Source organism: Vicia villosa, linkage group LG4 (assembly GCF_029867415.1).
Source record: "Vicia villosa cultivar HV-30 ecotype Madison, WI linkage group LG4, Vvil1.0, whole genome shotgun sequence".
Taxonomy (NCBI): Eukaryota; Viridiplantae; Streptophyta; class Magnoliopsida; order Fabales; family Fabaceae; genus Vicia; species Vicia villosa.
In genome coordinates, this window is record NC_081183.1 from 182,019,899 (window position 1) to 182,091,987 (window position 72,089).

A 72,089-nucleotide genomic window follows, 5' to 3' on the forward strand; every position below is an offset into this window, starting at 1 on the left:
TTCTTCAATGCAATATGAAGTATGTTCCTGAATTTAAGCGAAATTTGTTGTTTATAAGCATGTTTAATAATCTAGACTAATGCACTACAATTAAACGCGAGGTGTTGATAATTCTGCATGGTGCCTTAATAATGGCGAAATGGTCTAAAGTACATGGGATGTATATTTTGGATGGTTCCACTATTATTCGTCATGCATCAATAGCTAGTCAAGACTTTCTTGATAAATATATGGTGTGACATTTGAGATTAGGGAATGTCAGTAAAAGAAGTTTAGTTTAACTCGCTAAACAAGATTTGATAGGGTGTGAGAAATTAAATAAACTAGAATTTTATGATAATTGCATTCTAGGAAAAAAAATACATGGTGAAGTTTGAGAGTAATGTGCAGAACTCTAGTAGACCTTTTGAGTATGTTCACTGAGATCAATAGGATTCGACAAAGGTAACAACTCATGGGGGTGGATTTTATTTCTTCTCTATTATTGATTATTTTTCTATAAGATTATAAGTCGACATTCTAAATAGTAAAGTTGAGACCTTTGAAATTTTAACAAATGATATATTATTATAATGAACTAATTGAAAACTAAACTGAATGTTCTAAGAACTAACAGTATCATGGAGTTTGTTTTAGAGTTGTTTAATTATAATTTGTAGGAAAGATGATATCAAGAGGCATAGAAATGTTGTCGACACACCTCAATAAAATGGTTTAGCTGAACGCATGAATATAACCATTTTGGAGATAATGAAATGCATGTTGTTGGGAGTTGGGTTACCAAAAAGTTTATGGAGTAAAGTTGTTTCTACAACAACTTACTTGGTTAACAGATGTCCATCTACATGAATAAGCTTCAAGACACCTTTAGAGTTTGGAGTGAGAAACTTGTAGACTACTCAAATTTGAAGATTTTTGAAGCTTTGGTGTTTACCACTTATATTAAATAGGGTTAAATATATTAAGCCCCCTGCCATTATAGCGAGTTTTGGTTTACGCCCCCTGAAGTTTTTTATTTATTAAATTCCCCTTATAAAACCCAAAACCTGGATTTACCAAACCATTTTACCACATTTGCTGACTGGGCTTTGACTTAAAGCCTTGCTGGATGATGTGGCAAAAGTGACAAAGCCCATTCAAATTCCATTACAAATAATTTGGATTACAGAAGAATTACAGACAAACTCATGTCACGTACTACAAAAAGAAAATCAATTACAAGGAAGTTATATCAAAGTCCATCCACAAGCCGCTACTAAAAAAATTATGCAGCGATAACGCCAAAATCAGTCCTTCACAAATACAGTCCCGCGCTTGTTCCATAAAACCAGAAAAATATCACAATAGAAAAAACAAGATAATTTCATAACATAAAAGGGAGGGAGGAAAGTTGAGAAAAAAAATGGTGTAACAGAAAAGAATCAGAAAGAAAATTGATAATAGAGATTCAGACGTAACAGAATTTCGGAGAGGATAACAACCTGTAATAGAATCCTTTGAATCTCTTTCCCTTGAAGCTCTCTCCACTTCTCTGACCACGAAACCTGCATCGTTCATCGATACAATTCATCATCATCAATACTTCAATTCACAAAAAAATCTTCATCTCATTTCTTCATCTCACATTTTGAATCTTCCACGAAATCACCAATCTCCACTTCTTAGCATCTTGCTCTCAACAATCTTTAACAATTCGCCATAATGAGAATCATCGCGCATCATCAACAAATCTGAATATATAACAACAAATATTCACCTCAACCTTCAACAATCGATTTCAATCAACACGTTATAATCATCAATCTACACGAAACCTGCTTCTATTCAACAACAACAGCATCACAAATCTCACAACATCGCAACACAAAAAAAGAAGATTAAGAAACAAAATCGAAGAAGAAGGTTTGAAAGATGTAATACCTAATTTCTCGTTGTCGTAGTCGCGAACGTAGATGCACTGGATTGGTCTCTAAAATGCAATTGGACGAATCTATGGTGAATACGGAGAGAGAGAGAGAGAGATCGAGAGAGAAAGAGAGAGTTTGAGATGGAGGTCGGAGATGAGGCTGAGACAGAATAGTGTGAGGGAGCGGACATAGAGGTTTTCAGTTGGAGATGTTTGGTTCCACGGTCGCGCCGCCGAGTTCATGTGAAGAGAGGGAAGGAAATATCAGAACTTGATACGTCACATTATAACCTAATCCCTCTTTTAACTATTTCATGAATGGTCACTTTTGCCACATCATCCAGCAAGTCAAAGCCCAGTCAGCAAATGTGGGAAAAAAGTTTGGTAAATCCAGGTTTTGGGTTTTATAAGGGGCATTTAATAAATAAAAACTTCAGGGGGCGTAAACCAAAACACGCTATAGTGGCAGAGGGTTTTACCCTATTAAATAAGACAAACTTGATGTTAGGGTTGTGAAGTGTGTTTTATTGGTTATCCTGAAGGGATGAATGGTTATAAACTATGGAAGATAGATCCTGGAAGATTAAATTTTATCATAAGCATGGATGTTACTTTTGATGAAACCCATCTAGAGATGAAGTGTAAATACCCGGAGGTTAAAGAATTCGAAACTATGGTGGAAATACTGAGTTTGAGGTGGAGGTTACTACTATTGAGACTAGAGATGAAGAGGTAGTTAAGACTCACGTTTCTAGTACCATTGAAGGGCAACATATAATGTCTCCTAATTATTAGTTGGTACATTATATAATTAGGAGGGAGATTGTACCACTCAAAGGCATGGTTAAGTTGATCATTTTTGTCATGCTTTGAATATGTCTGAAGGGTTGCAAGACTCGAAACCAAAGACCTTTAGTGAAGCAATCAAAAGCCAAAATAGTCAAAGATGGTTGATGGCGGTGAATAATGAGATGAATTCACTAATGAAGAATCGTACTTGGAAGCTTGTGAGACAACCTAAGAAACAAATAATGGTTTGATGCAATTAGATCTTCAAGAAGAAGGAAGGTATTCCAATAATTTAAGGACAAAGGTTTAAGGCAAGACTTGTAGTGAATGGTTTTACTCAGGTGGAAAGATTGATTATAGTGAAATTTTTTCATGTGTGATAAAACATTGTTCTATAAGGGTACTTATAGAAATTATAAATCAATATAATTTTGAGTTGGAACAAATGGACGTCAAAATAAATTTCTTACAAGGACACCTTGAAGAGACAATCTACATGGAACAACCTGGAGGTTTTTGTAGAATATAAGGCTAAGGTATATTTGTTGAATAAATCTTTGTATGGGTTGAAATATATCTTAAGGAAGTGGTATCGTCAGTTTGATGAATTTCTTCTTAAACATGGTTTTATAAGAAGTAATTATGACAATTGTGTATACATATTGAAGAGGAATAAGAAAATACTTATCTACCTCGATCTATATGTTGATGATATTTTAACGGCAATGTCTAACAAAGATGAGAAGGATAAGCTAAAAGAGATCTTGATTGTTGAATTTGAGATGAAAGATCTTGGTGAAGCTAAAAGAATTGTGGGTATGGATATCAGGAGAAGATGCAAGAAGAGTAAATTGTTCTTATCTTAATATAGTTACTTAAAGAAAATGGTGGAACTATTTATAATGCAAGATACTAAAACCATCAACACTCATTTGGAACATCACACAAAGATTTAGGTTAAACAATGTCCTTAAAATGAGTAAGAGAAGAAGATAATGGCAAGTAATCTCTATGCAATTGGGGTTGGAACATTATGATGTCTGGTTTGTAATAGACGGGACTTAGCATATGCAGTCAGCATAGTAAGTCGGTTTATGAAAAATTCTGGTCAAATTCACTTGGAAGCTTTAAGGTGGGTGCTGAGGTATTTGAATGGTTATTTGAAGGGTGATTTAAAGTACATAAGGTCAACTAAAGAGGAAGATAAGACTATTTAAGTAACATAAGTTTATTATAATGGTTATTTACATGGTTTTGTAGATTAAAACTATGCAAGTAACATGGACACTAGAAAATCCCTATTAGATTTCGTGATTACGTTAATTTGGATAACTATAAGCTAGAAGGAAAATCAACAATCAATTATCGCGTTATCTACTAATCAAGTAGAATATATTATCCTTGTTGAAGGGGTCAAGGCAACCATATGGTTGAAAGGAATGATTAATGAGTTAAGGAGTATTCAAGAATGTGTGAATATAAATTGTGATAGTCAAAGTGTCATTCACTTGGCCAACTATCAAGTTTATCATGGGAGAAAAAAACACATTGATATTCATTTACACTTTATAAGTGACATGATAGAGTTAAAGGAGTTTCATGTTAAGAAAGTTCCCTCAGAAGACAATCCAACATATATGTTCACCAAATCATTGTCAACATAAGATTCAAGCATTGCTTGGACTTGATCAAATTTGTTGAAGAGTGATTCTAGCTTTGGAAAGAGCAATAATTTGGTTGGTGGTTAAATTGACGTAACGATTAGTTTAAAGTCAAGGTGGATAATTATTGTAATAATCCTTAAAACCTCAAGTGAAGAAAAACATATTTTGACAAATCATACTTTCGGCCTTGGGCATGTTAAGGTCTTGGTAGTTATAAATATGGGTTTCTCTCATTTGTTGATAAATAAGTTTCAGAAGTTATATAAGATAGAAATCCTAGTGAGAAACAAAAGGAATTTTTTTAAGAATTATATTCTTGGAATTTACGTCTTTTGGGGTTATCAAATGGATCGATAAACACTTTAAATACATAGGGTTTGTATGATTCTATAATGATAGTTAAGAATATTAGAAAACACTTGAATAGAAAATAGGATTTGTTCTCGAGAACTCCAAATACTATTTTCTTGTAACTCATATTATAATCTGTTATAACTTTTGAAGTATAATGAATCGGAGAGTTTCTCTATCCCTTAGATGTAGATCGATTTGATTGAACTGAGTAAGCAAATTTCATGTGTTCTCCCATATTTTTTCATTACTTGCGGCCATTTCACTACTATGGAAAACTTCATTCACAACGGTTGTGAAAAGTGTTAGAAAATTAATTTCAATCAAATGGAATCGAGGCTAGAATCGTGTACGAAATCACTTTCCTTATAAGTATTTCAAGCACTCTCGATATGTCTTAGAGTTGGAACGCAGGAATACCCAGGATAATTCAGCCTTTTATCGAGTTTGCGTAAGACCGACGAAAACTCCGATGTAGCGAAGATTGTCTGGAATTTTAGTGAATATGATAGGCTTATTAGATATACAATTTTTGTTTATTTTCTTTTGGATTCATAAATGTGTATTTATAGGCCATGCATGTGTTGTTTCATAAGTTTGCAACTCTTGATGAAACAACACCTTTTCACCATATATTGCAATGGTTCATCTATAATGACACAAGGTACCCCTTCATGAAATGTTGTAAATTTGAATTCAAAAAACAAATTTATGCAACAACCAAAAATCTATTCCCATTTTTTGTCACATTAGAACATACTATGGTAATTATTATTTTATAATTTCCAACAATCCCCCTCTTGTTCTAATAATGACAAAAACTCATTCCAGAAATAAAGATATAAAGAATGTTAATACAGTTAGGTATCTTTCGATTTAAAACTTACCCTTAGTGAGAATAACGCAAAGTTTAATCGGAATATTAGGTAGCAATGCTTTTAAATCATTAATTCATGTGATTAGACTGGCGTTATCTTACAAACACTCTTTAAAGGTTCTTCCTCTACATATCTCGCTTAGCACTTATTTATGGCCATATGCTATCCTGTTTCATGAATTTTTCATGAGAGAAACTCCAACTCTCACTTTAAGACGGCACCATCTCGAAATTCACATAGGTGAAGTTCATATTGTGTCCTTTTCCACGAGACACGTACCCTTGGTATTGAACTTCATTAAGAGTTTTAAATAAAACTCAACCCTCGTTTTAAGATCAACATTATCACGAAATGTTTGACAATTATCCAAATCAACGACTTGTTTTTACCCATTGAAAATCTTGAGGTTAATGTTCTGTAAACATAAGATTGGGTTGTCGTCGTTGTCGAAACTCTTACTCCAGGAGTTTTAACCCCATATCTCTCGAGGTTGTTTTAACTAAGTCTCTGGCCAGTGGCTTAGTAAATTAATTTCCCAAATTATAGATCGATCGTATATATGTGAGTAAATGATTACATCTTTAATCAATTTTCTCACGAATGTCTAAGGCCTCAGTGCCCAGACTTTCGATTTTACACTTATTTGAATTCTCTTGCTAAATTGGCTTGACTAACACATTGTGTTAACACCTTTGAAACACTGTATTTAGCCAATGGAACTTCTGACAGAAGGTCCCTCGACCATTTAACTTCTTTGACTAGTGGAAGTGAGATCCACACACCATGGCTCCATGGTCAAGAGAGTGATGCATGTTTGTTTCTTGCTCTTCCAAGAAATCTCACCTCCAACTAGTGTAAATATCCACTCAGTTGTAAGTTTATGATCTCCAACACTCGATATCCAACTCATATTGGTATATCCTTATAATATGATAGGAAACCTACCATGATGGAGGTCAATATTTTGGTTTCTTTAAAAGATAATCGAAAATCCTTATGATGGCCTTTCAGTACTCACTATTTGGATTTCTAGTAAATCTACTCATTTACTAATTGCAACTGCTATATTGCATATAATACATTGCATTAGAAAACCAATTTCACTTGTGTATTCTAATATAGCCATAACTCTTCCATCATCATTTTAACACTAAGATCAAATTGAATATTCACTTTTTGAAACGTGACAGTTTGAACTTATCAAGAACTTTCTCAACAAAGTGTATTTGACTAAGTTCATAACCCCCACTATTTTCCCATTACTTTGATCCTAAAAGGAGTGTTCACTACTTCAATATTTTCCATTTTGAATGTGGAATCTAGAAACCTCTTTGTTTCTAATATTCCATTCATCTCGTTGTTAATGATTAGCATGTAATCAACGAAGTATCACACTATTCTCACACAATTTTGTGTACAAACACTTGTCAGAAGAATTAGATAAAGAATATTTTTAGATAATCATGCATGATGATGCAAGAAGGTTTTAGATGAAGTGAGAGATAAAATTATGAGCAATTTAAAATAGTATAATAAAAACTATAATGAGTACCTTGGTTATGTTCACTTCTCTCAAATCTTCACTTTAATTTCTATGTTAAATCTTCTTGGTCAACTTCATCATTGACGTGCATGACACTTTTGATCCTTTTCTTCTTTGATAACCTTTGTCTTCATCAAAACTAGATATAAGATATTCTTCACAATCTTCCTCTTTTTGATGATGACAAACTCTTTGAATTCTTGTTTTGATAAGAATTAAAAGTCCCCCCCTAAGTTGTGCGTCTCCCTTTTAATTTGGGAATCTTGTAATGATAGAATCAAACTTTTGGTGCCATTGTTTCGGTGCATATTTTGTTCCAAACAAAGATTTGACAAACTTGCACACCTTTTGTTAATTACCAAGAAGCATATAACCTTCTAGTTTCCCAATGTAAATCTCCTCGTCGAGATCTCCATTTAGGAATGTCGTCTTGACATCCATTTGATGAACTATATAAAGTCATTAAGGAAATTAATCTCCTCGTCGAGATCTCCATTTAGGAATATTGTCTTGACATCCATTTGATGAACTATAAAGTCATTAAGGAAATTAATACAAACGAAACTCTAATTTTCGTTGTGCTTTCTACTAGTGCATATGTGTCGAAATAATCAACATTGTCATTTTGTCTAAAACCCTTGGTTACTAATATATGCTTGTAGGTGTTTAGTGTACCATCACTGTGATACTTCCTTCTAAACACCCACTTGCATCCAACGAGTCTTGATCCTTTAGGTAGATCAACAAGTTCCCAAATATGACTGACATGATTAGATTTATTTCGTCTTGGATAACATCATTCTAAAATAAGTCCCTTGAATTTACTTCTTCATTTTAAATCTTAGGATCATCTTTCACTTGAAAATTAATAGGAATTTCACGAACAAATTAAACTCTCACTATTTCTTCTACTAGGTAAAAGAAATATGTCAACAACCGATTTTGTTCGGTCTTATATCTTTAGCCTTTTAGAGTTTGTGCTTATTTTAAGTTTGATTTGTTTTTCAACAATCATTGACAAACTTTTGATTTGTGTTTCAACAATCCGCAGAGAACTTTCCTCACAAGGTTCTTCATTTGTCGAAAGCTTGAATTCCTTATCCTCCACGATAAGATTCTCAAAATTTCACATCTCAGAATTTAATAGTTACATAAGACTCAAATTTCAGAAACATTATGACTATCTTTGAATAATCTTCATATTTCTTAATAATAAATCTTATTGAATATAAAAATGTTATTTCTATATCTAACATTTTATTTCAAATTTATTATTGAGACAAATATATAAACAGATTTGACTACAAATCTCTTGGCATTTGTATAGAAAATAAATCCACCAATCCATATTATATAACACAAACATATTATTTATATAGCATCAAATCAAAATTTAATTGCATACTAGTTAACATGTTCATGTATTTCAAATATTTAACATATCAATGTATCCACTTATTAACACATATCCATAGATATATTACACCTGCTGATGCTTTACTAGTATATAATTCATATTCGCTGCATATATGCTACAAAACTATCATGCACATCAAGAGAAAACAACATATATGAATTTTGAAACCAATTACTTGTAATTACCATGCCTATACGACTTTCGTTTTTTATTTTACTTTTATGAACACGTAATGGATCATATTATTATGCGGTAAGGGCACGTGCATTATACGTCTCTGTTCATTAATACACTATAAAAACTATTTATATATTATATCTCAAAATTAGTTTTGATACATTTCAGTTAACAACTACTGGAAAATCACAATATCAACAATAAATTTCTGATATCAATTATTACCGATTTGCTCAATAAGACAAAATTCTTAGAAAATTTTATTTTACGGTGCTCTAATTCCAAAAGACAATAATAAGAACATACCCGAATTTATGATGACGATTATTGTTCCTGATTCTTGATACGGGAGCCTCGGTTGCCATTATGAATACTTATAAGATTGTTAGAAAATTAATTTCAATCAAATGGAATCGAGGCTAGAATCATGTACGAAATCACTTTCCTTATAAGTATTTCAAGCACTCTCGATATGTCTTAGAGTTGGAACGCAGGAATACCCAGGATAGTTCAGCCTTTTATCGAGTTTGCGTAAGACCAACGAAAACTCGGATGTAGCGAAGATTGTCTGGAATTTTAGTGAATATGATAGACTTGTTAGATATAAAAATTTTGTTTATTTTATTTTGGATTCATAAATGTGTATTTATAGGCCATGCATGTGTTGTTTCATAAGTTTGCAACTCTTGATAAAACAACATCTTTTCACCATATATTGCAATGGTTCATCTATAATGACACAAGGCACCCCTTCATGAAATGTTGTAAATTTGAATTCAAAAAACAAATTTATGCAACAACCAAAAATCTATTCCCATGTTTTGTCACATTAGAACACACTATGGTAATTATTATTTTATAATTTCCAACAAAAAGTGCCCAGAGTTTATCATATAATATGTAGATTGCTTGTTTTCCATACACCTCAATAAGGAAATACAAGCTTTCAAATTGATGAAGAAGTCTATAACTTGAAAATTAAGCTTGTTTTCAAATACAATTTAATTTTTCAGATTACAGTATATATGTCAATTTAAATGAATGTATTTTAAGTGAGGGTTGGTGAAACAAACAATCTACATAGAATATAATAAACTCAAACAACATCATACAATAGAACTAGATATTATAAATTTGTGAGCAATGAAAAAGATATATTATAAATTCCCAAGACTCACCTTTTATTGAAACTAATTGTGGAACAGGGATCAATTGTGAAGTTCATCTAGTTTGTGAAGAAATGAAAAAGAAATATAAGGAGGAAGAAGCTTACACAACAACTTCGAACTTCTTATATTTCTTCTCATTGTATCTCAAACTAGATGAAGTTTGTTGCCGCTGTTGTTTCTTCATTAACTAAAATGCATTGTTCTTGTTGATTCATACAATAACCATGAAAGTTATCAATATGTGAAAACGCAAACTTATTTGTCAACAAAGTATGGAAAACATCTTGTTTGTGAAGCTATGAAGAAGAAGTACAAGGTGGATGAAGTTTCCATCATAGCTTCATGCTTCTTGTACTTTTTTCCATAGCTATACAAACAATATGTATCATAGCCAAAGTTTGGTCTTTGTTAAGGTAGTGAAGATGAATCTGAAAAAATAAAAACAATTCATCAACAAAAACAACATGCAACAAACGAGATAATGGAGAACTATCTAACAATAAGATGTAAGAAGAAGAATACTTAACGTATGAAGCACAAGATTCACGGCTAATGGCGAAGAAGAGAAAAAATGGGTGCTAGGGTTTTACAGTTTTTTTGTATAAAAATAAATAAAAAAGAAAAGACACGCCTTAACATTAAAGGAATAATATATATAATGGCGTTGAGGTTCGAACCCATGAAAGCTTGATAGTTTTATCACGGCTGGCTGCTCAACCGTTGTTTTATACAATTAATTTTTAATAAAAAAAAATAAAAATAATATGGTAGCGCCTTATTTTAGAGATGTCACCACGGTGTAGTGAAGAACCATAGTGACCATGACGTTGTTGTTTACGCGTTTTGTAGTAGTATTTGTCTGGTTGTCATTGTTTTTTTATCCTACGCATCAATTTTTTAATGTGATTAAACTCTAAATAATTAATTTTAAGTAATTTTAATTATTCTATCAATTTCACACAAGATGACAATTGATCTAGATCATTCAAAATATCTGAATTGAATGAGATTTTCATTTTAATCGATCACTTATATATTTATACTCGAAAATAGAAGAAATCCGGTCACACATTGTAATATGATTGAAGTAGGTCACAGGCATGGACAACATGTTCTAACTATTGTAAATACCCTGTCTTTTATATGACTTTTTATTTTTATTTTTCTTAATGAAAATTTCTTATTAATTGTGAAGTAAAGTATTTTTTTTCTTAAGAAAGTTTTATGCAACTTTCAAGATTTATCTCTTACAAAGTTTATCTTTCATTATGTTCATGAAATGAAACTCTTAAAAAATATAAATTTTCATTAGTATATATCAAAGAAGTTCTAAATTTTGAGTGTAACTTAAATTTCTTACACGTTCTGATTTTTTCATGGATGTTTATAAAATGAGGATTAAAATCAAAACTAAAATTCACAAAATTCTATGTGATATAGTACATAAAAAAATGCATAATTTAAAATTCTTGTCAATTTATCCTACCGTTGTAGTTTTTAATTGTTTTATCTTGTGTTGAACTATTTCATGTTGATTCTTAAGTAAAATATTCAAAACTTAATTGATATAAGTTTCAATTAAGTATTTAATCATTGATATAATTATAATTTATTTAGTGACATGTGATTTAAAATAAATCTTAGTTATGTTCATGTAAATCTATAAAATACTTTCAAAACAGATAAGACAAAAAAAAAGTTGCAAAGTAGTACTCAAGATGGAAAAAAAAATCTTTAAGAGGTACAATAAATTCCTAGTGCTAAAAGTTTCAACAAGTTTGGAAAGTTAAGTAAAAAGAGACAAATTTCATTGTTTTGAGTGTGAAAAAGTTAAACACATAAATAATGTGTGTCCAATATAATTGGGAAAGAAGAAGAATTCTCTAAATCTAAATTTTGACATAAGTGAGTTAGAGCATATAAATTAAGATAAGTAAAATTAATAAACTTTTGACAATGAAGTCACAAATTTATATTTCATAACTTACAATAAAGTCACAAGTATCTAAGGGTAACCATTCTACTGCGTACTAACTATTAAGGATCTAATAATATGAATTTGAACATATAGATCACACTTGTTTGTATTATAATAGGAGGATTTGAGAGCGTGAAGGTAAATAATCTATAATTTATAATATAAGAAATTTAATTATATTTTTGAATTTAGATTAGTCTTTTAATTTTTTTATTTTCTTGGTTTTTTAACTTTTAAAATGTATTATTTTAATCTTTATTTTCTCTAATTAGTGCGAAAAAAACTTTAAAATCGGTCGCTAAATTTGTGTTTAATTAGACAAAAAGAACTAAAATGTAACGTTTTAGAGGTTAAGGAATCAAGGTGACACAAAAAAATTAATAGACCAATTTAAATCTAAGAATATAGTTAAGAGATTAAAATGAGTATTTTATCCTTAAAAAAAAGAAAGAGAATACTCTATTAACAACAAATTCCTTTGCTGATTTTCTGTCATGAGAACATTTTAGGAATATTTGATGTCCAAATTCTCCTTTTTCCAACCAAGTTTACAATGTTAACAATATTCAATTATGTACTTACATTTTACAAAATTAAAGACTCTTTCTTCCTAACCAAATCTTTTCACAAACCAATCACGTTTATGGCATTCACTTCATGTAAATTAATGTTTGTTCTATCTCTTTTTTAAATTATATTCTCTATTTTCATCTCTAATCTTTTTCAAATATTTTCTTTGCTGGCACATTGTTTTAAGAACAAAAGTAAGTAATTTCTAATATATATTTCTATTCGCTTATTCACTTAAACTAAATTAACAAAAGTAAGTAATTTCTAATATATATTTCTATAAGGTCTTCATGTCATATAGGCTCATTTAAGTCTTTTCTAGAGGCGTGTTAGCAACTCTTTTGCTTTTCCACTATACATGAAAATCGATAATATAATTGGGTGAGATTATTAAATCTCAGTGAGTCTCCTAATCTTATGGGTCCTCTCAGCTCTATGAGGTACATATATCAAAACAGATCCACAATTGATATGGAATTTCCTCACTATCAAGTACAAAAATTACACACCAACACATAATATCACAATCGGGAGTCCCTTGACTACCCAATGTAAAAGCACTAATCACACAAACAGATCAAAATAATCAAGTGTGCAGACCCCGTACCTGAGCACGAAGAATCTAGAAGCAATATTTGCCTGTCTACCTAGTGCCTAGTGTCGAGAGACTTGCACAAGACCACATGATGAGTCACATGAGCTCAAATTGATTGACGCCTACTTGGCTACACAATCTCATCCGTGACTAGTTAACGAAGTGACTTCCTACGTGGCGTCACAACTCTGTCAATCATCCATACGCATGTGGGTATTGCAACTACGAAAACGCCTACATGACTGCAGAAGCCCACCGGGCGAAAGCACTAGCAATATTTCCCACTTGGCATCACTAGAGGTGAATCTGAAGTGATATTGCCTACATGCATCACAACTCCACCATACCAAGCACGCTGATGTGTTAACAGCTAATGGGGAAACTCCCTATAAGACCCCCACATGCACATCACAATGGTAGCTCAGGTGTGTACAACATATCAATAACGTCGATGTGTTAATAGCAAGTGGAAATACGTCCTATTAGACCTTCACAAGCACATCACAACGATAGTCTATCGGAAATTAAGTCCATCAATACTGATGTCTTACCACATAGTAGCTTAGGCCTACTTTGATTGAAGCATACATCACAACCACATCCGAACGTGCAACCAGAATGAACGTGAAACAAGCAAAACAAGTGATCACATCATAGCATTTATCAACACAAGGCATTTTATTAAGCGCACATATAATAAAGGCATAACAAGTTATCACATCAAGCTATTAGTCAAATCCGAATACATCGTGTTAGTCGTATTAGACAAAAGAGGTGTCTGGTTCGCATCACGAAACAAAACTGCACTCGGGAGAATAGATTATGTTGGATATGTTTATTTTTATTATTTAAAATGTGAACTTGAAAGTTGAAAATTATTTTATTGGATCTAGAGAACATGACAAAAACAAGAAAATCATTTTATTCAATTTCAATCTAATACTTGTAGTTCTTAAAAGAATTTTTTGATGTTCTATCAAATAAATAAAATGTTTAAAAATATTTTGTATTGCTATATCTTGATTCATTTTTAAAATATGTTTATGATCTTCAACACCATCATATCTTAACTTTTCTAATTTAAATATTTGTATTAATAAATATAATTAAATATGACAATCGTATTTATCACTATTAAACAAATAAATTTGAGCTAATATGACAAATATTGATTGTATTCTTCTTTTTTATTGATGATAATAGAAAAGTAGAAAGGTAATTTCATTGTCATTCAATTTTTAATCTTCCAATATCATAATAGACATATCTATATTTTAATTTTGGTAGTATATGATTTTAATAGACATAGCTATATAATAATTTTGGTAGTATATATTTTTAAGGCTAACAATTTGTGAGTGAACTGGTAAATACTTTTATGACTAATTATTTTTAATTATAATAATTTTATCAGTTTTTGTTTTACTTCTTTAGACATATACAAAGGAAAGCAAGAAGATTAATTTTGCATATTTTCTTTGCACATTAGTGTTAGTATTATTTTTTAGGTTTTTTTAATAAGCAACTTTGTATTCAAAGAAGAGTATTAGAGATACTCTAATTCGATTACAAAAGAGAAATAAAAAAAATGAATGCAAGCCCCTTAACCACTCATAGAAGTTACCAATTGCAAGCCACCACCATGTGAACATCTTAACTTGAAAAACCTTAAAAAAAAGTTACATCAGTCTTCTTCCACATTTAATTTTAATTCCAACCAAATTTAAATCTTTTCCCACATAGTTCTCATAACCGGACAAAATATCTTAACATGATTTATATCTTCTTTGTGTCTGAAACGACACACACATGCATGATTTGTCATAGGGATTATTGTCATTTATTGATTATTCCCCTCCTAGCTAGTTGCGACTTAGTAGGCAACCTGTCATGGAATAATCTCCATGCAAAAATCTCCAGCTTTGAAGGAATATTTGCAATGGACTCAAAACACTCAAAACATTGCTAATGGTGATAGGTACAGTTTACTATCAACAAAACTAAGGTGGACTCGTTGTTTAAGCAGATTTATAACCTTACAAGAGACTCATGAAAAAGTTAAAGTGGTGCACACATAGTTTGTTTTTTTCTTTTGGACTCAGGCTCTCTTTCTTACCAATAAAAAAAACTAAGGTGGATGAAAAGTGGTGTTGTAATATTGAAACACTCTCTCATGCAAAAGATTTTTAATAAAATTACACTTTGAATCTTTATAATTTATGTTTTTTATTGTTTTTTTACTCATCTTTTTTTTGTTATTAGTTGAAATGTATTTTGGATGTTGTATTATTTATTTATTTATTTATTTTGGTCTCTTTGATTTTCAATTTGTAAATTTATCCTGAATTTATGATATAAATATAAGTTATTAAAGAAGAATTTATGTTGACAACTTTGTGTGTGTAATTTTTATAACTACTTGAAATAAACGGAAAAGTGAGTTAGTGCACTACAAGAAATATGTTCTCCTGCGACATATATTAGCGGCGTGTTTTCCACGTGTGTAGTTGCGACGTGTTTCCCACGTCACAACAAACTTTTATAATAAAAAAATCAATCCAACGTTATAATCAGACGTGTCAGAGGTTGCTTTTTTTTAAAAAACAGTTGCGACGTGTGAGTCACGTCACTACTAAAAAGTAAAAAATAAAAAAAATACAAACTTTAACGTTGTAGCTGGAGGGAGATTTGAAATTTTTTGAATTTTAGAAGTGACGTTAGGCCCACGTCGCAACCTATTACTTGGGAAAATAACTCTGCCACTTTTACAGATGTGGCAGAGTGTGTCATTATTATTATGACCGTTTGAGTGTAGCGACGTGGAAACCACGTGGCAAAGTAGCGACGTGAAGACCACGTCGCTGATGTCCTTATATATTTTATCAAAAAACCAAAACACTTGTGTTTCAGAAACAAAACCAAAAACAGTTTCACTTCTTCTTCTCCAACGCCCCTCCCCTTTCTTCCTCCATCCATTGCTCCAACTCCCACTCCCCTGTTCTTCCCCATTGCTGTCTCAACTCTCTCTCAAATATCAATCAAAGGTAACTAATTTTATTTTTTATTTGTATAATTTTATTTTTGAAGAACTTTTAAATTTCTGAATTTAATTTAAGGTTTTTTTTGAAGAATTGAAGATTGAAGAATTGTGAAGAAGAGGTACTACAAGAGTGAAGGAGATTTGAAGAAGAGGTATTTTAGTAATTTTTTAATTTTATTTTTATTGTGATATACTGAAATAAATTTATTTAGTTGTGAAAATGAATTTTTATATACAAAAATGTGTGGATGTGAGTTTATTCTGTATAAATTAATGTATATTTGTTAGTTAGGTTTTAATTTATATGTGTGGATGTGAGTTTATTCTGTATATTTATTTCAGAATATCTAAGTTTAATATATATATATATATATATATATATATATATATATATATATATATATATATATATATATATATATATATATATATATATATATTCTGTTTTTCATAACTAAATAAATTTATTTAGTCTAAGTTTAATATAAATTTTTATATATTCTGTTTTTTTGTATAAGTTTAATTTTATATACTTAAGTATTATCTTTTCATCATGTATAAATATATATACGAAAATGTATAAATATATAAATAAAAAACAGAATTATGAACATTATGAAAATATTTTTAAAACAGAATTATTTTTGCATATATAGAAATTAAATTTTTTATGTTTATAATAAAAAGATAATATTTTTATATTATGAATTATGAAAATAAAATATTAAAAAGAAAATAATTTTATACATATAAGTTATGAATTTTTTATGTTTATATAAAATAAGTTATTTTTTTGAAGAATAGAAAGATAAACAAACTATAATTAAAAATACATCATTTTTATATATATTTGATAAAAATAGTTTTATTAAAAAAATTCAAATAGAATATGTTTTATATGTAATATATATTATTATTTTTAAAAATAGAAATTATTATTAAAAATAATATACATATTAATCTTAATGAATGTAGAAGTTATGTTTACAAAATATTATTAATATTTAAAAGTTAAAAATAAAATATTATAAATTTACATTTTGTATATAGAATATATTATATATTTAATAAAAAATTATATTTATTATCTTTATGAACTATGGTGTTATATGAGTAGTACTTTTTAATATATAATATTTATTTATATGGTACATGTTTAATAGTTGAATAAAAAATAATATTATTAGTAACACGTCGCTACATTGGTCAACAAACACACTTTCCCACACCTGCCACACCTGCTGTGTGTGCAGTGGGCTGTTTCCTATGTAATCCTGTTGCGACGTGGGAGTCACGTCGCTACTTTCTGACGTGGTCTCAACGTCGCTACAATGTTGCCACGCGTGCTCCTGCGACATATATGCTCACGTCGCTGCAGAGAACATTTTTTGTAGTGGTGAGTCAAATGCGAAAAAAATGTGTTAATTGATAAATGGTATTGTTGATCTAAATATTTTAATAAGCGGTGTTATTTATATAAACGAAAAAGATTTATTGTTTATACAAATATATTTATAAACAGGAAAAAGTATATTGCTGGTGCAAATATTTTCTAAATGGGAAAAAGTGTATTGTTGGTACAAATATTTTTATAAATGGAAAAATATTATATTATTGATACAAATATTTTTATTAACGGCAAAATCTACTTTTGATATAAATATTTTTATAAATACGAAAAAAAATGTATTATTTATACAAGTATTTTTACAAACAACAATTTTTTATAAACGAGAAAATTTTACCGTTGATCCAATTTTTTTATAAACGGTACAAAAACAAAAATAGCTTTTGTATACGTAAAAAATGATCAAAATATTTTAATAAACGCTGTTATTTTTATAAACGAGTAAGAGTTTATATTCAAATATTTTAAATATGTTTATACATGGGAAAATTCTACCATTGATTCAAAGGATGTTAATTTCCCATATATCATTTTTTAAAACAACTTTAGTAAAAACAACTTCTAATGTATGTGAACAATTGTGTGTACCAATATTTTAATAAACGGTGTTATTTTTATAAACGAGTACAAGTTTGATGTTAATTTCTCAGATATAAAATTTTTTAAAACAACTTTAGTAAAAACAACTTCTAATGTATGTGAATAAATGCGTGTATCATATCATAATCCGTGCGTGCATACAAGTTTTTTTACTAGTTCATTATAAAGGATGTTCCAAACACGTGTAAGCTGATTAATTAAAATCAGAGTTAAATATGTTTTTTGTCCGTATAAATAAATCAACATTAAATTTTAGTCCCTAAAAAATTTTCCTTCAATGAATGATCTTTCTAAAATTTTTATGCATGCAATTTTAGTCCCTACTATTTTCTAAAATTTTGAAAACTTTTTAATTACCCTTTTATTTTTTATTTTTTGAAAAAATTTTATACATGTTTAGAATACTGTAAAATATTTATTTGTTAAACTTTAGAATTTTTTTAAAATGAGAAGAATTAAATATGAAATTTTCAAATTTAATAATAAAAATAATGAAAATCTCAACTTAGAAATCAAATTTTGAGTTTTTTTAAGGAACTTTTTAAAACGTTCTAAACATATATGATCATGACTTTTTAAGGAACTTTTTAAAACGTTCTAAACATATATGATCATGACTTTTTAAGGAACTTTTTAAAACGTTCTAAACATCGATATAACTAGTTACATAAGCTTATTCAAACTTGTTGGTAGAAGTTGGAGCTCTCAATTTTAGAATATGATCATGACTCTTATCATAATAATTATTTGGAAAACTTGACATATAAGAAATAGTACCATATTACAAAATGGTAAAATAGATTTTGATAGAAACATTCGTCATGTTAAACAATTGTCTATATATCATCTATTTTTTAAGGGGGCACATATCATCTTCTATTCACGAGTTTAAAATCATTGAATGCATCGACATCGAATTTCGACCTGCTTCCCGCGCACCTAGAATCATACAAGTTAATTGGTATTTTCTAAGTCATAATTGAATTAAGTATAACACAGATGGAGTTCAAGAGAAAATCGTGAAATAACAACTTATTGTGGCATATTTAAGGATAATTTAAGAACATTTTTTAAAGCTTTCTCAGTTAAGATTAGAGTTTGCACCTCCTTTCACACTAAATTGCATGAAATCATACTTGTTATCAAATAACATGAGAAATTAAAGAAATTTTTAGCTTGAAACTAACTCAATGCTAACCATTCATGCATTTTCTAATGCAAATACTGTCCCTTGGAACTTTTAATTAAATGAAAGAATACTTTACACATTTTTTTAGATTCAAGATATCTCATATTTTCAAAGAGGGGAATGCATGTGCATATAGATTAACCAATGCAAGTTTTTTTTGTTAATTATGATAATTGGTGGGATAAGGGATTCACTTCCTATTTGTGTTTTTGAAAAAAATTTGGGAAAATACTCTTTTTGGTCCCTTAACTCTAGCCCAAGGTACATTCTGGTCCCTTATCTTTTAAAAGTGTCAAAGTGGTCCTTTAATTGTTCAAAAAGGTTCACGTTAGTCCTTTCCGTCCAATTTTTGCTAACGGCTTTTCCATGCTGGCATCTGACGTGGCGCAAGGCACGTGAGTTGGCACACATTCATCTTCAAATTCATTAAAATTCTAAAAAAATATTCCAAATTTTTTGCTTTTTGCCAAGATTTGAACCCATGCCATCTAAATTGCAAGCTATAACAATATTCCACTACACCACTTCATAATTGTTGCCAATTATTTCATTCAATTTTATTATCAAAATTAATATTTTTACTGTTTATCCTCTTTCATCAACATTTAACAATTTTCCATCATCACAACAATACTTTCAAAACCAGTGGCACTATACCAATCGTTAGTTGGTCCAGTGGTGATTGGCGCTGGACTTGGTAGGGAGAACTACGGTTCGATCCCCCGCAACTGCGATCGGGAGGGGGATGGAACCACTTGATGCCAGAACTCGCCCCCGAACCGGACTAAACCGGTGCTATAAAGCAAAAAAAAAAAACCAGTGGCACTATTCTTCAAATCATCAAGTTCCAATTTTCATAGTTACCCGTAACAATACATAAACCATTTTTATTTTTTAGACCATACTAACATCACTCAAGCATCAGATTTTGGATTTTATTCTAATGATTTTAAATATTCAAACTTTATATCATGATTTTTATTGATTTAATTTTTATTAACTGTACATCAATTATTCAGATTAATTCAATTAATACAGATTTAAACTCCATTAAACTTATGTTACTTATCCACATTAAATTATGATAGGTAAAAATCAAATAAAAAGAGGGCCTCAAGGGAATTAGGGTTATCCCTTTATGCCATGGATGTTCTTAAGAGAGAAGGATGAACCCTATATAAATTTGGATTTGGGATTTTCCTCGGGCAATTCAATTCAATTATGTAAAATAATAATAATAATAATAATAATAATAATAATAATAATAATAATAATAATAATAATAATAATAATAATAATAATAATAATAATAATAATAATAATAATATGACTCAGCGCCACGTCAGATGCCAGCATGGAAAAGTTGACGCCGTTAGAAAAAATTGGACGGAAAGGACTAACGTAGACCTTTTTGAACAATTAAAGGACCACTTTGACACTTTTTAAAGATAAGGGACCAGAATGTACCTTGGGCTATAGTTAAGGGACCAAAAAGAGTATTTTGCCAAAAAAATTAAAGGATAAGTTAGACATACCCAACTATCATTTTTACTAATTGTTGATGGATAAAATCTCATTTTATTTTTTATTCAATAATTTATCTTTATTAAATAAATATAGTGAATAAAAGATTTATGTTTTTTGAATCAGTATAATTGTTTACAATATCTTCAAACTATGACTTTATTCTTTATTCTATTGTAATAAATTTTAAATACATATTTATATTCTAGTTAATAAACTTTACTTATAAAAGATAACATAAATTTTGCTAATAAGTATTTAAAGGTTAGTTTGTAAGATATATATATATATATATATATATATATATATATATATATATATATATATATATATATATATATGTTGGTGCTTTTATTGGCCGATTGGCATCTATGTTTGGCTAAAACATAATAGCAGCAAAACATAATACAATGTGTAATCTTGCAAATATAAAAAGAACAAAACAGGTACAAGCAAGATGTTATATGGAATGTCATGACTTCAACCATGACACCGCGCCTGCAGAACTGGAATGAAGATTGAGTTTGATTCTCAATAGATACAGAATATTGAAGAATCAGATCAGAAGATTGAAAATTCAACAGTTTCTAATTTAGGAGATAAATTAGGAATCTCATGATTAAAAGATCTTGATTGTAGCAGAAGATTTCTGCAGATTTGTAACAGCAAGGAGTGCTGCGATTTGTAAGCCCAAGTCCAATTGGGAATAGATTATAATTAGAAACCTTTGTAACCTAGTTTTACATATAGAAAACCTTGTTTAGAAAAGATGTAGTCATTAGGGTTTCTATAGGTAGACCACCCAGGTTGTGGAATGGCTGCCTTGTCCTTCTCGAAACCTGTAGGTAAGAGAAGTGATTGTTCTCACTCGAAACCTGTAGGTAAGAGTTGAGTATTGTGTTCTTGATTGAAGCTGTGAAGCAAGATCAAGTTATTGTTCATTGTTAATTGTGTAAATAGCTGTTGCAGGGTTGTAACAGTTAGGTATCACTAGGGAGTGAGCAAAGGTTCTCTTGTCTTGGATGGATGTCTGAGATAAAGGTTGCATTGGGTAGTGACTAGGTAAACCAGAGGTTGTTTATCTGTAAACCAGAGGTTGTTTACATAAAATAGTACTACTGATAATGAAATCTTCTTCCTGGCTTGGTAGCCCCCAGAGTAGGTAGTTAAACCGAACTGGATTAACAATTAACTGTGTTATTTATCTTCTGCATTGTATTGTTTGTTCAGTCATGGATGTTGTAACATCGTGTATAACATTAGGTTTAGGTTTGATAGTTGTTCCTTTACATAACCAATAAAGTTTACAATCTGGTTATGTTGACTGAACATATATGATCCCAGATCTCATTGACTCCTTCTTAGGGGTAATTAAAATTGGGGGATCTTTCTGTTCTGCCTCTGCTACGTTAATAACAGATCAGATGTCTTGACATCGAGAATGACATCCTAAGTCTGTCATACCAGAATTTTCCATTATATATATATATATATATATATATATATATATTTATTATTGATAGATTAATTAAAGTATCAATAATATTTATATACTTTTCTTATTAATAAGTTATAGTTTTCATTGTCTTAAATCATTTTCTCTGGGACATGTATGTGACTAGGGATGTCAAAGTGTGGGGTGGAGGATACATTCCAATCACAATCTTTGCCTTCGAATCTATTTTTTATTTCTGTTTCAGATCTTCGTTACGGGTGGATTTTGTTTCCATCGTCGTCCCCGCAGATTCTCGCGGGTCCTCATGGATCTTCAAAGTTTATGCGGAGATCTATAAACATTATTTTATTTTTTAATTTATTACTTTAAACTAAATTAATAGTAAAAACTTCAAAAACTAACCACAAGAAATTTAAAAATTATTACTTTATGATAAATATATTGTTTTAACAATATTTAATCTATAATATTTAGTGTCATGACCACTAAAAATTTAAAGAATTGAAATAATCATTTAGATCGCACATTTTTATTAACAATATATATATATATATATATATATATTATATATATATATATATATATATATATATATATATATATATATATATATATATATATATATATGTGTGTGTGTGTGTGTGTGTGTGTGTGTGTGTGTGTGTGTGTGTGTGTGTGTGTTTTTTTAATTTTGTGTATATATGAAATGACAAATAAACTTATATAATAATTTAAAATTATATATGAATTAAGGATATTATACTATTTTAGGCAGAGCGGAGACTCCACGGAACAGGAGATATTTATGCCATCCTCGTTCTCGAAGTGTCTTCGGATAGATTTTTTTTCTCATTCCCGTTTCCGCGGGAGAAAATTCTTTGCCTTTAAGACTTCAAACGGAGAATCCCTATGAAATCCCCGCTAACGGAGATAAATGACATCCCTACATGTGACAATAGACCAGCAAGAGCAAATAAGGATAGGTATGGCATTAAATTCAACACCCAATAATGAATACTTATTAAGTTCTGCCATTTGAATATTGTCTGTCACTAGTATTATGTTACTAGTATTTCTTTGGTGATATGGAAACCCTTACAACATTGTCTTCAACCATATCTCTTAATTCATTGTGGTTCACTCCAACAATGATAAAAATAATCAGTGACATGAATGAAATTGATATAGTTATATTTTATCCAATTAAAAAACCTGTGACAACCCAATTCTACAATAACAAATCACTTTATATTTAAAAAGTAAAATAGGCAAGTGTTTACATCATGGTCTTGTTTTATACTATATTTGTAGATTCTATTTCTAGATCCACAACCTCATCAATTGGTAGATTATTTTGTTGGGTGATGCGATTTGTGGAACGTTTTGTTAAGCATTGCAAGATGGACACTTGGACTCATCATGAGTGAAGTTGAGGATGGTGTGGTCATATAATTAATCTCTTCCATATTATATATGTATGATGATTGATCTTGGTGTCGTGGGGATCATTACGTGATTTCGTAGTTCACATTGCCAATCAATATTTTAAAATAACTTAGTTTGAGATGATTTTGAGTAAGGAAGGAAGCCTCACTTAATTGCTTGGGACCAGGTTTGTAACACGAAAAAACTTGTCAGGTTGGGATTAAGAAAAAATAGAGGATATTACTTTTTGGTAATGTAGAGCTACTTGTTTTCATTTAATATTTTTTAGTTAAATCTTATTAAAACACTTTCATAAAAATAAGTTGGTACATGATTATAATTCGCACAAAAATTTACTAACATAAACCTACTTGTTTTTATAAATGCGTGTTTTAACAACATGTAAGTTAGAGTATATTTAACCACTTTTAGTTAAAACTTTTTAAAATAAACTCTCATACAATAAATGGGATACGTTAGTAAATCATATATATATATATATATATATATATATATATATATATATATATATATATATATATATATATATATATATATATATATATATATATATATATATATATATATATATATATATATATATTATTAAAAGAAAAATAAAAATAAGAGAAAATGACTAAGTTATATGTCGTTTAAAGACTCCAGACACATATGTAAGTAAGATAATATTTCTTAAAATGTGTAAGTTGTGCCTAATTTAACCCTACAAAATCGATTTTTAGAGTGAAGGATTACCCCCCACTTATAAGGACATGTTTAGCCTATATATTGTTTGATGTGAAACTCTTAATATTATTTCTTACGCCTAAGATTGAACATCTGGATCATAGAACTAAATGGTGGGTGACCTGGTAGTGGAGTGGTCCAATAGATCTTAAACTGCGCTCTGATACCATCTTAGAAATGTGTAAGTTAGACCTAACTCAACTCTACAAAACCAGTTTGTAGGATAAAGATTTCTCTCATTTATAAGCATATGTTCATGTCATATATCTTATGTGAGACTCTTAACAATATTCAAATAATTATGAGCAATTTACATCTTCAAAGAGTCGACATTTGAAGCATCATATTTAGTCAATCAATGAGCACATTTGTTTCCTTCTCTCAATGTATGATTAAAGGAGACTACTCATTAAAGAGAAGTGAACTTAATGAGAGCAAGTAAAGTTGCATGGATGAAAGTCATTCTGCTTAGTGTCAACAATTAATTCAAAGTTGTCTGAGAGTCAGATTCTATGATGATAGATCTATACTCAAGATCTCAAGCCAGTTGATGACATCTCCAAATAGCTAGCTAACAATTCCGTCAATTGATTAGAAGCTCTGCCACAAGCAATATCCAAAAAAAATCATAAATCCTATTACCTCAATCATTTCTTAAAAGGCCTCCAAATAAAACATTCTCAAGATTACCAAAATAAGAACCATTCATGTTGACTTTAAAAATGGCTTCAGGAGGATGCCAGCGAACACGACAAATTACATGATGCTTATTTGTCGTAGCAAAGACTTGCACCATGGAGGAATGGTACGATAATATACTATTCATCGAAGTCCGTTTATCTTTTTTCATTTTATATATAGAAAATCTCTTTGTTTATATCCAGCCAAATCTCAAAACAAGTTATTATGAACATAGTGTCTGGTTCAATATAACATGGTGTTTGAACCATCTTTAACTATCCTGCAAATTAAAATTCAGGATCATGAGGACAATGATTTGAAACACCTAATTAGGTAGCATCCGATTAACTTTGTGCTTTCATAGCTCATATAGTTTTTTGTTCAGTGATAGATATGAAACCACCTTATTCTATTATCTTGGGAAGGATTGGATTCATAGAAATAAATGTGTCTTCAACAGAACACAAAAGGCCCATATTTTAGGTAGGTGGAAAGATGGAGACCATGAAAGTTAATAACAATCCTTTTTCAATTGAAGTTAATATGATCAAGGCATTGTTCTATTCGCCTAATTTAAGTCCCATAATGGTTCCTAAGGAATATAAACAAGGTTTGTTGGAATCTTGTATACTTACTAATGAAATCTTCCGATTTAAAAATCCTGTCGACCTATGCACTTTTCATCTTATTTTAAAAAAATTAGTCTTCTAATATTTTTTTTTTAAATTTCTTTCAAAAAAATATTTTCCATTCTATACAAATCCTATTTTGAAATCAAGGTAGAGATTGTTGAATTTTGTTGAAAATACATATGTTGAAAAAGTCTCACATCGCTTAGTCTTGTGAAGAAAGAGAGAGTCCAAGACTATATATAGGATTTAAGTTTTTTTTACAAGATGCACCAGTCAAAAGCACTTTAAGCTTGTGTTGTGACATGATATTTAATATACTTTTTTTGGAGGGTGTGGGTGTACTAGGGACCTGGGGTATTTGAGGGTATATTATGTGTTGTAACAATTTTCACATAGTATTATTCTCTGGTTGTCATTTGGCAACAGTCATGGTTTTTCTCCGGTTTTAGAGTTTCCACGTTATTTTCTTGTGTTGTTATTTCGTTCCTCCTTTTTTCTATATTTGTTATTTTTTCAACAACTGGTCAAAGCTTTTAGTTCGATTCGGGGATAGGAGTTCTTAGTATGCTCTACGATTGCAGCTTTGTTTGATCTTCCACGTCAAAAAAGAAGGGTGGTGTTGTGGAAGAGTTGTTGAGCTGCATTCATAAATTCTGATGTGCAGTTTGGGTTAGAGAAAATTGATGGAAAAATTGTTTTTGACTTGTGGAAAGTTCAAGTCAAATATGTGTTACACAAGGTGCAAGATTATGTTTGTGGTTGAAGAGCTTCCTGCCAACAAGGAAGTTATACCATAAGTTTTAAACCATGTTTTCGACATGTGAAAATTCTTGGAGTGATTTACCTTAAAGTGAAATTTATTCTTCATGATAAAGTATATTATTGTCAGTGATGACAATGTGAAATTCTTGAAGTGGTTTATCTTCAAGTGAAATATATTCTTCGTGAGAGAGTATGATAGTTTTTAAAACTATGATTGTCGTTTAAGACAATGTGAAAATTTTTAGAGTGGTGTAGCTTCAAGTGACTATACTCTTTATAGTGGAGTATGATTGTCGGTGAAGACAATGAAAGTTGTATTATTGTTAATCAAGGTGGAGACTGTTAAGATTAATTAAATATATACATGTTCACACTCTTTATGGTGGAGCATGATTGTCGGTAAAGACAATAAAAGTTAGTGTATCATTTTTAATGAAGGTGGAGATTGTTGGATTTTGTTGAAAATACATATGTTGAAGAAGTCTCACATTGCTTAGTCTTATGAAGGAAGAGGGAGTCCAAGGCTATATATAGGATTAAAGTTTTTCTTTACAAGATGCACCAGTCAAAAACATTTTAAGCTTGTATTTGACTTTCTTTATTCTCTTATGATCTTGTAATATAGTGTTGTGAGATGTAGTTAAATATTTATTTTGGAGGGTATGAGTGTATTAGGGGCCTGGAGTATTTGAGGGTATATTACATGTTGTAACAATTTTTATATAGTATTATTCTCTGGTTGTCAATTGTGAACGATCGTGATTTTTCTCCGATTTTGGAGTTTCCACGTTATTTTCTTGTGTTGTTATTGTGTTCCTCTTTTTTCTCTATATTTTTTATTTTCCCAACAAATGGTATCTGAGCTTTTGGTTCGATCCAAGAATAGGATTTTTTAGTATGCTCTATGGTTGCAGCTTGTCTGATCTTCCACATCAGAAAAGAAGGATGGTGATGTGCAAGAGTTGTTGAGTTGCAGTCATAAGTTCTGCTGTGCAGTTTGGGTTAGAGAAAATTGATCGAAGAATTATTTTTGACTTGTCGAAAGTTCAAGTCAAATATGTGTTACACAAGGTGCAATATTATGTTGGTGGTTGAAGAGCTTCCCGCCAACAAGGAAGTTATACCATCAATGAAATTGAAATACTCTACCTGACAACTATCACCATCCACCAAATCACCATTGGCAATTCGTCGTTCATATTTGACAAGAGGTCCCATTCTTTTAATATCTGCAACAGACTCAACAAATTCCAATACAAATCAAATAAAAAAAGAACTTTCAAACCCTTCATTTGAGGAACCAAAGGTGAACTCACCTTTACCCTGCAATTATTACAAGGAAATCAAAAAACAATTATAACTTGCCATCAAAACATAAAACATTCAGGAGTATTGGTTGGCACCTGTGTCATGGAACAAGGGGTTGTGGAATACCCAAACATATTGCTAGGAGGGACCTGAAATAATTCACAACAACATCAAATTAACCATGTCTATTGGGAAAAACAAACTTTTATAATAGTTAAAATGTTTTAGGAGACCTGTTAGGTACTACTTACATGAGCTGTAAGTACAAAATCATCTTCGTCCTATCACTGCCAACAATCACACATTTTCTCCTTTCATGCATACAAGTATGTCAGAAAATTATGAAATTTACCACAATTAAATATTATCCAGAAAGAAAAAGAAAAAAAGATATAAATTCTCACTTGGTGGGATCACCATTAACAGCTTCCTGAAATTCTGTTGGTATTTTTAGCTCATCAATGGTATTCAAGAATAACTAGGGATTCTGATATAGGATTCTGATTATGGACAAAAACTGGAACCTGATTATAAACTGGATTATATTTAAGAAGAAGCTCACTCTTGTTCTGCAAGTCTTCTTTAACAAATTCAAATTCAATTCCTAGATTTAGAGCAAGAGTTATTCTGCACACAAATGAGCTTCCAAGAGCTCCCAAAAGTTTCACCTCCTCCTGGTTTGTAGCCATTTCAGCACTTCAATTTTTCTCTATGAATTTAGTAACTATCAAGTGTGTTTGTTTTTGTGTTTTTTTTCTAAGGTTCTATGGTCTTTTATAAAGTTTGGAAGACAAATTTTGTTATTTTTAATCTGTCACTTGCTGACTAGGTGTCTTGAACGAAAAGAAAAAGTGTGAGTACTAAATAATGGAAAACAATTGATGCATTCACTATCAAGACAGTGGACAAGAAGTGATGTCATAGGTTACACCACCAATTTATTTTATACAAAATATAATTGAATTAAGTGTGATGAATAATGATCCACATGACATTATTAATTTTATTCACCTTCTTAAGTGGGAACACTTTAGACTAATTGGTTCTGATTCCTCTTAGCATATATCTTTAGCAAATCAAGGAATATTTGGTTTTGATGCTTAATTGGAGTTAGTAAATATAGTGGTTGAGTTTTTGTTTTTAATGTGATATCTATATAAAAATAATAAAACACACCACATGGTGTCTTAGAGGAAACCTGCCCACCTTCTGGATCCATCACTCCATCCTCTATTAAAGGTCCATCACTCCATCCTTTAAAATGTTTCCACACACTTCCAAAAGAACGTGATCAAATTATAAGGCAACCGAATAACTAGACTGATAAAGTATGTGTTACTAATAATAATCATCCCTAAAAATAGAAAAAATCAAAAACCGAAACTCAATAAGGACCTAACCAAAGTATTATAAAGGATACCAATAACCTTTCCTTTTCTATTTTAGAATATCTAGAACCGAAAACACTTGCAAATTCCAATATAATAACAAAACCAAAAAGTTCAGAAACAAACCTCAACTAGTGTCCTCCTATGCTTAGAGTCTTGAACATAAACATCTTTCTTAAGATTGTGTAGTCTCCCATCAATCTTCCATTCAAAACACAAATAACATTAGCATAATAAAACCGAGACACAAGCCCAACGCTATCAAATAACCTAATATCATTGCAGAACAAACTGCTATTGTTAAGTGTTGTCGAAGAACAAACCACTATTGTTAAGTGTTGTCAAATAGTCGTTACTGTAGTACTAAAATATCACACTTCAATAACAACTTAGTGTTGCAGAATTTGAACAAATAATTATTTTCTGCAATCAGGTATGAAACATCACATACAGTAGTTCATCTGCAAGGTCAAGCTGAAAAATAAATATAAAAGAAAATACTAAATACTTTTAATAAAGAATGACTTAGCCCATACACTGTCCAATTCTAGATTCTGACGTCTTATTTGAAAATCCAAAACTCATGCAAAATTGCATTGAAAACGAATGAAAAATCACCTCGTCATTGCATTATCTAGAAGCCCGACTATGGCTGCAGACACAAGAATGGAGATAAATACCAACTCATTAATAGAATCACAAAGTTAAAGCATATAAAAGAATCATGCAGAGGAGATATGTTTACAAGGGCCTTTAGACATACCACCAAACACCCACTTGTGTGAAGTTGCATATAACCAAGTTTCCTAAACACTCTGTAGAGGTGTGAGACAGTAGACATTAGACATGGCTATTGTAAACCATCCACTCCATATCACATTACCACTAGAGTCCAACACAAAAGGTCGGTGGGTTGTGAGTACTGTAAACCCCGACTACCGATTTCAATGACCACTGATAGAAAAGAAAAAAATATTTTATCAGACCAAATAATAGAAATATAAATTAAAGTATAACATAAAACGAATAGCATACCTTGATTGCATCCGAGTTATAAGCATTCCTAAACATGTCCACTAAAGAGGCATAGAAGGGCTTGGCTCTTTGAGGAGCCATTGCCACATGGAAATCTGGCTTGTTATACAAACCCATAATCAAGCAATTAGACCATGTTTGGATAAACAACTTAATTAAGCATAACCAAACATTATCACATAATTACTTATAACATAAGGTCTTGTTTGGATAAATAGTTAATTCACAACTTATAGCATAAGCAATGTGGTTGCATACTTTACCAAGTAAAAGTTGATAATCTTTCAGCATGACACTATGATCCCATGCTTTGCCAGTATCTTCAATTGAAAACATCATCACGTTCTTTCTACATTTGTTAAATTTAAAAAGTAAATATATAAAACGAACTATTCATTTGAAATTCGAAAAAGAGAAAAAGAATCAAACATGTAATCGGTGTCGCCATCAGAGTCGGAATTTTGACGAGAATGACAAGGCTGAGTCAGAATTTCGATATGATGCAGCCTTCTACTTCGACATCTCAAGAAAATTGAAAACCAATCGAAAGATATGTAAAGAAAAACACCAAATCAAAACTTTTAGATCTCAAAACCTAACTAATCTAAAGCAACAAAATCAACAACAACAAGTATATCGATTAGTAAAAAATTAACCTAAAGAGGAATCGAATAGAGTGATTTGAGCTTTGAATCGAAAGCTTGAGGTAAAGAATCAACTAGATCTGAAAGAAAAACAAGAACTTTGAAGAAAAACTGAACCTTATAGTGAAGAAAACGAAGCTAAAGTTTCACCGATCTTGGAAGTTTGCATTAGATTCTGTACTTGCACGGTATCATAGCTCGAGTTAATGTCTTGGTTCTAGTACTAAGTTCTGTAGAGCCATCTTCTGCGCTAACCATTTCCTTTAGTAGAGTTTCAAGCTTCCACATCTATTTAAACAAGAGCAAAATAATTAGTATACAAAAGATGAAAGTTTCAACAAAACTCTAACAAAAGACTAATAATTTTTGAATTTTAATTCTAACCTCTATATATCCATTATGATCTGGATCAAGCTCTTCCATGATCAAAGCTGCATATGCAGAAGCTTGATCTTTGAGATTTCCCAATTTATTTGCAGAAGCACTCAACACTATAACCTTTTACACAAAAACAAATCCCTCTTACTTTCCCATTAACTAATAAAATTATAGCTTAGAAAAGAAACAAACAAGAGAAAATGTGTAAAAATACTCTGAAACTTTGACTTGGCTCGCCAAAAATGGCGGGTTAAATTAGCAGACTTGATCCGCTTTACCACCTCTAATCACAACTCATTAACCATTCACTAAATACAATTCATGAGTACGATTTTGAACGTCATTAAGTACGACCTTCAAGTGTATATTTAAACACCTGAAAACCATGTATATATTTAATAGTAAATGAGTATATATAGATTTGAACACCTAAAATTTGTAGTTAATGACATTAAAAACGGTTGTCAGTTGTACTCAGTTGATAATTAATGAATTGTGACACCTTGTAACTATATCCATAATCCATCCGATTAATTGAAATGTGAAAATAACACAACTCAATAATAAAAAATGTAAAAGAGGCATTGTTAACTTCTTAATTAGATGAGTTAAACTTACCAACATCTCCAGGTCCCAGAAAGTTGAGAGACATCCATGAAAACTGCCAAGGCTGCAGCAACAAGGCCAGTAACTAAGGTACTCTTTGCATGAAGATAGTTGTGTTTATTTATGTCAAAATAAATGGTGGCAGTAGTCCATCCCTTCCCATAGCCATCAAAACTCTTGGCTTAGAGACATTAAACAAAAAACACATCAAAATTCATCTTTTTTCGCTTTGATTCATAAGAAAAGAAAAAAAAAATAAGATAAGGAATACAAAAAGAGGGCAGAGTGTTCTAATTAGTTTTACCTGACGCAACATTCCACCAAGCAATGATGAACACATTATTGTAAAAGCCCCAACATTTATAATGTATCTGCAATCACAATCAAGAAAAATGAATTCGAAAACTATTTACCACTTGTTTGGCTTTATGAAGAATCATAATAGAGTTGCAAATATATAAAACTTATGCTTCCCATTGCAATCCATTATCAGCAAATGGAGAGGATATAGGGGTGTTAGGATTGATATCATAGCAAGGTACTAAACCAACAACAACAACAACAACAACGAATACTATCAAGCAAGTACAATCATCATTTGAGTACAGTAAAAATATGAAAACATACACATACATGTTCCTCCACAAACACATACATCATCTCCCTTGATGTGTGTCATAAACCACCACACACATAGCACTGTTTCATCTGCTTCGCTGCTGAACAGTTTACCGCAGAGTGACCTTCCTCACAGCAATTATAGCATGCTCCCCAACTACTATCTTGAGGGTCAAAATATCTCGGACCCCACAGGTAGAAAATAAACAGAGTGATATACCCAACTAAGCATTCCTTAACTTATAGTATTTTTAAAATCAATCACATTTCAGATCAAATATATCAACTTACAAGCAACTTTTGCAGAACCACATTGTCACCTATCTGAACCAAACTTGCTTCCAGTTCCACAGACTCATGATTCTCTGAAGTTTTGATTATCTCATCCACCTCTTACTATGCAGCTATAATAACCTACAGAAAAAAGAAAAGCATAAAAAAATCCAAAGTATCTCACGCAAATCATTAAGAAAATTCAATTCGATATAAAATCAATAAAAACATAAGAGAAACCAGTTTTTTCAAAAATTAGAAGCAAAACATGGAATACGACGTACACTTGAATCCCCAGAGTCCAAAGAGAGGGACTTGAATTATGGTATACACATCAGCAGACTCTGCACAATGTTTAAACATACAATTCTTTCAATTTATTGGTCAATTACCTTTTATTGTCATCTTATAGAGCACCGACACTTCAAATTTAAAGTGTGTATGTTGTCAAGACTCAAGACAGCATCGACACCAACACAAGTAATTCTATTCAATTAATTACATATCCTCAAATTATCATTAGAGATATCGTGTCAGACAATGAATGGATGCTCAATAGTATCATCAATATTATACACATTATTAGCGGCTCTAATCAGTTATTTCATTTTTCCTATCATCAACGTAACAACAACATACAACATAAACAATTTACATTATTAGATTTCAAATTCCGTGTCACCTTTTTGGAAGCTCACACTCTGAGTTTGGAACTTGTTAACAGTTTGTTCAAGCAGCTTCACAACTTCTCTTAGAGCATTTTGTGACTCTTGAAGCTTCAATTACTTTTTCTTCAACTGGATACAAAAAATCAAAACCGAAAGAACCTGAAATTGACAAAATACGAATTATAGATGTAAAACAGCTAGATTAGGGTTTCATATGAAAATATGAGCAAGGATGAGAGAATGTGAAGATCAATTGGAAATGGAGAGAGGATAATATATCAATATGACTGGGACAAGATCGAATTGGGAATTAGACGAAGTCGATCGCAGAAGGAGACATCGATCGGAGATGCAGACGAGGTCAATCGGAGATGCAGACGAGGTCGATCGGAGATGCAGACGACGTCGATTGGAGATGCAGACGAAGCGGATCGGAGATGAATACGACGTCGATTGGAGATGCACGTGAGATTGATCAGAGAGGAAGAGACGAAGCTAGATAGCAAAGGAAACACATAGTTGGAAAAAAATTATGGACAATTATTTTTTTAATGAAAATAATATATATTAAAATTTTATACATAGTTTTTTTCTACAAACTTGTTATAAAAATTTGTAAAATTGAATCAATAAATTATTTAATTGTTTTTAAAAATAATTTTTATGTTTATTGTAAAATTGAAAATGTTAATTTTTTATTTTTTATTCAATTAATTTTAATCGTAAATTACTTGCAAATATATGTTTTTTTCTTGAATCATTTTTAACTTCAAACATGAAAATAAAATAAAAAAGTAATAGAAAATATAGTAAATCAAGAAGTGGTTTAGAAAAATATAAGTATTAGCTAGAAATTTTATTGGTAGTTAAAGCATATCCAATCAGTCTCAAATTAGCTTTGATATATAACTGTAGCAATATTTTGGTAGCTAATATGAATTTTTTTTGTAGTGTCTTTGTGTCTGAAACAACACACACATGCATGATTTGTCATACGGATTAATGATTATTCCCCTTCTAGCTAGTTGCGACTTAGTAGGCAATCTGTCATGGAATAATCTCCATGCAAAAATCTCCAGCTTTGAAGGAATATTTGCAATGGATTCAAAACATTGTTAATGGTGATAGGTACAGTTTACTATCAACAGAACTAAGGTAGACTCGTTGTTTAAGCAGATTTATAACCTTACAGAGAGTCATGAAGAAGTTAAAGTGGTGCACACATATCGATATGCGAACATGTGCGTGGATGTAATTGCGAAACTTGGCTTAACCTCAGGGAGGATCTAGTTTTTTTTAGTAGTGTTACTTTTGTTATTTTACATTGGATAGAAGCTATTCATTCAGTTCCAAAATAAATGTCATATTTGAAAAAAAAAATTGTTCCAAAATATTTGTCGCTTTATATTATAAATGTAATTTTATATTTAATCTTTCAATTATACCTTATAATAAATACTCTTAATTTATTGTTTTCTCATTTAATATTAATGTTATTTTGAACACACCAATAGTTAATCAGAATAATTTGGTAAAATCATCATTCTCTTTTATTTATTATTGTTTCTTAATAATATATTAAGTAGATCACTGCGACAAATAATTTGGGACGGAGGGAATAATATATTGGGTGTTATTTACTCTGCAATGTCTTCTTTGTAGTTTTTTTTTTGGATTAGACCCTCTTTCTTACCGATGAAAAACTAATGTGGATGAAAAGTGTTGTAATATTGAAACATTCTTTGATTTTCAATTTGTAAATTTATCCTAAATTTATGATATAAATATAAGTTACTCTCTCCGTTTCACAATAGGTGTCCTTTTTTTCTATTTTTATTTGTCTCAAAGTATTTGTTCATTTAGAATACCAATGTGGTCTTTATTATTTTTTCCACTAATTTACCCTTATTTATTGTATTTTAATTCATTTAAGTACTCCACTACCTATTATTAATAAGGTTATTTTAGTAAATGAGACTCATTTTATCATTGAAATCAACATAACTAATCATTTTCTTAAAAAGTGTGAAAATCTCAAAGAAAACACCTATTATGAGACGGATGGAGTATTAAATAAGAATTTATGTTGACAACTTTGTGTGTGTAATTTTTACAACTACTTGAAATAAACGGAAAAGTGAGTTAGTGAGTCAAATGCGAAAAAGTGAGTTAATTGATAAAATGTAGTGTTCTTCCAAATATTTTAATAAGCGGTGTTATTATATAAACGAAAAAAATTTACTGTTTATACAAATATATTTATAAACAGAAAGAAGTATATTGTTGGTGCAAATATTTTCTAAATGGGAAAAAGTGTATTGCTGGTACAAATATTTTTATAAATGAAAAAAAATTATATTATTGATACAAATATTTTTATTAACGGCAAAATCTACATTTGATATGAATATTTTTATAAATAGAAAAAAAATATATTGTTGATACAAATATTTTTACAAACAACAATTTTTTATAAACGAGAAAATTTTACCGTTGATCCAATTTTTTTATAAACGGTACAAAAACAAAAATAGCTTTTATATATGTAAAAAATGTATTGTTGATCAAAATATTTTAATAAACAGTGTTATTTTTATAAACGAGTAAGAGTTTATATTTAAATATTTTAAATATGTTTTATATACGGGAAAATTCTACTATTGATTCAAAGGATTTTAATTTCATCCCATATATAATTTTTTAAAACAACTTTAGTAAAAACAACTTCTAATGTATGTGAACAAATGTGTGTGCCAATATTTTAAAAAACGGTGTTATTTTTATAAACGAGTATAAGTTTATTATTTATTCAAATATTTTAAATATGTTTATATACGGGAAAATTCAACTGTTGATTCAAAGGATGTTAATTTCTCATATATAAATTTTTTAAAATAACTTTAGTAAAGACAACTTCTAATGTATGTGAATAAATGCGCGTATCAGATCAAAATCCATGCGTACGTGCGAGTTTTTTACTAGTTCATAATAAAGAATGTTCCAAACACGTGTAAGCTGATTAATTAAAATTAGGGTTAAATATGTTTTTCGTCCCTATAAATAAACCAACATAAAATTTTAGTCCCTAAATTTGTTTTTTCAATGAATGGTCTTTCTAAAAATTTTATGCATGAAGTTTTAGTCCTTAATAGTATTTTCTAAAATTTTGAAAACTTTTTAATAACTCTTTTATTTTTAAATTTTTGAAATTTTTTTTATACATGTTTAGAATACTGTAAAATATTTATTTAATAAAATTTAAAATGAGAAGAATTAAATATGAATTTTTTAAATTTCAAAAGATAATAATAAAAATAATGAAAATTTCGACTTAGAAATCAAATTTTGAGGTTTTTTTAAGGAACTTTTTAAAACGTTCTAAACATATATGTAAAATAATCACTTAAAAATACACATTGATTTAACAGTAATAATTAAAACAACGTGCATATTAATTTTGTAGTGACCAAATCATGTCATTTTCTTTTATAGGAACAAAAACTAAATTTTATATTTTATACATATTTAATCCTTAAAATAATTACATTATATTTTTAAAAGTATAGTTATCTGTATAAAATATAAAATACAATAAGGTAAGATTTCAAAGTACAATAATTTTGTTGACATTAATTTAAAGAAATGTCACACAATGGTATAACTCTTAACTTTTTACTTGCATAGATTATTTCAATTTTCATTTACTTGATTTCATATGGTTGCATGTTGAAAATTTTATCTTATGAGCTGGATTATATTTTTGAGACTATTATAAATAATATATATTATGACAGTGTTTTCATCATAGGTGTTATACGGACCGTTCTGACATCTTAAAAATCAAGCACCTTAATTTTATTTTTCTTTTAAAATTAAAAATGACTTACATTTTATCAGAGTTAAAAATCGCGACTGTAGATAAATCTTGTACATCTATAAATTTGTGATTGATTTAATATTATAATAGAAATTTTTTAATTATATTTTATTTTTAAACTAAAAACAAGCCTTTTTTTACATGGTTGAAAAACCGTGGTGAAATATTTGACTTTTTTTTTTAATTGTTAAAAAAACTAACGTTTTGCTCAAAATAACATAAATAAATTAGATTTCATCATGGTTGGATTTTTTAACTATAGTGAAATGGTTTACTCTTATTTAAAAAATAAAGTTTAACTTGTCATGTCTATTCAGTTCTCCCTTGTTTTACGAAAATCACATTCAACGCTTATGAAAACCTCATTGAGCCCTAACAACTTGATCATGTTTCCATTAACAATCAGAGTCTTAAACACATATCATCTTTAACTCGTTCGCCATCGTATCATCTCCATTTCTTCACCATCACATCTTCTCCGACTAGTTCTTCAACAAACGAGGTCGAACTCTATCAATATCTCTCAAATTCGTACAAAGCAAGAAAATATGATAAAAAAACTCTAAGGAGAAACTCGAACGATACTTGCAAGAAGGAAATATGAAACTCATACGATATTTAACTCTTTGACTTCTTCATCACGTTTTTAGTAGGCTAAATATCTCCATGACGCGTGTAATAGTAATTGGGTTGAGATATGTTAGGTTTAATATTATTGTTGTTGTTATTGTTGTTGATGTTTAGTGCTTAAACCCTAAAGAATTATTTGTTGTTATTGTTGTTGAGAATGTTATTGAAGGTTTTTATTTGTTTTATTGAGAAAAGTGATATGTTTGTTGTTGTTGTTGTTGTTGTTTTTAATGAGATATTGAAGGTTTTGTATTATTGAGATATTGAAGTCATGTTGCTATTAGAGATTATTTGATTAGAAATGAATTTTGGATTAGAGATTGTAATTTGAAGCATCTGTACTTGCAGTTGTATGAATTATCATATGAACATATTAAAGTAGAAAATGTAGTAAATTAGGTGAGTAAAAAATGGGAATGGAAAATAAATTGGAACAAAATGTTCACAACATAAGAATGTGAATCAACTATTGAACCAATGGTAATTTTATCTTGTTTTGAATTAGATTTTAACACATAAGACAATATTTTATGGTTTCTAAATCAACCAGCAAAGTTTATCGTAAAATTGTGCAATAAAGAGTTGCTTTCTACGTAGAATAATTATGAAGTCGATGTGTAATATCTAAGAGCGATTAAAAAATAATAAGGTGTTTGGTTGGAGATTGTTGCAAAGCCGACTTCCCGCAGAAGTAACTTTGTTATAAAAATACATCATAAGAGGCATGCACCTATAATATGTTTTCGGTTTTGAAACACATAACTATTTGTTTTTTTACATGTGTTAAAGTGAAAGAAATTTAGAATGATATGTTTAATTTGTTCAATTGGCATCCATCAAATTTTCATAATCTTTTCTCTTCCACTGCGGAGAAAATATGCTAAAAGAGTTTCACACTCAATATGACTTGCAACATGTTAAAGTATGTGGTTGGAATGAAACAATATCATCTTTAATGGGTAGATATCAATTTTGAAAGAGATAATTGGTGCGTTAAAGATTTTTACAAACTAGATTCTTGCATCAGAAATGTTGTGTAGACAAGTAACATAGATACTAGAAAGATGATTACTATATCTTGGAAGATTATTTGCTCACATTTATCTGAAGGAGATATTGGTTTGAGAGATATTTAGACAATAAACTAAGTTGCTTATTTATCTCTTTGTTAGAAGTTGTTGACCAATAATCAATGGTCTTCAATGCTTATGAGTAGATACTCCAGCCACATAAAATCAATCATGCATCATATATTTTTTTCAATATGGCCTAACATTAAGCATTCATTTTCCTTTTTGGAGGAACATAATACATTGCACGTTGGTATTGCGAAGAACATTGATTTATGGGTCGACAACTGATTGTGATACAAAATTAAAGATTTACATGTAGTATTGCCACTGGATATTGGGTTTATGCAAACTGTTAAGGTCAACTTAATTATCCAAGACATCGATTGAAACATTCCTCATGGCTTATCCATTTTAAAGATTAACTTGTCTTTTAACATTAATGTTGTTGATAAACTCATTAAGGTGATCTATCTTTTAAAAATGCTTACGATTATATCAAGATTCATATAACATCCCTACATATCACGTTCTAAGTCATTTGTGACTTAGAAGTTAATGCATAATGATATTGCAATATAAGACAACCTGGTTCGAAAGGGAATGCACATAATTTCAATGTGCTATCTCTATAGTTATGAAGTTGAAACTTCAGACCACTTATTTCTTATATGCAGATACACCTTACTTTTGTGACATTGGACATTGAATGGTTGTTTTGCATGAGCATCGATATAACTAGTTACATAAGCTTATTCAAACTTTTAGTCGAAGTTGGAGCTCTTAATTTTAAAATATGATCATGACTCTTATCATAATAATTATTTGGAAAACTTGACATACAAGAATTAGTACCAGGTTGCAAAATGGTAAAATAGATTTTGATATAAACATTTTTCATGTTAAACAATTGGTCTATATATCATCTACTTCTTCAGGGGGCACATATTATCTTCTATTCACGAGTTTAAAATTATTGAATGCATCGACATCGAATTTCGACCTGCTTCCCACGCACCTAGAATCATACAAGTTAATTGGTATTTTCTAAGTCATAATTGAATTAAGTGTAAAACAGATGGAGTTCAAGAGAAAATCCTGAAATAACAACTTTTGATGACATATTTAAGGATAATTTAATAAAAAATTTTAAAACTTTCTATATTAAGATTAGAGTTTGCACCTCCTTTCACACTGAATTGAATGAAATCATACTTGCTATCAATATAACATGAGAAATTAGAGAATTTTTTAGCTTGAAACTAACTCAATGCTAACCATTCATGCATTTTCTAATGTAAATATTGTCCCTTGGCACTTTTAATTAAATGAAAGAATACTTTACACATTTTTTTTAGATTCAAGATATCTCACATTTTCAAAGAGGGAAATGCATGCGCATATAGATTAACCAATGCAAGTTTTCTTGTTAATTATGATAATTGGTGGGATTCACTTCCTATTTGTGTTTTTGAAAAAAAAATTAAAGGATAGGTTAGACATACCCAACTATCATTTTTACTAGTTGTTTGATGGATAAAATCTCGTTTTTTTTTATTCAATAATTTATCTTTATTAAATAAATATAGTGAATAAAAGATTTATGTTTTTGAATCAGTATAATTGTCTACAATATCTTCAAACTATGACTTTATTCTTTATTCTATTGTAATAAATTTTAAATACATATTTATATTCTAGTTAATAAACTTTACTTATAAAAGATAACATAAATTTTGCTAATAAGTATATAAAGGTTAGTTTCTAAGGTATATATATATATATATATATATATATATATATATATATATATATATATATATATATATATATATATATAGATTAATTAAAGTATCAATAATATTTATATACTTTTCTTATTAATAAGTTATAGTTTTCATTGTCTTAAATCATTTTCTCTGGGACATGTATGTGACTAGGGAAGTTAAAGGGCGGGGTGGGGGATACATGGATACATTCCTATCACAATCTCCGCTCTCGAATCTATTTTTTATATTTGTTTTGAATTTTCGTTACGGGTGAATTTTGTTCCCATCGTCGTCCCCACTGATTCTCGCGGGTCCCCATGAATCTTCAAAGTTTATGCGGAGATCTATAAACATTATTTTTTTTAATTTATTATTTTAAACTAAATTAATAAAAAATTCAAAAACTAACCACAAGAAATTTAAAAATTATTACTTTATGATAAATATATTGTTTTAACAATATTTAATCTATAATATTGAGTGTCATGACCACCAAAAACTAAAAAATTTGAAATAATCATTTAGATCGTACTCTTTTATTAACAATATATATATATATATATATATATATATATATATATATATATATATATATATATATATATATATATATATATATATATATATATATATATATATTTTAATTTTGTGTATAAGATTAATTATATGAAATGACAAATAAACTTACATAATAATTTAAAATTATATAAAGATTAAGGACATTATACTATTTTAGACAGAACGGAGACTCCATGGAGCGGGAGATATTTATGTCACCCCTGTTCTCAAAGTGTCTTCGGATAGATTTTTTTTCTCATTCCCGTTTCTGCGAGAAAAAATTCTCCGTCTGTAAGGCTTCAAACAGAGAATTTCTATGGAATCCCCGCTAACCGAGACAAATGACACCCCTACTTGTGACAAGGGACCAGCAAGAGCAAATAATTTCTGAAGGATAGGTATGTCATTAAATTCAACACCCGATAATGAATACTTCTTATTAAATTCTGTCATTTGAATATTGTCTGTCACTGGTATTATGTTACTAGTATTTCTTTGGTGATATGGAAACCCTCACAATATTGTCTTCAACCATATCTCTTAATTCATTGTGGTTCACTCCAACAATAATAAATAATAAAGTGACATGAGTGAAATTGATATAATTATATTTTATCAAATTAAAAAACTGTGACAACCCAATTCTACAATAACAAATCACTTCATATTTAAAAAGTAAAATAGGCAAGTGTTTACATCATGGTCTTGTTATATATATATATATATATATATATATATATATATATATATATATATATATATATATATATATATATATATATATATATATATATATATATATATATATATATATATATATATATATATATATATTTGTAGATTCTATTTCTAGATCCACAACCTCATAAATTGGTAGATTATTTTGTTGGGTGATGCGATTTGTGGAACGTTTTGTTAAGCAATGCAAGATGGACACTTGGTCTCATCATGAGTGAAGTTGAGGATGGTGTGGTCATATAATTAATCTCTTCCATATTATATATGTATGATGATTGATCTTGGTGTCGTGGGGATCATTACGTGATTTCGTAGTTCACATTGCCAATCAATATTTTAAAATAACTTAGTTTGAGATGATTTTGAGTTGTAAGGAAGGAAGCCTCACTTAATTGCTTGGGACCAGGTTTGTAACACTAAAAAACTTGTCTGGTTGGGATTAAGAAAAAATAGAGGATATTACTTTTTGGTATTGTAGAGCTACTTGTTTTCATTTAATATTTTTTAGTTAAATCTTATTAAAACACTTTCATAAAAATAAGTTGGTACATGATTATAATTCGCACAAAAATTTACTAACATAGACCTACTTGTTTTTATAAATGCGTGTTTTAACAACATGTAAGTTAGAGTATATTTAACCACTTTTAGTTAAAACTTTTTAAAATAAACTCTCATACAATAAATGGGATACGTTAGTAAATCATATATATATATATATATATATATATATATATATATATATATATATATATATATATATATATATATATATATATATATATATATATATATATATATATATATATATATATTATTAAAAGAAAAATAAAAATAAGAGAAAATGACTAAGTTATATGTCGTTTAAAGACTCCAGACACATATGTAAGTAAGATAATATTTCTTAAAATGTGTAAGTTGTGCCTAATTTAACCCTACAAAATCGATTTTTAGAGTGAAGGATTACCCCCCACTTATAAGGACATGTTTAGCCTATATATTGTTTGATGTGAAACTCTTAATATTATTTCTTACGCCTAAGATTGAACATCTGGATCATAGAACTAAATGGTGGGTGACCTGGTAGTGGAGTGGTCCAATAGATCTTAAACTGCGCTCTGATACCATCTTAGAAATGTGTAAGTTAGACCTAACTCAACTCTACAAAACCAGTTTGTAGGATAAAGATTTCTCTCATTTATAAGCATATGTTCATGTCATATATCTTATGTGAGACTCTTAACAATATTCAAATAATTATGAGCAATTTACATCTTCAAAGAGTCGACATTTGAAGCATCATATTTAGTCAATCAATGAGCACATTTGTTTCCTTCTCTCAATGTATGATTAAAGGAGACTACTCATTAAAGAGAAGTGAACTTAATGAGAGCAAGTAAAGTTGCATGGATGAAAGTCATTCTGCTTAGTGTCAACAATTAATTCAAAGTTGTCTGAGAGTCAGATTCTATGATGATAGATCTATACTCAAGATCTCAAGCCAGTTGATGACATCTCCAAATAGCTAGCTAACAATTCCGTCAATTGATTAGAAGCTCTGCCACAAGCAATATCCAAAAAAAATCATAAATCCTATTACCTCAATCATTTCTTAAAAGGCCTCCAAATAAAACATTCTCAAGATTACCAAAATAAGAACCATTCATGTTGACTTTAAAAATGGCTTCAGGAGGATGCCAGCGAACACGACAAATTACATGATGCTTATTTGTCGTAGCAAAGACTTGCACCATGGAGGAATGGTACGATAATATACTATTCATCGAAGTCCGTTTATCTTTTTTCATTTTATATATAGAAAATCTCTTTGTTTATATCCAGCCAAATCTCAAAACAAGTTATTATGAACATAGTGTCTGGTTCAATATAACATGGTGTTTGAACCATCTTTAACTATCCTGCAAATTAAAATTCAGGATCATGAGGACAATGATTTGAAACACCTAATTAGGTAGCATCCGATTAACTTTGTGCTTTCATAGCTCATATAGTTTTTTGTTCAGTGATAGATATGAAACCACCTTATTCTATTATCTTGGGAAGGATTGGATTCATAGAAATAAATGTGTCTTCAACAGAACACAAAAGGCCCATATTTTAGGTAGGTGGAAAGATGGAGACCATGAAAGTTAATAACAATCCTTTTTCAATTGAAGTTAATATGATCAAGGCATTGTTCTATTCGCCTAATTTAAGTCCCATAATGGTTCCTAAGGAATATAAACAAGGTTTGTTGGAATCTTGTATACTTACTAATGAAATCTTCCGATTTAAAAATCCTGTCGACCTATGCACTTTTCATCTTATTTTAAAAAAATTAGTCTTCTAATATTTTTTTTTTAAATTTCTTTCAAAAAAATATTTTCCATTCTATACAAATCCTATTTTGAAATCAAGGTAGAGATTGTTGAATTTTGTTGAAAATACATATGTTGAAAAAGTCTCACATCGCTTAGTCTTGTGAAGAAAGAGAGAGTCCAAGACTATATATAGGATTTAAGTTTTTTTTACAAGATGCACCAGTCAAAAGCACTTTAAGCTTGTGTTGTGACATGATATTTAATATACTTTTTTTGGAGGGTGTGGGTGTACTAGGGACCTGGGGTATTTGAGGGTATATTATGTGTTGTAACAATTTTCACATAGTATTATTCTCTGGTTGTCATTTGGCAACAGTCATGGTTTTTCTCCGGTTTTAGAGTTTCCACGTTATTTTCTTGTGTTGTTATTTCGTTCCTCCTTTTTTCTATATTTGTTATTTTTTCAACAACTGGTCAAAGCTTTTAGTTCGATTCGGGGATAGGAGTTCTTAGTATGCTCTACGATTGCAGCTTTGTTTGATCTTCCACGTCAAAAAAGAAGGGTGGTGTTGTGGAAGAGTTGTTGAGCTGCATTCATAAATTCTGATGTGCAGTTTGGGTTAGAGAAAATTGATGGAAAAATTGTTTTTGACTTGTGGAAAGTTCAAGTCAAATATGTGTTACACAAGGTGCAAGATTATGTTTGTGGTTGAAGAGCTTCCTGCCAACAAGGAAGTTATACCATAAGTTTTAAACCATGTTTTCGACATGTGAAAATTCTTGGAGTGATTTACCTTAAAGTGAAATTTATTCTTCATGATAAAGTATATTATTGTCAGTGATGACAATGTGAAATTCTTGAAGTGGTTTATCTTCAAGTGAAATATATTCTTCGTGAGAGAGTATGATAGTTTTTAAAACTATGATTGTCGTTTAAGACAATGTGAAAATTTTTAGAGTGGTGTAGCTTCAAGTGACTATACTCTTTATAGTGGAGTATGATTGTCGGTGAAGACAATGAAAGTTGTATTATTGTTAATCAAGGTGGAGACTGTTAAGATTGATTAAATATATACATGTTCACACTCTTTATGGTGGAGCATGATTGTCGGTAAAGACAATAAAAGTTAGTGTATCATTTTTAATGAAGGTGGAGATTGTTGGATTTTGTTGAAAATACATATGTTGAAGAAGTCTCACATTGCTTAGTCTTATGAAGGAAGAGGGAGTCCAAGGCTATATATAGGATTAAAGTTTTTCTTTACAAGATGCACCAGTCAAAAACATTTTAAGCTTGTATTTGACTTTCTTTATTCTCTTATGATCTTGTAATATAGTGTTGTGAGATGTAGTTAAATATTTATTTTGGAGGGTATGAGTGTATTAGGGGCCTGGAGTATTTGAGGGTATATTACATGTTGTAACAATTTTTATATAGTATTATTCTCTGGTTGTCAATTGTGAACGATCGTGATTTTTCTCCGATTTTGGAGTTTCCACGTTATTTTCTTGTGTTGTTATTGTGTTCCTCTTTTTTCTCTATATTTTTTATTTTCCCAACAAATGGTATCTGAGCTTTTGGTTCGATCCAAGGATAGGATTTTTTAGTATGCTCTATGGTTGCAGCTTGTCTGATCTTCCACATCAGAAAAGAAGGATGGTGATGTGCAAGAGTTGTTGAGTTGCAGTCATAAGTTCTGCTGTGCAGTTTGGGTTAGAGAAAATTGATCGAAGAATTATTTTTGACTTGTCGAAAGTTCAAGTCAAATATGTGTTACACAAGGTGCAATATTATGTTGGTGGTTGAAGAGCTTCCCGCCAACAAGGAAGTTATACCATAAGTTTTTAACCATGTTTTTGGCATGTGAAAAATCTTGGAGTGATTTAGCTTCAAGTGAAATTTATTCTTCATATTAAAGTATATTATTGTCGGTGATGACAATGTGAAATTCTTGAAGTGGTTTATCATCAAGTGAAATATATTCTTCGTGAGAAAGTATGGTAGTTTTTAAAACTATGATTGTCGTTTAAGACAATGTGAAAATTCTTGGAGTGATGTAGCTTCAAGTGACTATACTCTTTATAGTAGAGTGTGATTATCAGCGAAGACAATGAAATTTGTAATATTTTTAATCAAGGTGGAGACTGTTTAGATTGATTAAAGATATACATGTTCATACTCTTTATGGTGGCGTATGATTTTCGGTAAAGACAATAAAAGTTAGTGTATTATTTTCAATCAAGGTGGAGATTGTTGGATTTTGTTGAAAATATATATGTTGAAGAAGTCTCACATTGCTTAGTCTTGTGAAGGAAGAGGGAGTCCAAGGCTATATATAAGATTCAAGTTTTTCTTTACAAGATGCACCAGTCAAAAGCACTTTAAGCTTGTATTTGACTTTCTTTATTCTCCTATGATATTGTATTAGAGTGTTGTGAGATGCAGTTAAATATTAGTTTTGGAGGGTGTGGGTGTACTAGGAGTCTGGAGTATTTGAGGGTATATTATGTGTTGTAATAATTTTTACATAGTGTTATTCTCTGGTTGTCAATTGTCAATGGTTGTGATTTTTCTCCAGTTTTGGAGTTTTCACGTTATTTTCACGTGTTGTTATTGTGTTCCTCTTTTTTCTCTATATTTTTTATGTTCCCAACAACTTGTATCAGAGCTTTTGGTTCGATCCGAGGATAGGAGTTTTTAGTATGCTTGCAGCTTGTCTGACCTTCCACATCAGAAAAGAAGGATAGTGTTGTGCAAGAGTTGTTGAGCTGTAGTCATAAGTTCTGCTGTGCAGTTTGGGTTAGAGAAAATTGATCGAAGAATTGTTTTTGACTTGTGGAAAGTTCAAGTCAAATATGTGTTACACAAGGTGCAAGATTAATTTATGTCGGTGGTTGAAGAGCTTCTTGCCAATAAAGAAGTTATACCATAAGTTTTTAACCATGTTTTTGACATGTGAAAAATCTTGGAGTGATTTAGCTTCAAGTGAAATTTATTCTTCATGATAAAGTATATTATTGTCGGTGATGACAATGTGAAATTATTGAAGTGGTTTATCTTCAAGTAAAATATATTCTTCATGAGAGAGTATGATAGTTTTTAAAACTATGATTGTCGGTAAAGATAATGTAAAAATTCTTGGAGTGGTGTAGCTTCAAGTGACTATACTCTTTATGGTGGAGTATGATTGTCGGTGAAGTCAATGAAAGTTGTATTATTTTTAATTGTTAAGATTGATTAAAGATATACATGTTGATACTCTTTATGGTGGAGTATGATTGTCGGTAAAAACAATGAAAGTTAATGTATTATTTTCAATCAAGGTGGAGATTGTTTATTGAAAATATATATGTTAAAGACGTCCCACATCGCTTAGTCTTGTGAAGGAAGAGGGAGTCTAATGCTATATATAGAATTCTAGTTTTATCATACAAGATGCACCAGTCAAAAGCGTTTTAAACTTGTATTTGACTTTCTTTGTTCTCTTATGCTCTTGTATTAGAGTGTTGTGGGATGTAGTTAAATATTTGTTTTGGAGGATGTGAGTTTACTAGGGGCCTGTGGTATTTGAGGGTATATTATGTGTTGTAACAATTTTCACATAGTGTTATTATCTGGTTGTCATTTGGCAACAGTCGTAGTTTTTCTCTGGTTTTGGAGTTTCCAAGTTATTTTCTTATGTTGTTATTGTGTTTATCTTTTTTCTCTATATTTGTTATTTTCCCAATATAACTCACAATCACAATATCTTTTATTTGTGTTGGTTAAAAATAAAATGTATGAATATTATGTTTGCATATTATCATGTTTTGCTAAAAAAGAATGAAACTAATGTGTTGAAATTTTGTTGTTAAATTAATAGTGAATTGTGTGAATGTTATGTGATAATAAATTTTTGTGTTTTAAAAATAAATTGAAAATAATATATTTTTTTTCAAAAAATAACTATAATAAAAATATTATCCATTGATATTCTTGGATATATATCAATATACCATTCGTGGATATCTTAAAACTTAGAGATTACCTACTTATCGAATACCTGCAGAGATAGAGACGAATACGAATATCATATTGCAACTAGATGGACATGTAATATCCATTTATATCAACCTAATGCCTTCACATTGCAATATGTTCTCGTACAAGGGACCGGATCTAGCGAACTTCCTAATACAACATTTTTTTACCAGGGGTTCAAGATCTACTAGTGGAAACAAACTTTGTTGTTATTATCAAATTCTAGATATTAATGTTTGACGGACCTAGAACCCAAAAAAGAGAATCGGATCTGTAAATATTTTGTTTAAAGAACATGGAAGGGGTAAAAAAAATTGCAATTTAAAATTTAATTCTAAAATTTCATATTGTTTTCCAACTATCAATATCAATGCTAATAACAATATGTTTTTGCGAGTTAAAGAAATCTACAGAATGATTGAAACAATTAATCAACAATTTGGTAAAAATATAAATCAGCAATTTATTATATAATCAAACTTTGACATACTACTGTAGTAATGAATACCTTGATAAAGTCGACAAGAAATTCAAACATTTCAATATTTAATTTTTAAAATTTTAACATTCCAAACTTTTTGGGATGAAGGTGTAAGGTAGTCACTTCAAACCCATTATGATAGTTTAGATTCTAAAACCACACACATATTCAAATTATTCCACACATATATCGGAATAATATAATTTCAAATTGACATGCACGTGAGAATAAGGTCCTAAAACAGGAAAAATCCAATTCAATCAGTTTAGAGACATATAACAAAATTAAAAATAGATGAATTTTTTTTCAAATTATAGATATTTTCGATTTTAATTAGTTTTAAGTAGGGGTGGTAAAAACCAAACCAACCAAATAGAAAATCGCAAATCAAACCAAACACAACATTTGCCACCATTTCTAACAAACAGTATATTGCGAGTAAAACAACTAGTGTGCAATTTCAATAATTGATAATTTCGTCAAATTGCAAAATTCTAATTCATCGATTGTTCATTGGTTCATGCATATCCGACTTCCAATAACTAAGGCCGTTTTAGACGATTTTTTCTTTCTGGGGCAATAAAGTTTTAAACACAAAATTTAGTAAAATTTGAAAACGGTGATCTATTCACCCTCTCTAGATCCACCTTATCGTCTAACACATATTTCTCTCCACATGCCTCCCTCTGAAAGCGCTAATGATTTCTTTGCTAGAAAAACAACACAACCGGCTGTTTAGAGCTTAAGGATGTGTATAATTTCAAATTCAAAGCTTCCCAGGATTTACCTTGGAGCAAGGCTATTTGGCATATCAATATCCCCTTAGTAGGTCCATTCTTATTTGGAGAATGATTCACAATAAGATTCTCACCGGCGAATTTATAGTGGAAAGAGGTATATCTATGGCTTCTCGGTGCTCGATTTGCTGTGAGAAGGCCGAATATTTTCATCATCTTCTCTTTGATTGTAAGCTTTCGAAAAGCCTTTGAAGGTGTGGCTTATGAAAAAATTTCAAATCACTAATATTATTTTTTCTATTGTTGGTTGGTTAGATATTAGCTATAGAAACAAATCTCCTTGTGTAACTTTAATCCATTGTGCTGCAGTCACTAACCTTCTGTTCAAAATCTGGCAGGCTAGAAATTTTTCTAAGCACAACATGCGCCAGACATCTATTGGCAATGTTATTGAGTGGATTATGCTGCAAGTCCAAATTTCAGGTAGCACTACTCACAAATCGTCTCATATCAATATGTTGGATTTTTTCTTCATCAAAGAGTTCAAGGTCAACATCCTCCCTCCTAAGGAACCCACTGTCAAATAAGTTATTTGGACCCCCTTCTTATGGTTGGTACGAGTGCAACTGCGACATAGCTTTCATTCATGAAAACTCCACTGGTGGTGGTGGCATTTTTCGTAATCATAGGGGAGATTTCATTCTGGCTTTTGCATAACATATCCTTTGTGCTTCCTCTATTCATGCCAAATTCAGAGTTGTGATCCGAGCTATGGAGAGTATTGATAGGGGTTGGTCTAAGCTTTGGGTGGAAATCGACTCTAGCTTGGTTGTCAAAGCCTTCCCCAACCAAAAGTTAGTCCCTTTAATTTTTAGGAACATATGACGAATTTTCCTGCTTCACTATAATTTTTCTCATATTGCCATCACTCACATTTATAGAGAAGGTAATTCCTGTGTTAATTTTTTGGTGAATTTCGCGCTCGACAATAGTTCTACTGTCATTTTTATTCCATCTCTTCAGGCATTCAGAATGATTTTGTAAAGAATATATTAGGCATATCTTTCTTCATGTTTTCGTAATCCTTAGGAATAACTTTTTCGGCAAAATAGCCTTTTTGGTCCCGTATGTTAATCCTTGGGTTCATTTTGGTCCCTTAACTTCAAAATGTTTCATATTGGTCCTTTAACTCTTCATTTGGTGTCATTTGAGTCCTTTTTGACATATTAGCGACTAATTTAGCGACCAATTTTTAAGTTTTTCCGTCGCTAATATGACAAAAAGGACTAAAATGACATCTTTTGAAGAGTTAGGGGACCAATATGAAACTTTTTAAAGTTAAGGGACCAAAATAAACCCCAAAGTTAACATACGACACCAAAAAGAATATTTTGTCAACTTTTTCCATTTTTGTATCGTTCTTCTTTTGATATATATTAGATCTTTATTAAAAAAAATAAAGGTGATTAAATAAAAAACACTAAAAATGTATATAAAAAAATTAAATATTAAATAATAAATATATAAGAATATAGTTGTGAATTGAAAATAATAAACTCATTACTCATAATTTTATTATTGTTAATATATATTTTTAATCTATCTTAAATACTATAAAATTTTAAGCGAATAGAAAATATTTATCGAAATAAAAAATAGTAAAATGTATTCAAAGTAGAGAGGAACATATATTTTAAAAAATATAAATAAGAATCACCTTAGTTACGAGAGTTTTTTTATAAAAATTAGAGAAAGATGTTTTTATTTAATAAAAATACCTTTTACTTTTAGTAATAAATAAATTCCATCTTTTAAAATAAATTACCTTTTTTATTATTAGAAGTGAAACGTATTTTTATTAAATTCAAAAATCTTTCTATAAATTTTGTCACCAACTCTTGTAACGAAAGTGATTCTTATTAATATTATTTTTAATATTTACTAAAGAAAAAAAATTTATGAAAATTGTTTCCTCTCTATTTTAAATACATTTTACTATTTTTTATTATATTTTATTTCAATAAATTTGTTTCTTTTTTGGTTTCAATAAAAGCATAAAAATTTATAGGATGTTAGATAAAGTAAAAAATTATATTAAAAATCTATATCTCAAATGAAAAATAAAATCATGAGTAAATATTTTATAATAATTAATTTGTAAATTGAAAAATAGAAAAATAGATAAATTTTATCTCATTTTAAAATATTATTAAACAATTTTCAGTTATTATATTTAAAAATTATTTTTAATTCACAACTTTATTCTTATAAACTCATAATTTTAGTGTCATTCCATACTATATAAAAAATGTATCAGTCTCATTATTTACTTTAAGTCATGTACCTGTCTGTTTGTTTTCTTTAGTGTACAAACGGGTAAAAATATATGTAATGTTTTTCATGTGTTAATTGTTTATTTTAGTTTTAATTAATTATAAATTAATAAAAAGAGAGGTAGAGGTTAAAAGAAACTAAAAAGAATATAATTGAAAGAAAAATAGGCTACACCAAAACTGTATTTTGCTTTTATATATTGGTATAGATAAAATTTTATATATTATTATAGATAGAATATAATTCAATTTTAAAAAGTGAAATTTATTTAAAAATAAGAATTTTTTTCAGAATCATGAGTTTTTAAAATAATATTTGTAATCACATTTTTAATTAAAAAATATGAAGAGTTAGGTGAGTTGTTAAAAAAAGTCAAAAAAAACTATTTATTTTATAAATGCAAGATATTATGATAAAATAAAATGTATTTATTACCAAATTAAGATGGAACTATTTTAATAAATATGGTATGAGCATTAATATTTTATTATATTGAGAAAGGCTATTTTTAGGAATAGTCATGGAGTCATTAATAGTTGGTCTTTGAGTGAATGACCAACAATGTACTCTGATGTCAAAGTGAAAAGAAGAGCAAGAAAGTGTAAGTACTGAGGTTAGGTGAGAAAGAATGAATTTCTTGACCCTATAGTAAAAGAGGGTATTTAAAACCCCCAACGCGGAGTTAAGATTTCCCTATTTTGGATTGAATTGTTGGAGGCTTAAAACAAAGAAAACTATCAGGATGCCACGTGGTAGGGCAGAGTCAGCAAGTGACTCATATCCTAGTTGAATCGACCATAATGTTTGGAGGTGATGACCGAAATTCCTGCTAGTGGGTGACCACATGCTCTTCGTAGAGCACGTGGGACTGAAGCTCCAACGATCACTAAGGGAGGCAAACACATTTCAGCTTGGGAAAATTATATCCCGTACCCCTACATTTATCCCAATACCCCTACAATTTTAAAAAAATCTCAATTTTGTCCTTATTAAATTTTTAACTTTTCTTTTTTATTTTTTTTTTTCAATTTTACTGAACCGATATCCCAGGGGTGGGTGTTCCGGTTCTTTTTTTTTTTCAATTTTACTGAACCGGATATCTCAGGGGTGGGTGTTCCGGTTCCTTTTTTTTTCTTCAATTTTACTGAACCGGATATCCCAGAATTGGGTGTTCCGGTTCTTTTTTTTCACAAAGTTTAAAAATGGATAATAAAAAACAGGTTGAAAACAGTTTCTGCCACTAGTCAGACATTGATTTGTTTCGTGCAAAACTTGTCAAAACACACCTAGTAATAATAAAATAATATTGACGATTTTTCTGTCGTTGTCGCAAAGAAAACTAGTACTGCATGAATTGTTTATTCGCTAATAAATGTTGAGTAGTTGAAGATGCATGAACTGTGCTTCTGTGTGCAAAACAGAGCATGTAGAGAAATTGAAAAAAAAGAATCGGAACACCCAATTCTGGGATATCCGGTTCAGTAAAATTGAAAAAAAAAAGAACCGGAACACCCACCCCTGGGATATCCGGTTCAGTAAAATTGAAAAAAAAAATAAAAAAGAAAAGTTAAAAATTTAATAAGGACAAAATTGGGATTTTTTTAAAATTGTAGGGGTATTGGGATAAATGTAGGGGTACGGGGTATAATTTTCTCAGCTTGGACCTTAGTTGAGTCTAGGCAAACACATTTCAGCTTGGACCTTAGTTGAGTCTGCTCGGCCCAACGCAGAACAATAACTATTAGATTAGAATAAGATCCGGCGTTTTAATTGATTGTAATTATTAGTCTAATTATCAAATAGTTTTTGAGAGAAAATATTTAAAATTTAAATACTACTGATCAAACAAAATTTTTTATTATTAAAGTGAGCTCAAAAATTAAATGTTAAAAACATTGTTTTTAGTTTAATTGTTATACACTGTGTGTGTAAAAAAATTTATACTATTGCATCATTCAATTGTATTATTTTAAAAAAATTAAAATAAAAAACATTACTAATTTATTAATGGTTTATAATTAAATGACAGTGTAAAACTTTTTTATACTGTACATTTTAATTAATTAATTAATTTTTTATTTTACTATTACCAATATATTTTCAAAGACACGCAATTATTCATTAAAAAATAAGATAAAAAGTCAATTGAAAAATATTTATTTAAAAAAATTATAGATTTAATTTATAAAAGTCAAAGTATTATACTATACTTAATGATAAATAATAAAATATTGACTTTTAAATTCCATAACTTGTAAGTTAGTAATACCTTTATTAAAAAACAAGTTATTTTTCAAACACATTGTGAATAAGTGATAAATAAATAAATAAAGAAAAAAAAAAGAAAATGTTTTCAATGTTTTGTAATCCTTCCTTTTTTGGTTTGGAAGAAACAAGACAATTGTAGTGTAGTGGTTCTGGTGTTGTTGGAGGGTCGAGAAGACATTGTTGACAAAGTCAGTCAGGGTCAATTTCGGAGTTCTCATTCTTTCATTCATCCATTGCCGTCTCTTCAATTCTCCTCTTAACCCACAAAACCAAACCCTCTTTTTATTTCAATTTCAACAACAACAACAACTTTTCAATCGTGAAACAAACCGTTTTTAACATCAACATCGTATCATGTCTCTCAAACCGTCTATTTCCTCGGACAATACGAAGCTTCCTTTGTCGGATCCTCCCAAAGACCAACCCGACGACGACAAGCTTTTCAAAGGCTCCGCCATGACCAAACGTGGCGCCTACGCCGCCATCTCTTACATGTCCTGCGCTGGTAATTGTTCGTAAAAATGTAAAAAAAAAAATTATGTTTTTAACAGAAAAATTTAAATGGGGTATTGAATTTTCATACTTCATGGCTTAAAGTAATGTTTTTTGTTGTTGTTGTTGTTATTGTAGTTTTATTGGTGATGTTCAATAAGGCAGCTCTTTCATCGTATAACTTTCCATGTGCAAATGTTATCACACTTCTTCAGGTTCGTAGTTTCACTACTTGTAGTTTTATATCCAAGGTTTAGTTCTTAGTTATATGTTATATGTTATTTGGAGTTGATGAATGGTTTTATTTGTGCTTTGGAATATTTGGTCATTACAGTTTATGATGCTTGACAAACGTGTAACTGAACGTATTTGTTTGTCAAGCACACACATCGACATTCGTAATGATTTGAAAAAAAATGAACAAATTGAACGTAATCACACGTGTTAGTGTCGGTTGTCTTACCACGACACTGCTACAGACAAATCTTTTTCAGAGGTGTCGGTGTTACTGAGGTCAAGATTAAAGAATAAAAATCACACCACATTATTAATGCATAAACATTGATGTGATTCTGTCTACAGTGATCTGTCTGTTCACTTTAATGTGAATGTGAATTTGTGATCACCGGAAGGGCAGAGTGAGAAGTAAATCGGTGGAGTAGAGGGGTTGGAGCCCCTTGAGGCGTGTACAATATACTCCACCTCTGATCACACCGCATGTGTTGGTGTAGACACTGGTTCGAACACATCTTCCATTTGAAGTGTCGGTGTTACATGAAATTTAATACATCTGTTGCGAAACATGGTAAACAAAAGGACTTGATATTCCACCTTTATTTATTCTTCTCCAGTCTTTTCCTACACTAACGCTTATGATGCTTAGCATTATATTTACTACGGATTACTGAGGCCTTAAAAATTAACAACCTATAGTTGTGAAAATCCATTTTATCTATTATGTTTATAAAACATACTCCTATGCCTATTTTTGCTGCAGATGGCTAGTTCGTCTTTTTTTCTTTATATGTTGAGGCGCTGGAGAGTAATTAGTTTTACAGCAAGTGAATCCTTACTTATATCAGATACTTCAACGAAATTGGTATCATTCAAAACTTTGAAGCACACATCTCCTTTGGCCGCGACATATTTACTTTACATGGTATAAGTCTTTCCTCAACCTTCTCCCCGAGGACAAGTTCTTAATAAATTGTTTTTCCTTTTAAACTATTTTTTATTCACCCTTGTACTTCTCCTTAGCTAGCCACCATGGAGGCTGTTCGGAGAGTAAATGTTCCAATGTATACGACTTTGAGGAGGACAACAGTGGTATTTACAATGCTTGCAGAGTTTGTTTTGGTGAGGCAGAGGTATACGCGATCGGTCGTTTTCAGGTAAATTGCTTCCTCTAATTAGAGTTACTGAGAAACTTGCGTTATTTACTTGTCATCCTTTCTCAGTCATTCTTGTTGAGAAACTCGCGTAAATGAGTAAAATGTATAATGCATAAGTAACTCCCACATGGTTGACAAGATTTACACTTTTACATCGGAAACTCATCATGAATAACATAACTAGTTTACCATCCTTTGTGTTGTTTCCCCCTTTGAAGTTATAACTCGGTGAAGTTAAAGTTCAAATTGTTTTTTTTTGTTTTGAATAAGCATTCCCCTGATTGTTTCATTTAACTGAAATTTATAAGGCTGTTATCAGTGTTGGCTTGATTATCTTTGGTGCCTTTGTTGCGGGAGCACGAGACTTATCTTTTGATGGTTATGGTTATGCCGTTGTTTTCGTGGCAAACATTACTACAGCAATATATCTTGCTACCATAGCCCGCATCGGTAATGTTCCTATTCTCACACTCATATAAAGCGGAAAGTTTATACCTTGTTTCCCTGTAAATCTTGACTATCTTAATTATTCGGCTTTATGTATTTTTCTCAGGAAAAACTAGCGGTCTTACTAGCTTTGGCCTTATGTGGTGCAACGGTAAGCTGATAGATTGTATTGTGGCCTATTAAACTTTCTTACTTTGTTTTAGTGTGATAGGGTTTTTGACCCGAAATACTTATCCATTATTATAGGTATCCTTTGTGGGCCAGTTTTACTCGTCTGGACTTTTATTAGTGGTGACTTGAAGACGACAATTGATTTTCCTTATCTTTTCTCACCTGGTTTTCTCGTAAGTTCTCTTTAGCCATTCCTCTTCGATGAGTAATAGTATTTGTAATTAGATCTTCCTTGATAATAGGCCAGAAAAATGAATTCTCGAGAAGCTTAAAGCAAATATATCTACACCCTCATTGGATTGAACCTCATAATTCATAACCCTAAATCTTTCCTTTGATTGGTTTAGTGATTAATCTGATTTTTCTGTTCCTTTTTTCTTGGGCAGGTTATTTTGCTTTTTTCATGCATACTGGCATTCTTCTTGAACTACTGTATATTTCTCAACACAACTCTTAATTCCGCTCTGACACAGACAATTTGTGGTAATATGAAGGTTCGTCCGTTCCCTACCCGTTGTTTTACAATGCTTAAATAATATACCTACTGTTCAGTTAGAGAACTAGAAATGTGTAGTGAAGTGATGGAATAAAGTTTTGATGTGTGGAGCAAGCTTCCTGTATGGTTGAGAGAGGGGGTGGATCTGCAAGGATAACACTTCCCTCAAGTAGTGAATGAGTAACAAAAGAGTAAATTAAGTTATGATTTGAATATACCTCATGTCTCGTGTGGGACCCCTTATATATGAGGGACGATTGGAGGCACCCCATGCTTCCCGTTGTGGAATGCGGGGAACCGTGGTGAATAACTGTTCGTGGCATGGATCATGTACGGTTCTCAAGGTTGTGAGTGCAATGTACCTCCAACAGCTTATGACTTTGGACTGATGATTGGGCCTCCTCGTTGTTAGGCCTCTGACCTGTCTGGAACACCTTCTATTTACATAAGAGAGGACTTTGATGATTTCTTGTTTTGAATTAGATGTCATAATTTTGCTTGAACCCTAATTATTATTCTGCGCTGATGTGTAGGATCTATTTACAATTGGCTTTGGCTGGATAATTTTTGGCGGGCTACCATTTGATTTTGTGAGTACTCTGTGCTCTTGTAGTACTGTCTGTTTCGGTGTTACCATTTTTTTTATTCACTGATTATAGAATATGTGTCGATTTGATTTCAGTGGAATGTAGTTGGACAATTTCTCGGTTTCACCGGATCGGGTTTATATGCTTACTTTAAGCTCATTGGCAAGTAACTTGTTCAAGTCCTCTAAATGAACATGAGGACGGGCGATGCATCCGTCGAGGAGGACTAGAGTATGAGATGAATCAGAATCAAACTCGGTTCTGTGGAACATGTGATGGACTAATCTAAATATGTTTAGGAAGTTTTGTTGAATAGAAGATGATGACAGAAACATTTTCTTAGGAAGCATTCTAGTTCTGGTGTCATGGCTTTAGTGTAATAAAACAATTGTTGATGATGTTGTTGTTCATCCCTCTATTTGAAACTGTTAATAAACACAGTATTATTTTATTATAAACAATGGAAGACAGAACAACACTATTTTGTATCCCTAATAACTGTTAATGTTTGTTATAAATTATTTTTTCAATACATTAGATCGACAATCAAATTTTAATCACTTTTAATTTAAAATAAGAAATTTATGTCATAATATTTTAAAACTTTTTAAATATTGATTACTTCTAAAGTCCAAGTACTATTGTCTGAGCAATACTTTGACTTGGTTGATTGTCAATTGTTATTTAAAACTTAGGGTGGATTTGATTTGCTAAAGAATGAGGTATTGGGGACAATTTTTTGTTGTTGTATATTCTGTCATGATAATGGATAAAACTTAAGGCAAGAGATTTGAATTCTTGTCCTCCACTCAATAATCAGATAACTTTTTGTCCCAAACACAAATTATCAAAAAATTATTAAAATAATAATTTTTTACTCTCTTTTTCATTATTTAATAATTTATTCATAAATATAATATTAATATTTTATATATCAATAAAGAATATTATAATAAAAATTATATTATCTTTATTCAATTATGGATATATCAAACAAAGTAGAGAAAAAAAATCTCTATTTATCATTTTTCTTCTCTTCTTTTTATTTAATATTTTGATTCATAAATATCAATATTTTGTATATCAATAAAAAAGGTCAAATACACGTTACCCCTGCCATTATATCGAGTTTTGATTTCACCCCTATAAGAATTTTTTTTGTGACCCCCTTTACTAAATCTATATTCCATCTTCAGAGACCCTATTGTTACAATTGCGCTGACTGTGTAAGTGATTCTTTCTAGGTGGCAATTTATGGTTGGCTGTCTGGATTAAATAATGCCAACTAATATTAAAATTAGAAAAAAATTGTTTTCCTATTTAACTCACCCCCCTAAATGTTAGGGCTCATATTTGAGAAGTTCACTCAAAATAGCAAGTGGAGAAGACGAAGGCATGGTGGAACGCGGCCAAGACGCTAACGAAATGTCACAAGTTAGTTTGGTTTGCTGTCTCTCTTACTTGAATCAAATTGCATTTTGTTTTACATTTGTTGTTATGTTTAATTTCAGAACATGCAAGTGTTTAACACTGTCTTTCACCAAGGGAGTTTGTAAGGTTGATTGATGGTGAAACGGTATACAAGGGTGATGTTTCAACCATAGTTTTTGGGCAACACATTGAGAAGTGGTCAATGGTTGACTTTCACAATTAGGTTAATGGGTGAGGTTACTTAGAAGGGACGTACAGAACGTGGACCAAAATCCTTGACATAGGTGAAAACTTTTTTCAGATTGGGAAAAATGATTATGTTTGTGGAATATGATGTCAATGGTATAAAAGTCACGGTTAGGAGTCATATGTGTGTGAATGAAATGGTCGAGTTAGATGAAAGTGATGAAGAGGGAGTTAATGAGTTGAATGACAGTGAGGATGAAAGAACCACTGCTATTGCAGATGAATTTGATGGAATTGATGTCTCTATACCCATTAGAAAGGGTCCAATAATAGTTTGATTGTTAACTGGTTCCAATAAGAGGAAATATGAAGATGATGAATATGTTAATGAAGAGCTAAAAAACTCTGATCGAGATGATTCTGAATATGATAAAGGGACTAAGTTTGAGAAGTTTACCCTAAATGTGATGTACTGATGAACAATATTGCAGAGTATTTTAATGCCACCATTTTAGTAGCAAGGGATAAACCTATACTAACCATGTTGTGAATGAATTAGAAAATACTTGATGAATAGGTGCAATTCTTTTGTCATGAAACTTGAAAAGTGGCCACACATGGTTATGCCAATTCCTAGAAAGAGATTAGACATTGAGGTGGCTATGAGTGGTCATTGGTTGCCAACTTGGGCTATGGATGAGAAATTTAAGGTCACTCATTCTTATAACAAACAAGAATTCATCGTTGACATTGCCAAAAGGTCTTGCTTATGTAATTTCTGGGAGTTAGTTGGTATTCCTTGTAGGCATGTTGTTGCAGCATTATGTTTTATGCAACATAATCCAAAATTGTTTGTTGATGAATGTAACTCTAGGGAAAAATATCCCCTTTGTTATAGATTTGTTGTGAGTCTCATTAATGGACAAGAAATGTGGCCTGAAGTTGAAGGTGAAAAGCTTCTACCTCTTAAGTACAAAAAAGGTCCAGGCAGACCAAGAAAATTAAGAATTATGGAGTCTGATGAGGAAGGTTCTAGAAGAAGATTTTCTGGTGTATCTTATAGGTGTACTAAGTGTGATAAGCTTGGACACAATGTTCAGTCATGCAAGAGAAAGAAATAAGATCCAAATGCCTAAAAAAGAAAGATATCAATGTTTCTCTGTATTGTTGATTTGTTTAGAAAGGTATTGTTTCAATTGTTGATTTTGCATGTCACTTGGATTGTTGTTTATAGAAAAAGGTGAAGTTTGATGCAGGTATAAGTGCAATCACTAATGGTTCTGCTCAACAAAACAACCAATTGATGTAGGCAAACATGATGCAACTCAACATAATTTAGGTCAACATGATGGAGATCAACATGATGCAGGTCAACATGATGTAGTCACACCATATACATGATTGTTTGGGGATGTTTTTTATGAGACAAAGTCAACCGTACCTGACATCAACACATTAAATCCAACTATGCAAACAAAAACTAGCATCAGGTCACCAAGTACCAAAAGGAAAGGCAAGGCTAAAGTCAAACAAGAAGCCATACCAATGAGAAAGAGGTTAATCGAGAGACTTAAACTGAAATGGTTTCAAAAACCAATCAAAAGGTCTGGTTCAAACCCAAACAAACCAATGTATTTGTCCAAAGAAGAAAAAGGTATTCTGACACAAGAAGAGTACAAAGGTGAAGAGTACAATGGATCTCAAAATGCAAAGAAGGGTACAAAGAAATCTGCAAAGAATGCACACTATGTTATGACCTTTTGTAATCTATTTATATCCGTGTGCCATTTTATAATGACTTATGCACACCTTGTGTGCCATTTTCTAATGACTAATGCACACTTTTGGTGCATTTTGTCACCATATTATGAACTAATCATATCAAAACCTTATATCACAATAATTGATTGACAACAAAGTTAAGCATTTCATTAATTCAAAGCAATTTTACAATCAGTTTCATAATCACCAACATGATGAAAATACATCAGACTACATAAGTTGCAAATACATCAAACCACATAAAATTATATTGACTTGTACAACATTGCAAAAATAAACCAAGAGATCACAAGTGCCATATTCAGTTTGAAATTTATCTTCCTCTGGACTTCAACCTCCATCTTTGCTTTTTTCTAACTTCTTCAATGTGGTTCTAATTTCACATCTGCCATCTCACACTTTTGACAACATGCTTGAATATTCTCAATTCCCTTTCATAGAGTCTTCAATTTCATCATCCCACAAAACAGGTCACAAATATTCCCATTCTACAAACACAAACAACATTTACACAACTGTTAACATCTTAAACATAACATTTTGATTTTAAAGAACATTTACAAACACAAGATTCTTACCCCTGTGTTGTGACATTTCAAGAATTTCCTATAACAGTTTTGACCTCTGTTGGAGACCCACATCTTCATTGCACGATTACATCCACACTTGGGTAAACTTGGAAATTCAACGAAATGTGTGGTGCTGCTTCCAATTGAGTTGTTCCCAACCATGTTAACTTGCACACATAATCGTACTAGGAAGAAGAAGACGAACGAATTCAGAAGAATGGAAGACTAAGAATGACAACACGAAGGGAATGATGGAAGAATAAGAAGAAAAAAAAACCTAGATTCAAGATGAAGAAGAATGTAGGAAAACCATTCTTTTTTATTTTGATTTTTAATTTAAATATTAGGTGGCATTATTTAATCCATTCAGTCAACCATTAAATACCACCTAGGAATCACTTACACATGAACTCTGATTATGGTAAGGAGATCACAAAAAAATCTTATGAGTTGAAATCGAAACTCGCTATAATGATAAGGGGATAATATATGAGTTAAAGTGTAGTACATTGAAAGTGTAAAATAGTTTTACACTGTCATTCAATAGAAAATTATCAATTTGTTATATCATTAAATTATTTTTTAAATAAAAAAATTATTTAATTAAATAAATTAGTTGATAGTATAAAAATATTTTATATTGTGATATCGACAAAAAGTAACCGTTGACGGTTTTATCTAACTACGACTGATTCTTTTTTCTCTCTCCCAAAACCCCTTTTTTTTTCAGTTCTTTCTCCCTAAGCAAGTAAAGCACTATCCATAGAACTAGAATCTCCCAAACACAAGTTTCAGAATCCAATAACAGTTCCCAAAAGCAAAAACCCTAACTAACTACTCCAAGAATCAATCTCTTCTAATTCCGTTTTAATTCCAATTTATTATTTATTAAACTCTCTTTAATGGACTTTATTATTTTTACGCTCGAATTTAAATTAACTCCATTTTTCGCACAAACCTGAACTTTCTCTTTCTCCATTCCTCCAATCTTCCATGGCGGAAACTGGTTTATCGCTGATGGATCCCAACGCGAAGAAGAAGAAAAAAACCGTGCAGTTTTCTTCTTCTTCTTCTCCTTCTCCACTTGCAATTTTTTCGAGAAAAAGTTTGTTTTATGATAGGCTTCCTTCACTGCCTTTGAGACTCTCTGTTCTCAAATTAGACGGTTCTTCGTTCGGTAATAATATATTATTGATAGAATCGTTTTTTTTTTTTTTGGTTTTTTATGTTAGTTTATAATTGTTGCTGTTGTTGAAGATTGATTGAATTTTTTAGGTTTTTAGATATTCAGGTTTCGAAGAATGCGACTATTGCGGAGCTTAAGGATTCAGTGGAAGCTGTTTTTAGTTATATGCCTCAGAATGGTCCGGGCAAAATTTCATGGTGATTGTTTACTCACTATCAATTTTTTGGAGGAATTTTGTATCATTCAATTTATAATGGTTAAGTGTATGTTTGGTTCTGTGAATGAATTGATTTTTTTAAAATTAAAGTCAGTTGAATGTGAAGTGAGTTATATTTGAGATGAACAAAATAATCTGAATGCTTGAATTAACGGATGGAAATCTACGTATCCTACCGAAACAGACACATGAGCTATGAAGCACTGACACCAGAAACATGAATGTCAGTGACACTTGACATGTCCGGTAATAATTTGTGTAATGATTTGGAAAAATGAATAAATTAAATGTAACCACAAGTGTCAGTGTCAGTTTTGAATATGATGACACTCCTTTTTAAAGAGGTGTCGGTGCTCCATAGCACAGGTGATTATATTCAATATTTGTGGATGTGTTGGTGCTTCATAGATGAGATTAAACAAAGGAATTACAAGGACAAATCTATCTTTGAGTTATGGTGATCTAGGTGTTGTTCTCCACTAAAAATCATTGCATTATAAGGCAAAGTCTTTTTCTTTTTTGATGGAGAACAAAATTCCACTTTACCGTCTTAAGTTTTGTCTTTATTTTAAATAGGGAAGTTAGTCATTTTATTCACAAACTTTGCAGATTTATTTTTCTCCTTGAAGAGAAAGTGTCTTTCTTATCTCTTGTTTTACTTAAGTTGTTTGGATTATTTGTAAAGGATGAAATGGAAGATGAGAGAATGCATTTCATCTTAATTGCTTCCGGTACCAATTTGGACAAAATTAAATGAAACATGTTTTTCTCTCCGTTTCATTTTTAAAATATGCAAAGAGTAGTTTGGTTATTGTATTTGATTCTCTATTTTTAACCCAGAGATCAGCAGCAGGGGTGTTATTTTGTTTTCTGCAGTTCTTATATTTCTGTGATTTGTAGTTTTCCATTGCCTTTATTGTGACTATATATTTGTAATGTTGTATAAATATACACTTATGTTTAATGTTTAATTTTTTATTGTGAAGGCCACATGTTTGGGGACAGTTTTGTTTATGCTATGATGGACATAAGCTAGTTAAGGAGGAGGATTATCTTAGAAACTATGGTGTCAAGGATGGTGACCAGGTTCGAAAATTTTACCTATTTTTGCATCTTGCTTGATTTAAGCCTTCAGTTTGTTCTGAATGAACATTTTGCTAAATAACTTCCTGCATTTAAGCCCATGTATGTTTGTATTTCTTTCTTATATGGATTTAGTAAACTTGTGTCAAGGAGTCTCTGTCTAATGCGTTTAAGAAACAAAAATTGGTCGTAATTTTGTGAATCATGTGATTTTGATTTGCTTTTGTTCTCATCTCTTCTCTGTTATCATAGACAAAACTGTGTATCACATTATTGTTAGAACTATTTCTTTTTAGCATAATTTCTAATCTATGATGTGTTCTATATAGAAGTCTCTGTCTATTGACACAATAGTTGTTTTTCTCTGTTATGCATAGCTCAATTTCATCCGCCACACATCAAATAATTTCGGTGTTCAAAGAAAGCGATCAAAGAAAAGAGTTTTCCATTTGAAACAACACAGGAGGTACAAGTTTTCAATCATTAAATCTATTAACTATAAATATCAGGCGGTTGCCTGCATGACTCAGGAAATTCACTTGCTATTTCCCAGGTTGCAGTAGTAGAGTAGAGTCTTTCCCGTGCCTTTGTTTATGATGTCCGTGTATGATGAAAAAAATGTCTACTTAACTGATAAGATTATAATAAACTGTACCTTCACAAATCTTCATTTACGCCTTCATGAGATATCTTATCTTTATCATATGTTGGGTGATTATTTGTGAAAGATATTTAAAATCTTATTGAACTAGATGCCCTTGTTATGCATGTTTCAATTTAGTTCGTATTGGTCTTTTTAAAGCTATATTGAGAAAAAAATGCAACTGCAGAACAAAATAGCATATAAAAATGAGTGCTTACTGGAGCATATTCAAGATGTTTCACAGAAAAATGTGTGGAGAAATATTAATTTGATTTGCACATGGATTAGATAAATTTGATGCATGTGCTATAATATGATATTGTTCTGAAACTAGTCCTTACACTAGCCAGGTAATATAATAAATTTTAGGTCACAAGTGAATTACTGCAAACAGAAAGAAAATAGCGGCGACGATGACGACGACGATGACGATATTAGTTCAGATGAGAATGCAAAGGTCAAGGATCACACTAAAGAAGTGCATGTTGCAAAGAACAAGATAACTGGCTTTATGGGAGATTTGTTATCCACACCACTAGCAATTGTGAGAAAAACAAAAACTCAAAACCAGATCTTCCCATCGACAATTTCCAGGTGTTTGCTTGGCAGTTTCAGGAAGATCAGAAGGATTGTTTGTTTCGGAAAGAGACAGCAATATTCTATTTGGAAACGGTACTAACAATATTTAGGTAAGACTCACAACAGATGAAAACTGTGACACTTGTAAATTTTGACTCATCAATCAGCATGCATGTGGAATTGTATTGGATTGGGATTGTAGATATTGCATATTCTCAATCTAGTGTTTCTACTCAAAACAGATACCTGTTTGGAGTTGGTTTTTTCAATAAATTAAGTGTTTACCTGCACTTTCAAACATTTCAATTAGTCCCATGATAATGTATACAATGAGGATGCGTTGGATGTTTTGATGGTTCGAATAACCTTTTGGAGTTAGATGAAATTGAATCTGATTTTTTATCTGCAACTATGTTTACTATCGTTGTTGATCTGCTTACTACGTTTGGATTAAGGATGGTAATGTATAATAGTTTAATTGTAATGTATTTTTTTTAAAGAGATAGACATATATTTTTTATATGATGATGATATATATTAAAATATATAAATAAATATTGTGTGGGTATAAGGTGGAGTGAGTACTAAAGCACCTGCCCTCGCACCCATACTTTTAATGGGTAATTACCAGTGTCTAATTTCATACTTTGCTGGTTTTTATCCTATTCGATGTAAGTATTTTTGCAGGTGCGGTATAGATCCAATTGACATCCAAATTGTATTTTTGCAGGTGCGGTATAGATCCAATTGACATCCTTGATTTGGATGCTACAATTGAACCCATATCAGTTTGGTTGTTGTGTATAGAAATTCTGGTTCTATTTGCCCGTATTGGAAAATTCTTGGATAAATTTTTTTAATCGTTGGCTAACTCTCTTTGTTTCAAAATACATGAATTTTCAATGTAATGATGATTATTATCTTTCAATCGGATAATTTAATTGTTACTAATACACTACTTTTAACACTTTAGATTAATTTAATACACAAATGCTTTTCTCTTTTCATTGTACAAATTATTATTATTTTTTTAATTATCATTAAAGTTGGAGCTGTAACATTAGGTGCAGGGCCACGAATTTGAATATGCAACATTTCATTTGTTATTTTTTTTTTGTAATGTCCACTTGTTCATCTTTAAAGATGAACTTTAGCCAATAGACTATTTGAATTTTTTTTTACTTTTTTTTTTGACCAAGAATTTTTTTTTACTTAATACACTACTTTTAACACTATTTTTGACAACCTTTATTACACTCTTTAATATTCTTTAATATGTCTGCACAAATTTTAAACAACATTGGTTAATGAAGAGAGAAGTAATATTATATAATTCAATGATTGTTTCTCTGTTCTTTCTATTCAGGTTGCTCATTTGGCTTCTTTGTGATAGCTAAATTTTTTGGGCTAAGATCTGTGTGTCGATTCTATGTATCTCAAAAGTATCCTATGTAATTCTTAAAACGGTCATTAGTTTTGGGACATGTATTTTTGGACGCACTTTAATTTGTTAAATGTAAGATTTTTCCGAAAACTTCTCTATTTAATAAACATTAAATTGTTTCAGAGATATATCTCTGGATCCAATACAGACACGAAATTCTGATTAATTTTAAGCGTTTCTCAAATTAAATAGTTAGAAGGTATGTTATGATTCGACAATACTGAAGCTATGAAGAAAATGACAAACATAAAGTTATAAGTCAAAAGCACATATATCCAATCCAAAAGTTATAATGGAGTCGATAAATAAAATACAACCCAAAATATATCCAGAGTACAAGTACTATAATCTATTGTGTATGACGGACTCGGAGTCATCCTCAGCCTCGTGCCCCCTTGTTCATACGCTGCCTCCTATACTGCAGAGCCTCTCGAGTCTCCGACATCATGGCATCTACAACGCCCCTCGCCTCAAAGCCATTTGGAAAGAATCCTCCATCAATACATGTCTGCCAAATATCCATGATACGACGACATCTAGGCAACACATTAACAACATGATCTTCCCTAGCCTGCTCCTCCTTTAGTATCTCCTGATGAGCTGACCTAGGTGGATCTCTTGGAGCATCCTGTACCATATAAGGATGTGACACCCTGAAGAACCACCAGATGTAATAGTCTATGTAGCTCCAATCGTTCTTAATTATGGTAGTCTGTGCCTCATCTGGTACAATATGATTAACATATTCACAAAACATAGCATTCATATCTCTACGTTTCATAGTGGGATAAGCAGACATAGAAGGATCTCTAGGAATGTGCTACATGTAGCCGAACTGACGCATGACGTGCTCAGGAAGATAAGGAGACGTTAGACGTGACTCGCAAGCCAGCTAACTATCTGGAGTATAAGACTATGTCATCAAAGGGAATAGTCTCTCGGTGATCTACGTAAGAATTGAAGTGTATATCCTCGGCTACCAAGCAGTCAATATACACTCTGAACGACTCTATCGCTTGGTTCCCTCTGAATAGAGAGAATGCAGAAGCACGCGACATGTCCTCAATATAAGTCGGTACACATGACCAGCTAGAGATGCATGGAAAATGCTGGAGGATCCAAGCCTGAAAAGTGTTGAAACACACAATTCATTAGTTAGTAACGGCGTTGCAATAATTTAATGAAAATGATACACAAGCACTAAGAGACCAAGAAATGTTACTGTCAAAAGTGTGATATTGCCTGTCACTTACTCATGGACCCCCAGTTGTACTCATGGATTCGCTCAAATTCCCTAAAGTAACGTAGGTAGATGACATCCACATAAGTGGAACTCTTGTCCATAAAAATGGTAGTGCCAACCAAATACAACAGGCATGCTTTCATAACATACCCTCTAATTTTCCGTACCTGCTCGTCATCACCAACAACTTGTTGTGATCTCAATATCTCATATGTAAACACCTTCTGTAAAATGTTAAACCCATCATGAGCCCTATGGTGAAATCAAGCTTCTCCATGGAATCCTCTGGGTCAACTCTAAGATAGTATACCATCAACACCAGTGCCTCATCTTTGGTAATCTTTCCATGATCTAAAAGTCCCCCTAACCAGAAGATGTAGCAGACACATTAAATCGTCTAGTGTGATAGACATCTCACCATGTGGTAGATGAAATGGTGACGTCTTAATGTGTCATCTCTCTACAAACGCATTAAACATATCATGGTTAACTGTAACATAACCGGTCTTGCACAAGTCTCACATCCCCGATAGCTGTAAAACTTCCTGAAACCATGGTTCATTAGGGAGAACCAGGCGAGTAATCATATGCATATAGTTATTGAATTATAGCGGATCATGTTCATGCATACATGCTTTAATATGAATGATTCCAACAAACAAAATTTAATAATAAAACAAACACAACTTCAAATGAATAATTCCAACTTAATTTTACATCTCCGTTCTAGATATGTCTGGCAACATGGTCCAGGCAAAGAGTCAACAATGATAAGTCAGATAAGCCTACTCCAAAACCTTGAGGTGCCTCTGCTGCCCCCTTGGTCTGGGAGGCCTCAGGTGTCGGCGCTGTCTCCTGGGCATGGGATGCCTCGGGTACCTCTAGTGTCTGAGGTACCTCGAGTGACTCGGGTACCTCAGCTTCTTTTTGTGCCTGAATTGGTGAACTCATTCGTCTACGGAAGATGGAGGCAAATATGCATGATGAGGGGACACTCGCCTGTTAAGGTAAAAGGAAGAAGAAGACGAAGATACATGAGTCCTAGAACCTGATGCCCTCGCATAACCCGGGCTAGAGGTGTTAGGTGCCAAATTATGTTAATATTTGCTCTTGTATTTGGTACCTTTCGACTATTTTTTATCGCATATTCTTAGATCCCCGTTTATTTTGATGTAAATAATAGTAATATAATTTATTAAGCTTTCGTTTTTGTTAATCTATTTTCTAGTTATTTTTGTGTAGGTTTTCTTTTTTGGATGGAATTTGAGGTTTGGATTGTTGAAAAATTTGCAAAGACAAAGTTTCAAAATCTTGCTCAAGGGCGCGTCGCAAGCTAGAGCGCGCGCCGCGCGCTGTAAGAGAAAATAAAGTTCAAAATCCAGGGGCTTCCGCGCGTCGCAAGCAAAGGAGCGCGCGATGCGCGCTTGGGCGGTTTGATCATTAATGAAGTGCTCGTGTCGCGAGCTAGAGCGCGCGACGCGCGCTGGACAGATTCTGATTTTTGTATAAAAGGATCAGTTCTGTTTTTGAGAAAGGTTACACCATTTTTTAAGAGCCAAAGAACCCTAATTTCAGTATTGCAACATAGAATCGAAGAATCGAAGCATTGATCGTCGAGAAATCACCGTTGATGCTTGCTATTCTTCCTTCCTTCCTTCCTTCTTGTGCAAGCTACCATGTCAATGGATAGCTAAACACTTTTGGTGTCAAGATTTTGATGTAATCTTCCTTACTTTTTGTATGTTTTTCTTATGAATATTGTGTATGAAGAAGTTATTAATCAATATAGATGATCTAGTTTGTTTATTCTTGAATTTCTATGGTTTAAATGTTTGTGAAATACAATATTTCAATCTTGATCTAACTCTATCATCTATCAAACATTAAGTCTAGACATAGAATTAATGGTTGATAATCACTTTGTATCAGTTTATAAACGTTATTTGTATTATTCAATCGGTTGAGAAATTGTTGGTTGAACAATAAGGTAAATCTTGCTATAACGTTGCGGAAACGAACGGTATAGACGAACGATACGTGAAGTATTGATTGATAATAACTTCATACGCATGTTTGTAGGAAGACATACAATTTTAGCTCGATTTAATCAAGTCTTGAAACTTTTCTTTAAACTTAGAACTTTCCTAATTTTACTCTTTGCTACTGATCGGCCACCAATTTCATCTTGTTTCTATGTTCTAATCAATGGAAAAACATTTCATCCGGTGGTATTTTAAGTCATTTTAGTCTGATTATTATTAGTTTTTGCTTAGTTTTATGTTTGAGTTTGTTGTGTGATCTTTGCTAGTTTTTATTGTTTTTCCTCTTGCTTTTGATCTTGTACTGGTAGTGTTTAAGTATTACAGGAACAGGGCATATTTCAAGTCAAGGAAAGGTGATTTTTGGCAAGCCAGAGGTCTGACACGGCCACCCGTGTCACGTGACACGGCCGTGTCACACTGGCTGAAGGGAGACATTGAAAAAGCTTGGAAGCATCAAGTCAGGGGTCTGACACGGCCACCCGTGTCCCATGACACGGCCGTGTCAGACATGCTGAAGAGGAAAAAGTTGAGAATCTTGGAACCAACAAGTCAGGGGTCTGACACGGCCACCCTTGTCCCATGACACGGCCGTGTCAGACATGTGCGCTAAAAAATTCTGATTTTTAACTTATGTACTCGGTCACTCAAGGAAGGGCAGGATAGACTTTTTGGATTAGAATATTTGCTGTGAGGTATTTAGTCACTGTTTGGAAGAGAAAAAAAGCACTTTTTGACGGTCGGAGAACGTGAAAATAGAGATTGAGAGCACTAGGGCTTGGAGCGAAGAAATCTTCAAGAGCATCCGCGATTGAAGATCAACCCCGACTCAACCAATTGTAATGCTTTTATCTTTAATCATTGTTATCTTGATAATTGCCATGAGTAACTAAACTCTAAACTTGTTAGGATTGATGTCCCTGAATCATGTGATGTAATGACTATAATTTACCGTTAATTTGCGGATTATCTTTATGAAATTCAATTTATGATTAAAAGTGCTTATTGCTTCTTTATATTGGAAAATATATGTGATGATATACGGTTAAGGTTTTGTTGGAAAACTACCTCAACGCTTTTTTAATCATAACGTTATAACTATGAATCACTTAGGAATAAGGATTAATGTGTAGCGACCTAATTATCCGGGCTATGTTCTTTTTAGAATCTTGAGGTAAAACTATCTTGTTAAGGAATTGAAAGAGGGTTTTAATCTCAAGAAGTTTTCACTAAGGAATTAGGGAAAATCAATGTCTGGTGTCGGTATTGAGAATTTCTAAAGTTAATCTGTTAAGTGGTGATTATTTCATTGCAGAGCGATTCATACATCAGTCCTGACTTGTGTCCCCATATTTTCATTGAATCAAACTATTTTAACTCTTACGTTTTGCATAAGTTGTTATTTAAATTAAACATAAAAACCAAATACCCCGATGACTTTTTATTCAATTGCACTGTTCTGAAACATATAATTCCTACGCAGTCCGCGAGTTCGATACTTGGGAATTTACTCTCGTATTACTACATCGGTAAACAAATAGTACACTTGCTATTTTACCGGTCAAGTTTTTGGCGCCGTTGCGGGGGACTGCCAAATTATAAGTTTAAGAATAGTTCAATTGAATTTTTGTTGCTTTGCAACTAAAATTATTTTTCTGTTATTTCATTTGCTTATAACTAACAATCATCTAATCTTTGTATGCGAGGTAAGGCCTCAGCAGAATTTATTTTTGACGCAGAGCCAGAACGATCATTGCGAGCGAGACTTCGAAAAGCAAAGCAAGAACGACTGGAAGCGTTGGAAGAAAATCTGGAAGATTCTGAATCTGATAACGAGGAAATCCTCTCCATTCATTCCGAGCATTCAGATTCGGAGGCAG

The 72,089-nt window shown here is 31.0% G+C and overlaps 2 protein-coding genes and 1 long non-coding RNA gene across 51 annotated transcripts; 2 read left to right on the forward strand and 1 right to left on the reverse strand.

The window, feature by feature from the left end:
• Positions 1-22,945: 22,945 nt before the first annotated feature.
• On the reverse strand, positions 22,946-33,956 carry LOC131596272 (uncharacterized). 49 transcript variants are annotated; one of them, XR_009282200.1, is made up of 17 exons: positions 33,434-33,956; positions 33,036-33,095; positions 32,494-32,892; positions 32,165-32,231; positions 31,873-32,041; positions 31,261-31,374; positions 30,662-31,164; positions 30,491-30,581; positions 30,233-30,327; positions 29,961-30,151; positions 29,734-29,849; positions 28,214-29,398; positions 28,061-28,120; positions 27,905-27,958; positions 27,651-27,824; positions 25,117-25,387; positions 24,323-25,026 (listed from the first exon to the last, which is right to left on the reverse strand). It is a non-coding gene; the product is annotated as an uncharacterized LOC131596272 (long non-coding RNA). The 49 variants fall into 49 exon arrangements; XR_009282242.1 differs by lacking the exons at positions 24,323-25,026; positions 25,117-25,387 and adding an exon at positions 29,521-29,658 and having other exon boundaries at positions 25,404-27,824; positions 28,214-28,333; positions 29,324-29,398; positions 29,816-29,849; XR_009282233.1 differs by lacking the exons at positions 24,323-25,026; positions 25,117-25,387 and having other exon boundaries at positions 25,405-27,824; positions 30,662-30,742; positions 30,889-30,956; positions 31,058-31,164.
• A 20,363-nt stretch (positions 33,957-54,319) lies between these two features.
• On the forward strand, positions 54,320-58,283 carry LOC131600469 (UDP-N-acetylglucosamine transporter UGNT1). The gene is made up of 10 exons (XM_058872627.1): positions 54,320-54,728; positions 54,854-54,930; positions 55,713-55,874; positions 55,973-56,106; positions 56,426-56,556; positions 56,660-56,704; positions 56,800-56,897; positions 57,111-57,218; positions 57,754-57,810; positions 57,903-58,283. The coding sequence occupies exons 1-10, from the start codon at positions 54,578-54,580 to the stop codon at positions 57,975-57,977; spliced, it is 1,038 nt and encodes a 345-aa protein (XP_058728610.1). The 5' UTR covers positions 54,320-54,577; the 3' UTR covers positions 57,978-58,283.
• A 4,170-nt stretch (positions 58,284-62,453) lies between these two features.
• On the forward strand, positions 62,454-66,705 carry LOC131596274 (uncharacterized). The gene is given in 7 exon segments (XM_058868883.1): positions 62,454-62,952; positions 63,059-63,158; positions 64,165-64,264; positions 64,639-64,727; positions 65,274-65,419; positions 65,422-65,593; positions 66,214-66,705. Coding segments are annotated over 7 exon segments (921 nt in total). The 5' UTR covers positions 62,454-62,768; the 3' UTR covers positions 66,344-66,705.
• Positions 66,706-72,089: the final 5,384 nt, after the last annotated feature.

What these genes read in the sequence shown, in the direction of transcription:
- LOC131600469 (XM_058872627.1), top strand. Translation starts at nt 54,578, where the DNA reads ATGTCTCTCAAACCGTCTATTTCCTCGGACAATACGAAGCTTCCTTTG. An exon ending in ATGTTATCACACTTCTTCAG is followed by an intron (nt 54,931 to 55,712) that starts GTTCGTAGTTTC and finishes TTTTTGCTGCAG; the next exon opens with ATGGCTAGTTCGTCTTTTTT. An exon ending in TGGCCTTATGTGGTGCAACG is followed by an intron (nt 56,705 to 56,799) that starts GTAAGCTGATAG and finishes CCATTATTATAG; the next exon opens with GTATCCTTTGTGGGCCAGTT.